General features: G+C 36.7%; 1 non-coding gene across 1 annotated transcript; it reads left to right on the top strand.

The window, feature by feature from the left end:
- Positions 1-41,464: 41,464 nt before the first annotated feature.
- Positions 41,465-41,576, top strand: LOC124896386. Its single transcript, XR_007052748.1, has one exon. It is a non-coding gene; the product is annotated as a small nucleolar RNA R71 (small nucleolar RNA).
- The last annotated feature ends 30,513 nt before the right edge of the window (positions 41,577-72,089 follow it).

The following is a 72,089-nucleotide window of genomic DNA, read 5'->3' as shown; positions in this document are numbered from 1 at the left end:
CCTTCCTTTCATGTACAGAAAATGCCTCTCAGAAAGAATAATAGAAGGAGAAATGAAAACCAACCTGTACCTTTACCTATTCAGGGTATCACTTCTCTCATGATGAGTTTTGAGTCACCTTTATTACCTTAGCTTATTCAGTAGTTACTCAGAACAATCATGTAACGGCCTGATTCTATACCCCGGATGCTACACGGTGCTTAGAATATCAAAGAACCACAAGCTAACCCATGACTGTTACCTACTGCAATAACTGTGTAATAAATACTGTAATGATTGTGGAAATAGGCGAAAACATATGCCATAAGGTTCAAATCTATAAATAAATCTGAATGCGGTATCAAAATACAAAAACTGAATATAATTACTGAAAAACTAAACAACTGTCTCAAAGTACTCTACTCTGAAAAGCCTCTAACTGTCTGAACTGTGGAGTTGATGGGATAAGCCCCCAACTAACTCTATCTACTGAAATAAAACTAAAGTACTGTAAATAATAAGCATGTCCTCAAACTATGAGGACTTACCACTACTATAAAAGCTGAGAATCTGAACTGCTAAGGGTACTCTAGAGCTCGTGCGTCTGAACCTATGATATAAGACATCATAGCGCAAAGAAAAGCATGAATCAGTACTTTGAATGTACTGGTATACTCAGTGAGGTAGGATGATATGCATGGGTTTATATGCATGCACAATAATAGCTGAATAACATGAGTATGGCTGAGTAAGAGTATATGCATGAATACATAGACTGTAACTGAGATCGTGCTAATACTAAGTACTGAATCTGAATACTGGTAACCGATATCTAAGTTTACGAATACTGTATTACTAATTATTTGAATAACTGTATCTAAAAGTTTTGAATACTGTGGAACCATACTGAGTTCTGTACTAAGATGATGACTATGTCTGATAGTCCTGAATCTGTAGAACTGAACTGAGTTCTGTTCTGAGACTAAGACCATGAGAGGTAATCATCTAATCGATATGCCCATCTCTAAACTGATTAGGGTCAAACCTGTAACCCTAGTCGGAAGGGTGTCAATACCGTGCCACAGGAAAGGACAAGCTGTGAGTTAACCCTCTCTAACAGAAAGCTCTTCTGTTAACCCTCGTTGTTAGGATAACTCAAACGAGATATATCAACCCTCAATATATCTGGCAGGACGATATCTCAACCTACGCTGGCTACGCAGTTCTATAACACAGGGATTGCTATTAAGGGTCAAACTCCCTGCTGGCAGGAATGCCTCCATTCTTGGGTTAACTCGGTGCTGAATCTTACTCCCAACTGAATAGACACTGAACTGATTTTTAGTTGTACTAGGCTGGACTGAGTTGTTACTAATATTACTACTTAACTGAACTGAACTGGGTACACTGAGTTCCGTGAACTGTCGAAAATTACTAAATTCTGTTAACTGACTGAGTTTACTGAGGTCTGGACTGAGTACTGAACTAGACTGGAGGAATACTGAGTCCACTGAGTTTTTCCTGAGTTTTGTAACTTACTTCTGATAGTAACATAACTGTTACTGTACTATGACTGACCATGACTCTAAATAATCAGCTAAATTATCGGGTACAAGTATCCTCAAGACTCGATAGCACAAAATACGAGACATAGCATAAACTTGAAACATGTAAGCTAAGCATTTGATCATTCTTCATTCATTGGGCATTTTAACAAACACTTGATTGTCATGAACTTAAACACATGCTAACATGATATAACTTCACTATTCAATTCACATGCCTAATTCATCAATCACTTGAAAGGCATAAATTATGCATATTGAACTAATCAGCATGGGAGAACATAATTTTAATATTAAATTCACCATTTGAAGGCTTTATCATGATTTCACATCGTAACACATATAAATCAATTAACCCCACATGAAATTGATCATGAAATATGGATTTGAAACCCAATTAATCATTTTAAACATGCATATTATCAAACCCAACATGGAATTCATGAATTTCATATACTTGAAGTCTAAAAATAATTTCTTCAACTCCAAGGGTGGAAGGGACCCTTGGATGAAAACTTCACATACCTTGGTTAATGAATTTCTAAAAATTGATGGTGGAATCTTGAGTTCTTGACTTGAAACTGAATTTTCTAGGGTTTTGTTCTTGAGAGTAATTTGAGAGAAAAGAGTGTAACTAGCTTTGTGGAGGCTGAATTTTATGTTTTTTGGGGATGGGTTGAAGTAGGAAAAATATTCCAAATACCCCTCTAGACGCTGATTTTTAATTACAAAAAATTAAATTATCGACGCACATGCTGACGCACCGCGTCATTGCCATCGATGCGATGGTCAACGCGCCGCATCGGGACCATAGTAATTCACTGGAATTTGACACTGGGAGATAGGGAAAATATTTATCAACACGGCGCACTAAGATTACGTTGATTCACTGGTTTGGGATTCCAAAGGTGCTTCAAACGAGGTTTAAAAAATCCAAAACTTATCCGAGAACACCCATTGACATTCCTAATCATGAATCAACCTACATATCCACCTATAATGGACGTAAAGGCCATGAAATAAGATCGCCAACTCTCAAAGGCTAGAATGACACTAAGTTTAAATACTTAGCTAGAATATTCTAAGTCTGGCTCCCCTTAACAAGCTTAAAGGACTGAATTAAGCTAAGGATTTTGCGGGGTCTTACATTATCTCCCCCTTGGGAATATTCATCATTGAATGAGACTTCTGAGAATGAGAATACTAAGAGATTGAACTTAGACACTAGGCATGCACAACTGAAACATGGTTTCATGACTGAGATTACTGATACACTGAATTATTATACTGAACATGCATATCTGATGCATGAGTACATAGCTGAAAATGATTCATGAATGCATGACTGGGATTACTGATAAGCTGAGTCTATATGCTGAATATGCATATCTAATGCATGGATACATGACTGAACTGGCTCATGAACATATAATTGAACATGCAATGGTAAATAATACCAAGTTTGTAACTTAATTCTGAACATGAGACTAAATAAGCTTAAGGAAAACTATTACCTTGGACTAAGTCTGAGTTTGTGAAGAAGAGGTAAGGATACTTGGTTCGCATGTCTTCTTCTTCTTCCAAGTAGCTCCCTTAACGGACTGATTCTGCCAAAGAACTTTGACTAGAAGGACTTCTTTGTTCCTCAGCCTACGAATCTGATAGTCAATGATTTCAACTGGAATCTCTTTATAAGAGAGACTGTTCTGAATATCTATGCCCTCAATAGGGACTACGACTGTTAGGTTATGTATTCATTTCTTTAGCAAGGAGACATGGAACACTGGATGAACTGAAGATAGATCTGAAGGTAACTCAAGCTCGTAAGCTACCTTTTCAAAATAGATGATAATTCGGTAAGGAATGACATATCGAGGACTAAGTTTCCCCTTCTTGCCAAACCTCTTCATTCCTTTCATAGGTGAGATTTTTAGATACACAAAATCACTGTTATTTAACTCAAGATCATTTACTGTACACGCATGAATGGGAACATGAGAACATACTGAGCCAGAAATAGATACATAGATTGAGTATCATGGGCCAGACTGAGCCCCTGAATACGTGGCTTATGGCTGAGATTAGAACTTGAGGGTCAACCTATGAGTACCCACTATTCCAATTGAATTTATTACATGTGGAAAAACTGGGAGGTTTAGGGCATAAAAGCTCCGGGGTTATAGTTCATCTCCTTCTTTGGACATTATGTCCCTCGAAGAATACTGACTTGGCTGAGATGCTGAGGAAAAGCTGGGACGATGAACTGGGCACCTGTGAACTAAGTCGTGACTGAGTATCTGGGATCCAAAACTGAGACATGATACATGAATTGAGCTGATCACACAACTACCTAGTTGCCCCATCTTGTAACAGTTACATTCATGAGACTTTGGATAGTGCGACTAGTGGGGAAAGTTGGGAGATCAAGCCATACGAATTTGTCCACCCGACTGCTAAATTGAATTTCTAGCTTTATGCACTAACTTTTGCTAAAAACTCATGCTCAACTGGAGTATTTCCCTAACACTCTTTCTGTAAAGTTTCTAGTGACTTTAGTGAGTAAAGAATCTTTGCCTAGGCTAAATAAAACCCCTGACTAAGAAGTCACATTCTAGCTAAATTTCTGTAATATGTGGTGAGGCCTAGGAAATCTCATCTAAGATAGAGTGACTAAGTGATGTGTGAACAGATACTAACACATTTAAGGCTTTTAACTGAGAATAATTGCAAAGTATTAAGCAATTTTTGTCGTTTTTGATTATTTTATCTTTGATTTTTGCAATGAAAGTCAAGATATTAGAGAACCAACAATGATGGAAGTAAAAAAGTTTAAATCTAAGGCAAATAGAAGAGAAGTGTCACTGACGACATTCCTAATAAGTCGTCAACACTCTGATAAGTTATCAGCTTCATCGTCAACCTTAAACAGAGAATGGGATTCAGCTGGAAGAAGTGACGACGACATGTAATAAGCCGTCAGAGTTGTGATAAGCCATCAAGATCATCATTAGCCTAAGGCAGAACATGAGAGCTGAAGTAAATCATCGACGACATCTATGATAAGTCATTAAAAATTTGATAAGTCGTCACGCTAATCGTCAGCCTAAGGTAGCGAATGTCAAAAGCGAAGAGGAGCTGATGTCATCTATGATAAGTCGTCAGACTCCTGATAAGGCATTTCAAAATATCATCACCTGTCCGAGAAATTACTGAATTCTGTGATTTTGTTTCCATAGTTAGGATAAACTATTTAAAGTATTGTTTAGGGTTTTCTTGAGGGCTGGTACTCGACATTCTGGACTTGAAATTCATATCTTTGCTCTCTAGTTTTTGATACAAGTTTACAGTTAGCTTTGGAGAAATTATCATATTATTTTTCAGGATTTTTCTACTGCAATTTAATCTGAGATACAACTGTTGCTATTCACTTTTGCTGTAAGTATTATTCCATAGCATTATGAATTCAAGAAGCTGTATTGCTCTTTACAGTATGAGTATCTAAACTCCTTAACCTGAGTTATGGGATCTATGGGTTTGGGTTTGTAACGCAACTAAGTGTTCAAGATTCTAACGGTGGTAGTAACTTCTTGGTAATCCCTCTGCTTTACCTTTTATCTATTGGTTGCAAACAATGTCCTTCTTACTAGTGATTTACTTGAACTAAGAAATCAACCCTAGTAAGAAGCGAATTATCAACAGGGACTTGGAAGCTACCAACTTTCCATTTAATAATTAATATTGTAGCAAGATTAATTAACCTGAGATAACATACTGTTATGAAATATAAACTCCCTAAGTTTGAGAGAATCAGGTAGTTAAATGCTTAAGTAGGTCAAGAGACATTTAGGCATAAATTCGACAAGGATAATCTGCTGTTCCTACCTACCACAAGAATCTTGAATCGTTACTAGCGTCTGTTAAATCCCAACACCCATAGTGAACATAACTCTGGTTTTCCATAAACATTTGATTACAAACACTGAAACTAAAGTGACCAACAATTATTTGCTAATCTCTAAAACCCTCATTTTATCCTTTTGTATCATTTATTTGAATTCAACTTATAGCTATAGTTTAAAATTAATTTAATCGCCACTCACATTATTCCCCGTGGATTCGACCCTGACTCCAAAGTTGGGTAAATATATTGACAATGACTGCCTTACACTAAATTGATGTGTAAGTTGAGCTTCATAAAAAATGGCACCGTTGTCGGAGAATAATTTGGCGTATTGAGTTGGTTTGGAATTTTAGCTTACTTGCTTGAATTCAAACTTGTAAATATTTGTTTATTTTATTTTTTATTTTCTTTTATTTTTATTTTTCTCACACCTTTCTTGAGATGTTAGCCTGGATAAATGGTTTTTTGAGTAATGATGATTCTTGTTATTATTGTGGGAAACCACATTATGAGGCTTACTATCCATATTTAGATGGAAGTGTATGGATGAGACCTTTACAATATGATGTGGATACTGTTCTAACTGGGGAGCAGACTGCAACTTGAAGTTTGGCTTGTGGTCAAAGTGATCATTTTGAAGATATGTGTGCTGCCACAATTCAAATGAGCAATTTGGACAAATTGATAAAACAAATTTTAAAGTCTCAAACATAGTTGTGGGAAGAGCTGAAGGAGTTACCACTGCCACCATGTCTACAGTGGCTAAATAAAGAAGAATATGAGGAGAACATTAGCCAATTTATGGAGAAAACACAAGAATCACAGCCACTCGATTGTTATCTTGATTTTGAGACTGATATTGAGAAGGTGAATATAAGTGAAGGTGTTAAGGATAGTGTAAATTTTGAAGTAGGATTTGTTGGTCCCCATTCAAATCACTTTTCTACATTTCATTTAGATGATATCTTGTCAGTGGAATTATTTAAAATAGTAGAAGAGTGTGAAGATGAGGAACAAGAATCATATATTCTTAATTTTACACTAGACAAGCAACATAAAAACACACCTCACTTTAGGGCCGAGTGGTTTACCATGCACATTCTATTACTTGGTTCTTTAATTTTTATACCACCTCCCATGATCGAGAAAAAAAGATAAACTCTAAGTTGGGGGTACAATTTATATCCTCAAGGTGGAGGAAAAAATTGAGTTGGGTCATGCCGTGACACTAAATTAGGTGCTTCTTGGGAGGCAACCCAAGGTATTTTGTTGTTTGTATTCGCATTATGTGATTGACATCTGATTTTTGCACCCACGGTGCCACAGATATGTTTCTAACTCTCTTATTTTGGTTTGACGCATTTGGGATATTGCATGATTTTAAGTTGAAGGTGGGGAGACTTATGGGTGTTAATGTCCTCTTGGGGTTTTTATTACCGTGTCTCTTTTCCCCGGAGTCTTGTTCCTAGTAGCGCCGGCATGTTTAGGCGTATTGTGATTTGTTGAAAAATATTATAGTTGACTAGGAGAAATACAAGTACCTTAGGCAGTTAACATGTTTTTGTTGATTTTTGAATACCTTTCCAATGGTCTGTTTTATAACTGTATGATATGCATTTTTGTGTGACCACTGTGTATCTTGTTATGGTATTAGTACTAGTGACATGATAACCATTGCTAAACAATTGCATGAACCGAATGGGTAGTAGCTTGTGATGTACCTTTGTGCTGTGTGTGTGAGAGATACTACCTCGTTTTCATTGTGTGTTAAATCCAGAACTTGCCCAGTTGGTCTTTCCTTGGTTGTAGGATAGTGGTTAGGAAAGGATCATAGGCCATTATTGATATTAGTCCACTTTTAGCCTAAATGACCTTCCATGTGTAAATAATATCCCTTAATCCTAATTTTGAGCCTGAATGCCTATTCTTTTTACTATACCTATCACCTTCCTATTTGTATCACAATGAACTTGTTTTGGCCTTGGTCCTCCTTGGACATTGTGCACTTTTACTTAGGAAAATAACCTAAGTTGAGAGTGGCTACCATAGGGGTGCATGATGTAAAATGAGTATGAAGAAAAGTAGAATAAAAGAAAAGAATAAAAAGCTGGGTGAGGTGGAAAAAGAATAAGAAAAGAAAAGTTGTGAAAAAGAAGAAATGATTGTTAAAAAGATCGCAGCCATCCTGAATTTGTGTGATAAAAAAGATAGAAGAAAAGAAAAAGGTTAATAAGTGAGACCCCAGAAAATAGTGTAGTTCCAAGGAGGTTTAGTCACTTTAAATATCATCGAGTATCATACCAGCCCTTAGCCTACGTTAAAAACATAAGAAAAAGACCTATAGTGATCCTAGCTTAACTGTCTAAAAACCTTGGTAATGAAAATAAGGGCAAACTTATGGTATTTGTCATACATTGATTGGAACTTCATTCTGAGAGTGAGTGTTTGGTGATTATCCCCATGGTTACATATGTAATGTCTGATATAAGTGAAGTGGGACTTCTTTATAGTGAGGGCACACTGGTTACGTTGCTAGTTGCTAACTTGTTTGGATAGTGTAAACTTGATACATGCATGGTTGTTGTTGCTGAATTGATGCCATATCTTGATTCCTATGTGTCCCATTGTTGTTCTCAGTAGCATATACAGTTGATTTGGAATTAATTGCCCTTGGAGAAGGCAAAGATGGTTTTGAGATAATATAGATGATTGACTGCCAAATATACTTTGTATCCTCTTGGTTGTGTTTTAGTTGCTTGAGGACAAACAATTATTTTAAGTTGAGGGTGTTGATATGTGAGCAGATGCTAACATATTTGAGGCTTTTAACTGAGAATAATTGCAAAGTCTTAAGCAACTTTTGTCATTTTTGATTGTTTTATCTTTGATTTTGTAGTGAAAGTCAAGATGCAAGAGAACCAACAATGTTGGAAGTAAAAGAGTTGAAATCTGAAGCAAATAGAAGAGAAGTGTGGTTGACGACATTCCTGATAAGTTGTCAGCACTCTGATAAGTTATCAGGTTTATCATCAGCCTTAAAAAGAGAATATGATTTAGCTAGAAGAAGTGATGATGACATGTGATAAGTGGTTAGAGTTGTGATAAGCCGTCAAGATCATCGTTAGCCTAAGGCAGAACATGAGAGATAAAGTAAATCATCAACGACATCTGTTATAAGTCGTCAAAGATCTGATAAGCCATCACGTTTCTTCATCAGCCTAAGGCAGCGAATGTCAAAAATGAAGAGGAGCTGACGACATCTGTGGTAAGTCGTCAGACTCCAGATAAGGCATCACAAAATATCGTCACCTGTCCAAGAAATTACTGAACTCTGTGATTTTGTTTCCATAATTAGGATAAACTATTTAAAGTATTGTTTAGGGTTTTCTTGGTGGATGGTACTCGATATTATGGACTTGAAATTCACGTGTTTGCTCTCTAGTTTTTGATACAAGTTTATAGTTAGCTTTGGAGAGATTATCATATTATTTTTTGGGATTTTTCTACTGTAATTTAATCCGATATACAACTGTTGCTATTCACTTTTGCTGTAAGTATTATTCCATAGCATTATAAATTCAAGAAGCTGTATTGCTCTTTACAGTATGAGTAGCTAAACCCCTTAACCTGAGTTATGGGATCTATGGGTTTGGGTTTGTAATGCAACTAAGTGTTCAGGATTCTAATGGTAGTAGTAACTTCTTAGTAATCCCTCTGCTTTACACTTTATCTATTGGTTGCAAACAATAGGTCCTGCTTACTATTGATTTGCTTGAACTAAGAAATCAACTCTAGTAAGAAGCGAATTATCAACAGGGACTTGGAATAATTAACGTTGTAGCAAGATAAATTAACCTGCGATAACATCTTATTATGAAATATAAACTCCCTAAGTTTGAGAGAATTAGGTAGTTAAATTCTTAAGTAGGTCGAGAGACATTTAGGCATAAATTCGACAAGGATAATCTGCTGTTTCTACCTACCACAAGAATCTTGAATCATTACTAGCGTCTGTCAAATCCCAACACCCATAGTAAACATAACTCTAGTTTTTCATAAACTCTTGATTACAAACACTGAAGCTAAAGTGACTAACAATTATTTTCTAATCTCAAAACCCCCCAATTTTATCTTTTTATATCATTTGTTTGAATTCAACTTATAGCTATAGTTTCAAATTAGTTTAATTGCCACTCACATTGATCCCCGTGGATTCGACCTTGACTCTAAAGTTGGGTAAATATATTGACGACGGCCACCTTGCACTAAATTGACATTTAAGTTAAGTGTTATCACTAAGCCTCATGCACTGTAACTAAGATTTTCAAACTTAGACATATCCCTTGGATAACCTCTCAACTATACTTTCCACCTTAGCACGATACTCCACCTGAGACTACTAAAAATATTCACATGGGTGCTGAGCATGAATGCATGAACATACAGTCTTATCGGATTAACTGATTGACTGATAGCTGGATGCCAGTCATGCAAGATCAAACTATTCTTAGTCTGAATAACTAGGCTAAAATTGTAGAGTATTAAGCATATGAGGTAAGGACTGACTGAGTAACATGAGACAACTGAGCATGAATTTATGGAGGACTGTATTATACGAAAGTGCATGTAATACCCCACAAAATTCTCTCCTAGTCTGAGCCTTAGAGCGTGCTCAGTGAAGCAAAAATCCAATCCCAAAAGTTTGAGAGGTGTCTTCCCAAGTGTGAAATACTTTGAACCGTGTAGAATTTCCCTAATATTGACTTTTTTTTCATGTAGAGCATTGAATAAGCTTTTTGTCGATACAAAATTTATCCAAATTTGATAATCGGGCAAAGAGTTAGAGCTATTTTAGTGAGATAGTGTGCCACCTGGCACTTTAGCGCGTCGCGGAGCCAACAAAAATGGTAATCATGAAAATCCAGTAAGCCTCCGCGATTATGGCGCATCACGCCAAGGCTTGGTTTCAGAATTATCAATTTCTAGTACACCTACGCAATTCCACCACTTCGCAGTGTCTTTTTAGTCACAACCAAGGTGGTAACACGATTACCACCACGTCGCACCGTCATGCAGTTTCCCAATTGTCCAATTTCTAGTGAACTGGCACGATTATGATGCGTCGCGCCAGCATGTAAAATAGGGATTTTTCAGTTTAATTCCAAGGGTTTTTTGGTCTTTTCCCACTCTTTTCAGCCCATATATATACCCAATAAAAGGCTCTCAGCCTTATTTCCCATCTTTAATATCAAAACTAGGATGTTACAAAATCAAAACCCTTATTTCTTTTTCAACCAAAACCAATAGAGAAAAAGAGAAATCAAGAGGAATCAAGAATTTCTCCAAAGAACTTTCAAGAAAAGAGTTTCCCCAAGGTATGTAGATGTTGATTCTTGGGTCCCTTTCATCCAAGAAGCTCAAGACTTCTTTTTCTAAAATTCAAAGATCTTGTGTTTATGGGTTTTAATGATTCATGTGAGTTGAAATTGATGTTCCAGTTATTATTGAGTTGTGATTCATGTTTGTTTATAAGGTTTTGAAGCTTTGACCCTAGTATGTGATGTTCATGATAAACCCTCTTCAGGTTGCTTGTTAGATGATGTGTTCATGCCAATTAAGTGTGGAAATGGTTGAATAAGTAAAGCATGCTCCCCATATATTCGATAAAATACTTATGTGAAGAATTGGGACCATTATGGAATGCTGATTAGGAAACCCCAAATTATGAGCAAGCCCATGCATGCCTAGTGTTTGATGAAATGCCTTAGTGAATGAATTGTGATATCATAGCATGAAATCTCCAATTAGGTGTAAACCCATGCATGCCTAGTGTTTGTTGAAAGGACTTAGCGAACAAGTTGAGATATGATAGTAGTAAATTCCCTAAGTACGTGTTCTTTGATACATGATAAGCCTTTAATATATGCTAAGTGCTTGATGAGTTAGTTGTGACATGATAGTATGAAGTTTTCACAAATCATGTGCTATCAATATATGGCAAGACTAATATACATGCGAAGTATTTAACACAAGACCTTGTTGAATGGACTATGATCCTATAACATGTTCCCCCTATTCTATTACATGTCTATGATTCCTAAATGCTTGAAATGATGCCTTAGTGATTGTGATGGTGAATACATGTTATGATTCCTAAATGCTTGAAGAGATGCTTTAGTGATTGTGATGATAAATGAATGACCATAGTTAAGACTAGTCAAGAATGATTATGTTTTACTTTTATGTTATCGAGTCTTGGGGGTATTTATACCTGACAATTTACTGCTGCCTAGATCCCATGTTTGTTTTTATGATAATCTCAGTCGAGCCATGATTCTCAGAACTCAGTGAGTTATATAACTCTGTATCCTCAAACAGATACAAAACTTATGAAATCTCAGTAATCTTTGAAATCTCAGGATCGCTAGTAATCTAGCCTCAGTGTTGTACTCAGTTCAGATTTCATAGTATCTAAGTGTTCAGTTCTGGCCTCGATAGTGATCGAGTAATCTATTCATACTTTGTATTGTTACTCAGATACCATGATTTAGTAGTATTCCGTCGGATATAGAACCAAGTAAATTAGCTTAACTTAGTCAGATCATTTGAAAAATATGATCAGTATCAAATTTATTTCAGTTTGTGTTCAGTTGAGAATTCAGTTTAGAGTCTTTCAGTTGGGAGTAAGAGCTTGCACCGAGCGAGGGAAGGGATGGCGGCTACCCATTAGAGAGAGGCTGAGTCATTAGGAGCAATCCCTGAACTCCAAAACTACATAGCCATCGCAAGATGCAGGAGTTCCCGTCAGTAGAGGCTATCACCGTTAGAGAGGTTTGACTATTATATTTCCTTAAGCTGACTTTCTACGAGGGTTATCCGTTAGAGAGGCTTGACTAGAGAGGAATTTATCTGTGGCACGGTATTGACACCTTTTCAGCTGGGGTTACAAGTTGGACCTCACCTATGAGAGGTTGGGGTATGTTGGTTAAGTAACTACTTCCCACAGTTGTAGTTTCAGTATCAATCTTCAGAAATCAGGACTATAAGGTACAGTCATCTATCTCAGTGAGGAGCTGAGATAGTTTAATTAATTCTTGACCACCCATCAGATAGGCTTGGCCTCATATACAGTTATTTGTTATCAGATTCAGAGATCTCCCGATAGCTAGGCTTGATCTCAGTCTTAGATTTTGTTGAGTATTCTTGTTATCAGATCTAGAGATCTCCCGATAGATAGGCTTGATCTCAGTCTCAGATTCTGTTGAGTATTCTTTTATCAAATCCAGAGATCTCCTGATAGATAGGCTTGGTCTCAATCTCAGATCCTGTTGAGTATTCTTGCTATTAGATCTAGATATCTTCCAATAGATAGGCTTGATCTCAGTCTCATATTCTGTTGAGTATTCTTGTTGTTAGATTTGAACATGATCATTTTTATATCATTGATAATAGATTCTGAAGTTATCCATTAAAGAGAGGTTGATCTTCAATTCCATCAGTCAAGAGTAGTGAGCTCAGAATGTAATCATTTATGTGAGTATATTTAGTTAATCAGTTATCAGTATTAGATGATTCAATGATTCCGAATCTCAGTGTAAGTAGTGAGTTCAGATGACAGTAAAGCGGTATCTGAGTTTCAGTATCTAGGGTTGTGATGATTGTGATTATGGTTTATGTATTCCTATATGTGTTCTCGTTCGGTACTCTCATGATTATTCTGTTATGTAATTGTTCATGCATGAGCCCTTGCATTTAGCGTTACCTCATCTGCATACTCGGTACATTCCCATACTGATGCATTTGTGCTATGGTATTTTATTTGACACCATAGGTTCAGAGGCACGTGATCCAGAGTTCCCTTAGCAGTTCAGTCCTAGCTAGCAATAGTAGACGTAGAAGTGAGTCCTCTTTATTCGAGGATGATTCTTGTATTATTATTGCATTAGACTTTGTTTATTTTTAGTTGATAGAGTTAGTTGGGGAATGCCCCATCAACTCCACAGTTCAGACAGTTAGAGTCTTTTTGGATGGATGCATTAGTATTCTATTTTTAGTTTTGAGTATTTATAGATGTGTTAAACCTTATGACTTGTTTCTGCCTATTTTTTCGTATTTATTTTTAGAGATTATGTAGTGTTCATGGTATAGATATCAGGAAAGGGTTAGCTTGTGGTCCTTTGAGGTCATGAGCACCGTGTAATGACTAAGGGATAGTCTCGGGTCATTACAAACTTGGTATCAGAGCCTAAGGTTTAAGAGTGTCCTATGGAGTTTGAAAAGCCACATCTAGTAGAGTTTTGTGCATGGGTGTATTATGTGCCACATTTATGTACAAGAGGCTATAAGATGTTTTAGGATAAGTTTCCCTTCTTTCAGTATTTATGTCGTATGAGTGAGCATGAGCTCAAGTTGATCCTTAATCTAATCCACTTCTTTCTTCCATTTATAGAGTATGCCTCCTTACAGAGATTATGTTCATGGAGCTGATGACTAACCCCCTCAACCAGTAGATCCTGAGAATGAGAGTGTGTTACATGCGGAGTTTTGGGCAGCTTTTCGTGCGCTAGCCCAAGATGTGACTAATGTTCAGGGAAACTGCCAGGGTGTAGCCCTACCTCAGCAAAATGAGGATTCAGCTACAGCCAGGATCAGAAGTTTCATGAAAATGAACCCGCCAGAATTCTTTGGGTCAGTAGTAGGTGAGGACCCACAGTTTTATCTAGGGGAGGTGAGGAAGATTACCTAGATTATGCATATTTTTGAGAAGAGTGTTGAGTTAGAATCCTATAGGTTGAATGATATTGCTCATCATTGGGTAGTGATTATGAAGGACGGTAGAGGGGAGGATGCAGCTCCCGTGACTTGGCTCGAATTTCAAGATGCCTTTCTACATAAGTTTTTCCTACTAGAGATGAGAGAGGCTAAGGTAGAAGAGTTCATGAACCTAAGGCAAAGTTCCATGATCGTGAAAGAGTATTGTCTTAAGTTCAACTAGTTAGCTAAGTATGCTCCCGACTTGATAGATGACCCTAGAACGAGTATGAGTAAATTTGTAACTGGTGTATCTGGGTTAGTGTTGAAAGAATGTAGGGCTGCTATGCTTCATAAAGATATGGATCTTGCTAGGTTGATGATTCATGCATAGCAGATTGAGGCAGATAAGATGAAGAAAAGAGAGAGAGAGTGAGTAAGACGGCCAAGATAAGTAGTCGTGGTTTCTCTCAGGCAGGGTCACAGGGTGGTAGCCGTTCCAAGCATAGTCGAAGATTTCTAATCCCAGATCCATCCTTAGCTAGTGTACCTGTACTTGTGTTTGGAGGTGTCAATTCTGGTGGAGCGCCAGGCTCCAAAGCCCAGAGTAGTACTAGTGGTGGTCGTACCTATCCGCTTTGTGGAGAGTGTGGCAAAAGCCACCAAGGTATGTGTAGAGCTGGTAGTGATATGTGCTTTGGGTGTGGTGATCCAGGCCATAGAATATGAGAATATAGAGTGCTAGCTCATAGAGGTAAACTCCGTAAGCTTCAGGCTCTCCTTAATCGGGAAGGATTCCCTGAAATAGACTCGGGTATGTTATGAGTCCTTTGTCTTTGTGATATGCATTGTTCATTGTTTGATCCTTTGCTTCCATTTTGGGATTATATGTTAGCATGAGTCATGCATGAGTTTTAGATATTAGTCGGTCAATTATGACCCAGTTCATAGGTGCCCCGTGTACCGCCCCAGTGTTTTAGCGAATTGTATTTAGAGAGACATAGAGTCCCAAGGGGGAGATACCCCATGGTACTACGATGTTTGCATGTCTTTAGACTCATTCAGTTGCATATTCAGACTCTTCTTACAGGGTTAACATCAGTTTTATTGCATTGCCAGTCATGCTTTCGAGAGTCAGTTCAGTCAGGTATTCATACATTAGATATGCACGTTTAGTGGGAAGAGTTCAGCTTGTCAGTGTGTTCAGTTATACATTCATGAGATCAACCCAGTTATGAGTCCATGCATCAGATATGCATGTGTGCTATGAGAATTCAACTATGAGTAGCTTCAGTCGAGTATCCCATGCATCAGATATGCATGTCTAGTATGAGAACTCAGTATGTCGGTTGTTCCATTTGTATAGTCGTGTCTTGAGATGTTCTTGTTCCTTGAGTAAGTTCAGTGGATTAGTATTCTTAGCCTATCAATCGACATTCGAGGACGAATGTTTCTAAGGGGGAGATAATGTAACACCCCACAAAATTCTCTCCTAGTCTAAGCCTTAGAGCATGTTCAGTGAAGCAAAATTCCAGTCCCCAAAGTTTGAGAGGTTTCTTTCCATGTGTGAAATACTTTGAACCGTGTAGAATTTCCTTAATATTGACTTTTTGTCATGTAGAGCATTGAATAAGCTTTCTGTCGATACCAAATTTGCCCAAATCCGATACTCTGGCAAAGAGTTAGAGCTATTTTTGTGAGACAGTGTGCCACCTGACTCTTTAGCGGGTCGCGGAGCCGGCCAAAATGGCAATCATCAAAATCTAGTGAGCCTCCACGATTATGGCGCGTCGCGCCAAGGCTTAATTTCAGAATTGTCAATTTCCAGTGCACCAAAGCGATTCCACCGCGTCGCAGTGTCTTTTTAGTCACAACCAAGGTGGTAACACGATTACCACCACGTCGCACCGTCATGCAGTTTTCCAATTGTCTAATTTCTAGTGAACTGGCACGATTATGATGCGTCGCGCCAGCATGTAAAATAGGGATTTTTTAGTTTAATTCCAAGGGCTTTTTGATCTTTTCCCACTCTTTTTCAGCCCTTATATATACCCAATAAAAGGCTCTCAGCCTCATTTCCCATCTTTAATATCAAAACTAGGATGTTACAAAATCAAAACCCTTATTTCTTTTTCAACCAAAACCAATAGAGATAAAGAGAAATCAAGAGGAATCAAGAATTTCTCCAAAGAACTTTCAAGAAAAGAGTTTCCCCAAGGTATGCAGATGTTGATTCTTGGGTCCCTTTCATCCAAGAAGCTCAAGACTTCTTTTTCTAAAATTCAAAGATCTTGTGTTTATGGGTTTTAATGATTCATGTGAGTTGAAATTGATGTTCCAGTTATTATTGAGTTGTGATTTATGTTTGTTTATAAGGTTTTGAAGCTTTGACCCTAGTATGTGATGTTCATGATAAACCCTCTTCAGGTTGCTTGTTAGATGATGTGTTCATGCCAATTAAGTGTGGAAATGGTTGAATAAGCAGACATGCTCCCCATATGTTTAATAAAATGCTTATGCAAAGAATCAGGGCCATTATGGAATTTTGAATAGGAAACCCCAAATTATTAGCAAGCCCATGCATGCCTAGTGTTTGATGAAATGCCTTAGTGAATAAATTGTGATATCATAGCATAAAATCCCCAATTAGGTGTAAACCCATGTATGCCTAGTGTTTGATGAAATGCCTTAGTGAATGAATTGTGATATCATAGCGTGAAATTCCCAATTAGGTGTAAACCCAAGCATGCCTAGTGTTTATTGAAAGGCCTTAGTGAACAAGTTGAGACATGATAGTAGTAAATTCCCCAATTACATGCTCTTTGATAGATGCTAGGCCCTTAATACATGCCAAGTGCTTGACGAGTTAGTTGTGACATGATAGTATAAAGTTTTCCCAAATAATGTGCTATCTAATACATGCCAAGACTAATATACATGCAAAGTATTTGATGTAAAACCTTGTTGAATGGAGTATAATCCTATAGCATGTTCCCCCTACTCTATTACATGTCTATGATTCCTAAATGCTTGAAGTGATGCCTTAGTGATTGTGATGGTGAATACATGTTATGATTCCTAATTGCTTGAAGAGGTTCTTTAGTGATTGTGATGATGAATGAATGACCGTGGTTAAGACTAGTCAAGAATGATTATGTTTTACTTTTATGTTATCGAGTCCTGGGGGTATTTATATCCGATAATTTAGCTGCTGTCTAGAGCCTGTGTCAGTTTTCACAATAATCCTAGTCCAGCCATGATTCTCAGAACTCAGTGAGTTATAGAACTCTGTATCCTCAGACAGATACAGAACTTAAGAAATCTCAGTAATCTTCGAAATCTTAGGATTGCTAGTAATCTAGCCTCGATGTTGTACTCAGCTCAGATTTTATACTATCCAAGTATTCAGTTCAGGCCTCAGTAGTGACCGAGTAATCTATTCAAATTTTGTATCATCAGTCTGATTCCGTGATTTAGTAGTATTCTATCAGATACGGAACTAAGTAAATTTAGCTTAACTAATTCATATCATTTGAGAAATGTGATCAGTATCAGATTTAGTTTAGTTTGAATTTAGTTGAGAATTTAGTTTAGAGTCTTTCAGTTGGGAGTAGGAGCTAGCACCGAGCAAGGAAAGGGATGGTGACTCCCCATCAGAGAGAGGCAGAGTCATTAGGAGCAATCCCTAAACTCCAGAACTGTGTATACAGCACAGAATGCAGGAGTCCGCGTCAGTAGAGGCTGTCACCGTTAGAGAGGTTTGACTATTATATTGCCTTAGGCTGACTTCCCGCAAGGGTCATCCATTAGAGAGGCTTGACCAGAGAGGTCTTTTCCCATGGCACGGTATTTACACCCTTTCAGCTGGGGTTATAGGTTGGACCTCACTTATGGGAGGTTGGGGCATGTTAGTTTAGTAACTACTTCCCACAGTTGTAGTTTCAGTATCAATCTTTAGAAATCTAGACTGTGAGGTATAGTCATCTATCTCAGTGAGGAGCTTAGATAGTTCTATTGATTCTCGACCACCCGTCAGATAGGCTTGGTCTCATATAAAATTATTTGTTATTAGATCCTGAGATCTCCCAATAGATAGGCTTGATCTCTGTATCAGATTTTGTTGAGTATTCTTGTTATCATATCCAGAGATCTCCAGATAGATTGGCATGATCTCATTCTTAGACCCTGTTGAGTATTCTTATTATTAGATCCAAAGATCTCCCGACAGATAGGTTTGATCTCAGTGTCAAATTCTACTGAGTATTCTTGTTGTCAGATTCAGACATGATCATTTTCTTATCATTGATAATAGATTCTGGAGTCATCCATTAGAGAGTGGTTGATTTCTGATTCCATCAGTCTAGAGTAGTGAGCTCAGAATTCAGTCATTTATCGTACTATATTTAGTTAATCAGTTATCAGTATTAGATGATTCAGTTATTCAGTATCTCAGTGTTACTAGTAAGTTCAGATAACAGTAAAGCGGTATTCGGGTTTTAGTATCTAGGGTTTGATGATTGTTATTATGGTTTGTGCATTCCTGTAAGTGTTCTCGTTCGGTACTTTCATGATTATTCAGTTATGTAACTGTTCATATATGAGTCTTTGCATTTAGCCTTGCCTCATTTGCATACTTGGTACATTCCCATACTGACGTATTTATGCTATGGTGTTTTATTTGACACCATAGGTCTTGAGGCATGTGATCCAAAGTTCCCTCAGCAGTTCAGTCCTAGTCAATAGTAGTAGACGTAAAAGTGAGTCCTCTTCATTCGAGGATGATCCTTGTATTATTATTGCATCAGACTTTGTTTATTTTCAGTTGACGGAGTTAGTTGGGGACATATCCCATCTACTTGACAGTTCAGATAGTTAGAGGCTTTTCGGACGGATGTATTAGTATTCAGTTTTTAGTTTTGAGTATTTATAGATATGTTGAACTTTATGGCTTGTTTCTGCCTATTTTTCTGCATTTATTTTCAGATATTATGCAGTGTTCATTGTACAGATATCTGGAAAGGGTTAGCTTGTAGTTCTTTGGGGTCATGAGCACCGTGTAATAACTAGGGGGTAGTCTCGGGTCGTTACAGTACAACACCAAGCATATAACATGGTTCAATAGTCTGTAAACTGTGGTGCTAAAATACTGATATCTAAATAATTGATAACTGTACACTATGGTTAAGCAAACCTAAAACTGAACTGAGTTACTGATTTGATTACTAGAATAGGACTGGGACCGTAACTAAGATGGTAACTGAGACTGTAATTGAGACTACATCAGGGACTCATATTGGAACTGAATATTAAGTTCTGATAATTGGATACTGGTAACTGAGGTTTACACAAATACTAAAGTATTGGATTTTGATGGCTAAGCAACTGATAATTGATAGCCATGGTTCTGTAGAACTATCTGAGTTATTTACTAAATTCTAAGGCTGAATACTGATTATGACTATTGAATACTATACCGGACTCGACACTTAACTAAGGCCTAAGGAATAGAATATCAACATCTTAGGTGGATCTACCAAAAGATCTAGGCTGAGAATGTACATGTCATGATCTGAATTTAGCCGATTCATTAGGAGGGTAGCATGAGTCATGGGTATTGAGCCCACTATAAAGCATGGCATGCATACATGAGTCAGGAGTTGTATGACCTAAGTCTAGAGTTTCTGTGTTCATGAAACACGATTCGTAACACTGTGTAAATTGGAACTCCTATACTGGGAACTGTAAGCGTATAACTGACATGGGCAATGATCATAAGACTGACATGTAAGACATGGATAGATATCATGATAACTGATAGGCTTCGAGAGTCTAAAGTACGATTCTGAGATGATCTGCATGATCATTTTTGTTACAAAAATAGACAAAAATGTCATCGATAAAGACTATGACAAACATGTCCAAGTACTGCTTGAACACCCGATTCATCAAGTCCATAAAAGCTGTTAGGGAATTGGTAAGACCAAAGGACATGACTAAGAATTCGAAGTGACCATACCGAGTTCTAAAGGCTATTTTTGGGATGTCACATTCCCTGACCCTGATCTGATGATAGCCTGATCTGAGGTCTATCATGGAAAAATAGCTGGCACCCTGAAGTTGGTCAAATAAGTCATCAATCCTGGAAAGTGGATACTTGTTCTTGACCATGACTTTGTTTAGCTAATGGTAGTCTATACACATTCAGAGGGAACTATCTTTCTTATGCATGAATAACACTGGTGTGCCCCACACCAGGTCTGATGAATCCTTTATCTAGGAGATCCTTTAACTTCTTTTTTAATTCCCTGAGTTCTGCTGGGGCCATTTTGTATAGCAGAATAGATATGGCATAAGTATCTGGGAGAAGATCAATTCCAAAATCAATTCCATTTTCTGGAGGAACTTCGGGAAGATCTTTGGGAAACACATATGGGAATTCACATGCTTCTGACACTGATTCAAGAGTAGGGGTTTCTGAACTAGAGTCCTGGACTCGAATGAGATGGTAGACACATCCCTTAGATATTATTTTTCTAGCCTAAAGGTAAGAAACAAGCTAACCCCAAGTGCTGAAGTACTACCCCTCTACTCTAGGACGGGTTCATTTGGAAACTAAAACTGGACAATTCTTCTTCTGTAGTCGACTGAGGCATAGCAGGAATAAAGCCAATCATATCGAGAATGACATCAAAACTAGTCATCTCTAATTCGACTAAGTCTACTGAAGTGACTTTCTGAGATATCATAATCGAATAGTTCCTATATACCCTCCTGGCTATGATGGATTTGCCCTCTAAGATAGAGACTGAGAAAGGCTCTGAAAGAATTTTAGGACTAACTCCAAAATCAACTGCTATATATGGAGTAACAAAGGACAAGGAGCTCCTGGATCTAGCAAAGTGTAAACATGCAAATAATAACTTGTAATGTACCAGTGACCACATCAGGAGTACTTTACTGATCCTGTCGGGACTAAAGAGCATAGAGTCTATTTGGGCGCTGCCCACTGGTGGCACTAGAAGAGGCACCTTGCTAATTTAGGCGATCGAAATGAACTGGGGCACAGGTATGAAGACTCTGTGAACCCACCTGAGGACACTGTTTGACTTTGTGGCCTGGCTTGCCACATCTAAAACACACATCACTGCCAGCTCTGTAGATACCCTGGTGGTTTTTGACACATTTCTAGCAAAGAGGATTTGTTCGGGCACTCTTTGGCCTTAATATTCTGGCCCTATTACTCTTTCTCCCCTTTTTCCTATGCCTCTTCTCCTCACTCTATGGAGTATAATCCATAAGCCTAGATAGGATAACAACCAGCTGATTATTCTGAGCAACTATTAAATGGTCTAAAAGGGTGAAAGCAACTCTAAATTCAGCGTGAGAAACATGTTCATTCAAGGGATCTACCTGAACGTATGGAGGGGCCAACTGATTTTCATTACTTCTTCCATTATCTTCTCTAGAAGACGTGTTCTGGAAGTATAAGGAAGAGATGAATTAGACTGATGCTTTAATTTGATCTTATACTCGCTCACATGACATGAATACTGAAAGAAGGAAAACTATTCCTAAAAACACCTTGTAGCCTCCTGTCCATAAGTGTGGCACATAACATACCCATGCACAAGACTATACTAGATATAGATTTCAGAATTCCTAGGATACTATTTAATCTTAGGCTCTATTACCAAGTTTGTAACGCTCCGAGTCTGTACCCCAGATGCTACTCGGTGCTCACAATCCCAAAGGACCATAAGCTAACCCATGACTGGTACCTGCTACAATAACTGTGTAATAAATACTGCAATGATTGTGGAAATAGGTAGAAACATATGCCATAAGGTTTAAATTTTTATATAAATCTAAATGCGGTATCAAAATACCAAAACTGAATATAAGTACTGAAAAACTGAACAACTGCCTGAAAGTACTCTACTCTGAAAAGCCTCTAACTATCTAAACTGTGGAGTTGATGGGACAAGCCCCTAACTAACTCCATCTGCTGAAATAAAATTGAAGTACTATAAATAATAAGCATGTCTTCGAACTATGAGGACTCACTACTACTTTGAAAGCTGAGAATCTGAACCGCTAAGGGTGCTCTGGAGCTTGTGCGTCTGAACCTATGATATAAGACATCATAGCATAGAGAAAAGCATGCATTAGTACTTTTAATATTCTGGTATGCTCAGTGAGGTAGACTGATATGCATGGGTTTATATGTATGCACAATAATAACTGAATAACATGAGTATGACTAAGTAAGAGTACATGCATGAATACATAGACTGTAACTGAGATTGTGCTAATACTAGGTACTGAATCTGAATACTGGTAACTGATATCTGAGTTTATGAATACTGTATTACTGATTATCTGAATGACTATATCTGAAAGTTTTGAATACTGTGGAACCATACTGAGTTCCATACTGAGCTGAGTGACTATGTCTGATAGTCCTGAATCAGTAGAACTGAGATTTTTTTCTATTCTAAGACTAAGACTGGAACTGAGACTGTGGGAGACAATCATCTAACCAACATGCCCCTCTCTAAATAGATTGGGGTCCAACCTATAACCTTAGTTAGAAGGATGTCAATACTGTGCCATGGGTAAGGCCAAGCTGTGAGTTAACCCTCTCTGACAGGAAGCTCTTTCGTCAACACTCGCTGGCAGAATAAATCGAATGAAATATATCAACTCTCAATATATTTGACAGAAAGATATCTCAACCTATGCTGGCTACACAGTTCTATAATGCAGGGATTGCTACTAAGGGTCAAACTATTTGGTGGCAGGAATGCCCCCATCCCTGGGTTAACTCAGTGCTGAATCCTACTCCTAACTGAATAGACACTGAACTGATTTCTAGTCTGTACTAGGCTGGACTGAGTTGTTACTGGTATTTCTACTTAACTGAATCAAATTGGGTATACTGAGTTTCGTAAACTGACGAAAACTAATGAATTCTGTTAACTGACTGAGTTTACTGAGGTCTGGACTGAGTACTGAACTAGACTAGAAGAATACTGAGTCTAATGAGTTTTTCCTGAGTTTTATAACTGACTGAGAGTACTACTAATAGTGACATAACTGTTATTGTACTATGACTGACCATGGCTGTAAATAATCAGCTAAATTGTCAGGGACAAGTACCCCCAAGGCTCGATAGCACAAAATACGAGATCATTCTTAAAATATGTAAGCTAAGCATTTGATCATTCTTTATTCATTAGGAAATTTTAACAAACACTTGCATGTCATGAACTTAAACACATGCTAACATGATATAACTTCACTATTCAGTTCATATGCTTAATTCATCAATCACTTAAAAGGCATAAAAATATGCACATAGTACTAATCAGCATGGGAGCATACAATTTCAATATTAAATTCACCATTTGAAGGCTTTAGCATGATTTCACATGGTAACACGTATAAATCAATTAACCCCACATGAAATTGATTATGAAACATGGATTTAAAATCCAATTAATCATTTTAAATATGGATATTATCAAACCTAACATGGAATTCATGAAATTCAAATACTTGAAGTCTAAAAATAGTTTCTTGGACTCCTAGGGTGGAAGGGACCCTTGGATGAACACTTCACATACCTTAGTTAAGGAATTTCTGAAAATTGATGGTGGAATCTTGAGTTCTTGATTTGAAATTGAATTTTTTAGGGTTTTGTTCTTGAGAGCAATTTGAGAGAAAACAGTGTAACTTGCTTTGTGGAGGTTGAATTTCATGTTTTAGGGGTTGGGTTAAAGTAGGGAAAATATCCCAAATACCCCTCTGGATGCTGCTTTTCAATAACTAAAAATTAAATTATCGACCCGCATGCCGACACACCGCATCATTGTCATCGATATAATGGCCAATGCGCCACAATGAGTCTTTATCAATTCACTGGAATTATACACTGGGAGCTAGGGAAAACATTTATCAATACAATAGTTGACGCGGCGCACCAAAATTGTATTGATTCACTAGTTTGGGATTCCAAAGGTGCTTCAAATGAGGTCCAAAAAATCCAAAACTTGTTTGGAAACACCCATTGGCATTCCTAATCATGAATCAACCTAAATATCCACCTATAATAGACGTAAAGGCCATAAAATACAATTTCCAACTTTTGAAGGCTAGAATGACACTAAGTTTGAATACTTAGCTAGAATATTCTAAGTCTGGGACCCCTTAACAAGCTTAAAGGACTGAATTAAGCTAAGGATTTTTAGGGTCATACAAATCAACAGGCTATTATCTTATCTTGTCTTATGGTTCATACTCAGTAGAGTAAGGGAAAGAGAGCGTAGGAAGAAAAAAAAAGAGAATAAGAGGGACAGAATAAGTAGTTTTAAGACAAGGTCCGAGAGTGGTAACCATTTCTAATCCCATAAAAAATTCTCAGCCCTAGCTCTGTCTTCAGCTAGTGCGCGAACACCAAAGTTCAAGAATGACCATCAGGATAGAGCGCTAGGGTCTAGGCCTAGAGTAGCATGAACAGTAGTTGTAGTAATCCTCTTTGCCAGATATGTGGTAGGAATTATAAGGGTATGTGTAGAGCCAACAACGATGTGTGTTTTGGGTATGGCAAGCCAGCCCACAAAGTCAGGGATTGCCCAAAGAGTGGTCAACAGGGTTAGTCCAATTGTTCTCCAGTTTTAGTAGGTCGCCCGACTCAGCAGGGTACCACTCCCAGTGCCACTAGTGGTCAGTGCTAGAGTAAAATTTATGCACTCCAGTCCCATCATGATAAGGAAAGCTCTCCTAATATGGTTATGAGTATGTTACAAGTCTTTCATCTTCATGTGTATGCTCTATTAGACCCCGGAGCTTCACTTTCTTTTATAACCCCCTATATAGCTGTCGAATTTGGTGTCAGTCCTAAAACTCTAGTAGGGCCCTTCTTAGTGTCTACCCCAGTGGGTAATTTATCATAGCCAGAAAGGTATACAGAAATTGCTCAGTTATAGTATCCTAAAAGAATCACTTCAGTTGATTGCAAGAATAGAATCGTTCGGTTTTAGCTTCCCAACGAATGAGTCATTGAATATAGGGGTAGTACTATAGTACTTAAGAGTCAACTTGTTTCATATCCTAGATAAAGAAAAATGATATCTAAGAGATGTACTTTTAGATCCCTTCTTAGAATCCTATAATAGCATATGATCTAGAGTTAAAAGTGTGAACCCAAAAGTTTAGCAGCAGTAAAGTGGAGATATTGTTATCTAAAATTAGTAGATTTTATATCCATGGGGTTAGTTGTATGATCGGTGAACCAGAAGGGTTAAAATAGTGTAAGCAAGAAGTTATGTTTATTGATTCAAAATTAAGTGTAATGATGTGGGGGTGATTTAGAGATGTGATATTAGTAGGCTATGAAAAGAGTTAGTGTGGTTCATTAAAGGTTTGGGGATATCCATATTAAGTGTTAGAATCTATGTTTGAATCCTTGAAGATTGAGCTAATAGAAAGTAGTGTGGAAATTGTTGATAGTGTGAACTCATGGTATGGTGATACTCATGAAGATTCTAAATTAGTCAGTGTTTAAGTTATTATATGGTGGCTATTGGGGCTATAGAAAGCTAAGTGTTGTATATTAGAAGGAAGTATTAGCAGTGGGTTTTGCACTTTTAAGTGTAGTTTTTCAAGGGTGAATTTGTACTGATGAGTATTATCATATTCTAAAATTTAGAGTAAAGTGGTTGCAGTTCAGTTTAGAGTTTATCAAAAAGGCCTCACATACTTAGAATAATGGCTTACAACTAAGGGGGAGATGATGGAATAAATAACCTAATTAGGCTCCCAGATTCCAGTAGTGATGCTAGTATATTGTAGAATAGCAGTAAGGGAGGATGATGCCCAACCTATTCTTATTTCAGTATTTGTACTTTAGTTATCACGATATATACTCATGCCTTACATGTTGGTTCCCTGATCATAACTCATATTCATGCTCTTTCCATAGTATCATATACTCTCCTAGTTCCTAGTATGAGGAGTTCCAGTTCACTTAGCAGTACGAAACATGTTCCATGAATTTATGAACTCCAAATTCAGGTCATGTAGCTTATGACTCATGTACTTATGCTTTATAATATGTTTAGTTCCAGTACTCATGCTACTCTCTTATTGATCAGAGAAATTCAGATTATGTCATGTATATCCTCAATTTTTATCTCTGTAATTAATCCATATTATGGATACTCTATTTCTTAGGCCTCAATTAAGCATCCAAGTTATGCATAGTATTCTTTTATGCTTCAGGTCCTCATGCTCTAACTTTTCAGTAACCTCTCCTTATGAATTGGTAGTTGTAATGAATAGTTGTTTAGATGGGAGAGAGTAAATGTTTCATATTGGGAAATATTGTTGTAGTCTTATTTTAGCTAAGCATGTAAGTGTAAAGTAAGATTACAGCCAAGTTTTTGATATATGTCATGGTTAGTTAAAATTTTGTGTGTGTTTCTTAGGGTAGTGCATGGAAGTTGTTAGTGATAGAGGTTTGGAGGATATGATAAAGATACTTTTATGGGTGTTGTTTAGAAGTTCATATATAGTTATGAAGATAGGCTTGAATATCATGTTGGTGTGTAACTGGATAAAGGTATTGCGCGTCAGTGAATGGCCAGTAAGAGGTTAAATATAGTTGTTGAAGAGGTAATAAGAGTTATTCTTAAGATAAGAAGTTGTGAAAACATAAGGTTTATTTAATTCATGATTCTGACTAGTATTACAGTGTTATGGGTGCAGCTTGTAGATTCGAGTAGGCTTGAACATAGTAAGAGAATTTAGTTTATCTCAGACTTCAGTAGAGAGAGTTATTAGTTCCCATGTGAACATTTTCAGTAGCCTCAAGTGAAGTGTGGTATTGAAGCAGAATGTATATTTTAGGGAGTATTTGAGGAGTATGTCTAATCTTGAGAGTAGCAGTTGCATTGCCTAAAGCATAACAATTCCAGTTTATGTTTCATGGCCTATGTTCCATGATGCAGAGTTATAGTCTTATTAAGAGTCCTTACTTATATATCTTATTCAGATCATGCCCAAGTTGTTTGCTTCCTACTATTATTATAACTTCGTAGAAGAATGTTGAAGAAGTACTCCAGTTGAGTATAAGCTTTCAGTATAATTTAGTCCATATCGCCAATAATTCAGTTTAGCAGTCAGACATACAAGTTTCTAGGGTTTTTCCATCTTTCGATCTAGTCTTATTATCATAAGTTTTGCGAATATTGACATTCTAAGAGATAGTTTGTTCACATCCATATAAATTGTGAATTCTGTTCAGTTCATAAATCATGATTCAGATTCAGATATCTAGTCAGGATTCAGTTTATAAGTGCCTCATGCATTATTTTAGTCTTTCCTTAGTATTTCAGCCAAGTCAGTATCATTCGAGGAATGAATAATCCCAAGAAGAAAATATTGTGACACCCTGAGTTTTTATGTCTTAAACCTCTTAACTTGTCTTCACAAAACCATATCCAACCATAGGCAATGGTTACTTATAAGATGACTTTCTCGTCTCTATCTCAACTTTATAACCATTCTCATGTCATTGCATGTACTCAAGGAATCAGTTCAGTTCATGATATTCAGTTCACGTATCATATTTCAGACTCAGCTATGTAATCATGCTTTCAGTTATGCATGCTCAGTATATGATCTTAGTTCCTTAGTATTTTCAGCTTAACCAGTCTTATTCCAGAATGAATGTTCCCAAGGGGGAGATATTGTAATGCCCCATACTTTTCTTAGCTTAGTTTAGCTCATAGTGCATGTATAAGAGACTTAGAACCTAGAAATTTAGCTAAGTGTTGGGGACTTCACCTTATTTTTGGTCTCTTAACTTTGAGGATTTTTAAATCGGCCTTCTCGACTCCTAGATGTATGTTTTTGAGTTAATTCATATTCAAGGGTGTAAGGGGCATATCTCGGGGAAGTTTTAAACTTTTTGGATGAGGTTTAGGTCATATTTGGATTTTGAAATAAGCTAGTCATCACGATAGCATTGCGACGCGATCATTATAGGGATGGATGGATCATCACATCGTAGTACCTCCTTAAATCACATTTCAGTTGTGAATTTAAATGTCTGAGGGGCAGTATTGTCTTTTCCCCTCAATTAAGTTGTCATAACATGACTTATATCAGCAATTTGGCTGTAATTTACCAATTCTACTTCAATTTTCTCTCAAAGAAAATCCTAACTACCTCCTAAGAATATCAAAATTAATTATCTTCTCTACAAGAAAAACTAAGAACTCAAGCTTCCCAATCTAAGATCTTCAAGAAAGCTTTCAAGATTGTGTTTCCCTTTCAAGTTTAAGGGTCTAAGGTATGTGTGATGTTCATCTATGATTTTTTTTACCATGGAGTCCAAGAATCCCTTTTGAAATGTTAAATTATGAGTTTTTCATGTTTTAAATGAATTATCTCCATGAACTTCTTGCTATTTTGATTTCAAGTTAAAATTACAATTGTTTTCAAGTGGAATGGGGTATAATATGTTTTGGATATTGAAGTTCCCATGTAATGTTCATGCAATTCAGGATAAATCCTCAAATTATGGTTTTTGTCATGTAATCATGCTATCTTATCATGTTTAAAAGCATCCCCATGTTAAAGCCTTAATCCTTATGTGTTTGATGAAATGTCAAAGAGAATAATTTTGTAGAATGATTCCCCATTATGTTTTTTTGAAGCTTTTACATGCCCTTGTTATTATTTACATTATGAATACCCGATACTTAGATGTTTCCATAGTTTTAGTATTTTTAAAATAGTTTTAGATAAACCTTTAGTATTATCATTCAGTCAGTTATTAAGATCAGTTGTTTGTTCAGTAAACTTAGCCTAGTCCAGTAATCAGTGTTAGTTTAGTTGAGAGTAAGATTTAGCACCAAGCAAATACAAGATGACGAATTTCCCTTTAGTTAGACAGAGTTGTTAGTAGCAGTACCTATATTCCAGAACTACATAGCCAGCGTGGGATAGAGGAGTCAATGAAGGTAGAGCCTTTCAATTCTATCATTACAAGTAGCATCCTTGTTTGTTTTAGATGTTCATCTATTATTTGATCTAGGCCAATTTTCTCCTATGTGTCTACATATTTTGCTTCAGGTTTTGATTTTTCTTATGAGCCTATTGATGTGTCTATCCATGTATCTACCCCTATAGGAGACTCTTTAGTGGTGGATCGGGTGTATCAATCTTATGTTATGACTTTTACGGGTCGTGAGACTTGGATAGATCTGTTTGTTTTAGATATGGTAGATTTTGATGTCATATTAGGTATGGATTGGTTATCTCCTTATCATACAACCCTAGATTCTTATGCTAAGATTGTGACCTTTGCTTCGCCGAGTGTGCCAAGGATAACTTTGAAGGGTGTGCTTCCTTCGAGTCTTAAGAGAGTTATATCTTTCCTTTAGGCTCATCATTTGGTAGAGAGGGGATGTTTGTTTATTTATCCCATATTCATAACACTAGGGTTTCTTCCCCTTTATTCTTTTGATTTTGTTCACATTGTACATGAGTTAATAGATATTTTCCCTACGGATTTGCCAAGTATGCTTTCGGACTATAATATTAATTTTTCTATTGATGTTGAGCTAGGCATTAAGCCTATTTTTATTTCTTCTTATAGGATGGCCCAAATAGAGTTGAACAAATTAAGGGATCGATTACAGGAGTTGTTGGATAAGGATTTATCCAACATAGTATATCACCTTGGGGTGTGACTGTCTTGTTTTTAAAGAAGAAATATGGGTCTATGCATATGTATATTGATTATCGAGAGTTGAACAAGGTGATAATTAAGAATAAGTATCCTCTTCCTTGTATTAATGATTTGTTTGATCAGCTTCAGGATGCTTCGGTGTTTTTGAAGATCGATTTGAGGTCCGGGTATCAACTGTTGAGGATTAGAGATTCGAATATCCCAAATACAACCTTTCAAACTCGATACGATCATTATGAGTTTTTGGTTATGTATTTTGCGTTAACCAATTTCCTAACCACTTTTATAGAGTTGGTGAATTGGGTAATTTGACTATATCACGAGTCCTTTATCATTGTATTTATAGATGATATCTTGGTTTATTCCAAGAGTGAGGCCGATCATGATGAGTATTTGAGTTGTAATCCAGAGATTGAGGGATGAGAAGTTGTATTCTAAGTTCTTCAAGTGTGAGTTTTGGTTGGAATCCATCTTTTTCTTGAGTCATGTGGTGACCAAATATAGTATTGTGGTTGATCTGGCCAAGATTGCATCAGTTTATGATTGGGCTAAGCCTACTTCTCCTATTAAGATTCATAGTTTTTCTGGTTTAGAAGGATACTATCAGCATTTTGTTGAGGGTTTTTTTATCTATTGCAGCTCCATTGACCATGTTAACTTAGATGAAGATTTTTTTTAGTGATTTGATGCTTGTGAGGTGATCTTTCAAAAGCTCAAGGATTTGTTGACATTAGTTCCTATTTTGACTTTGCCCAAGAAGGGCACAAATTTTTCCATCTTCTATGATGCTTTTTGTATTGGGTTAGGTGTTTTATTGATGTAGGAGGGTAAGGTAATTGCATATGCTTCACTTTATTTAATGCCCCGAGAGAGAAATTACCCTACCTATGATTTGGAGTTGTGCGTGGTTTTATTTGCATTATAGTTGTGGAGGCACTACTTATATGGAGTTCGTTGTGAGATTTTCTTGGATTATCGTAGCCTTCAGTATTTCTTCACCAAGTGAGATCTTAATATGAGGCAGCATCATTGGCTTAATTTTCTTAAAGATTATAACCTGCCTATTCTCTATCATCCGAATAAGGCTAATATGGTTATGAATGCCTTGAGTTAGTAGTCGACTAGCATGGGTAGCTTGGCGCATCTTTTGACCTATGAGAGGCCCTTGGCCTTAGAGTTTTAGTCTATGGCTAACCAGATGGTTAGTCTTAATTTTCCAATACTTGAGTGTGTTTTGGCATTTCTGGAGGCTAGATCTTCTTTTATTGAGTAGATTTGGGCTCATCACTTTGATGATGTTGGGTTGAGAGTGATACAGGATAAAGTGTTGAGTGGTGAGTGGACTTGGCTTGCCTACTAGCTTCGGTATGGATGGGATTCCTTACCTGATACTAAGGAAGCCTCACTTGATCCAGATGGTGATGAGGATTAGTGGCTGAGTTTGTTTGCCGAGAGTGGGTGATTGGATTAGATTGATTTTGGATGAGGCTCATTATTCCAGGTATTTCTTCCATTCGGGAGTGACTTAGATGTATCATAATTTGAGGCAACATTACTGGTAGGGTGGTATGAGAAAGAATGTGGCAGATTTCGTAGGTTGTTACCCATATTACCAGCAGGTGATGGCCGAGAATGTAAGACTTGGTGTTTACTTCAGAGGTTACCCTTTCTTGAGTAGGAATGGTAACGGATCACTATAGACTTTATGACTGGGTTACTATGTACTTCTCATGGGTCTGATAGTGTTTGGGTTATTGTGGATCGATTGACCAAATCTGCTCATTTTATTTTTGTTCAGGTTTTTTTTTTTGTGCTGAGAGGTTGGCCCATACCAATATTTATGAGATAGTGCGTCTTCATGGTGTATTGGTATCTATTATCTTAGATCGAGGTTTAGTGTTCACATCCCACTTTTGGAAGACTTTTAAGGAGGAGTTGGGTACTCGGGTTATCTTAGTACAATGTTTCACCGCAAACTGACGGTCAGTCGGAGTGGACTATTCAGGTTTTGGAGGATATTCTTCGCGCTTGTGTCATGGACTTTAGTGGTCAGTGGGAGCAACATATAGCTTTGGTAGAGTTTGCATATAATAAAATATACTATTCTAGTATTGAGCTGTATCTTTTTAAGGCTTTATATGGTAGGCATTGTTATTCACTAGTAGGTTGGTTTGAGGTTCCTGAGATTAGAATTTGAGGTACGAACTTGCTTCATGAGCCTTTAGATAGATTTTAGGTTATTCAGGATAGACTTCGGGCGTCTCAGAGTAGGCAGAAGTGCTATACGGATCATACACTTCGTTCCTAGAGATTTAGTGTTGGTGATCGCGTCTTCCTTCTTGTGTCGCCCATGAAGGGCGTGATGAGGATTGGGAAGAATGGTAAGCTTAGCCCTAGGTATATTGGACCTTTTGAGATCCTTCGAACTATTGGGGATATGGCTTATGAGTTAGTATTGCCTCCAGATTTATCAGCTGTTAATCCAGTTTTTCATTTTTCTATGCTTCGACGTTACATTCCAGATGAATCTCATGTCATTCATTGGGATTCAGTCCAGTTAGATGAGTAGTTATCTTTTATTGAGGACCCGGTCTCCATCCTAGCCAAAGTTGTTAGACGGCTGTATTCTAGAGTTAAGGTCCAGTAGTGGCATCGACCGGTAGATGAGTCTATTGGGAGGTTGGGTCTGATATACGTAGTTGTTATCCTCAACTTTTAGTTGATTCATGTATTTCTAGTGCCTTTAGTTTGAGGACGAACTAGATTCTTAGTGGTGGATGATGTAATGACCAGATTTTTGGTGATTTGTGTGAAATATTTATTTCCATGTGATTTGACCATTTTACCACTCTCTGTTATTGCATTGTGGTATTTCTGGGGTATGGGGATGATTGGAATAGTTTATGCGAGATTGTGGTTTTGATAGTCTTAAGGGCTTACTAGTTGACTGAAGTCAACATCTTTTGATTTGTGCATCATATGGTAAAACAAACTGGGCCAGCAGATCTGAAACTTCGATTTTAGGTGGTAACTTGGTTGGTATAGTTGATAACGCTAAACTCACTCCCATATTTGAGGGATGAGGTGGTCGTTGTCAAGTAACCTAATGTAAATTAGGGTCGAATCTCAAGGAGTGAATACTATAGACATCCAACCTTTGGGTGCTCAAGCTACTATCAGGTTACCCGAAATGCTAATGGAAACAATATGTATAAGCAAATGGGGAGATTTGTCAAAAATTCTTCACACAAACTTTAACTAGGTGGTCGTTGTTTTCTTTGCTCATTGGTCACCACAGAAGTAGTAGAAGGGGTTTTAGGAGCATCGGCATCATGGGTGTGCCACCCTCGATTTTGTTTGGATACTTCACCTATCAATCGAAAAGAACGCAAGATACTGCAATTTGACAATAGAGCCACTCGCCGCACTATCCACAAACATTTTGTTCAATGGGTCAAGAGCTCTATAGAAAATCTTAAGAAGCATTTTATTCGGGACCTCATGATTTGAGCATTGGGCTAGCTGTCCATTAAACCTCTCCCACGCTTCAAACAATGGTTCCCCATTTAATTATCGAAAGTTCACAATCTCATCCCGCTTTTGAAGCATTTTTTATGGTGGGAAGTATTTATCAAGGAACATCATGGTGAGCTCCTCCCAATAGGTGATTGAGCCAGGTGGAAGTGAGCGGAGCTTAAAACCGCCTTGCTCGTTAGTGAAAATGGGAAGAGTCAAAGCCGGATGGATTCTTGTGTAATATACGCTATGTTAAGTGGTGCACAAACTTTCACAAAGTTTTTCAAATGAACATTTGGGTACACATATGCTTGAACCCTATATAATCCTTTCATTTGTAGTATGTGAAGCATAACATTAGTCACATGAAACACACTATTTCCATTGGTTAGTGGGATGCGGATAGCACTTGTGCGCCCCTCTTCATTCAATTGGACCTCATCGTCTAGTGGAGCATCAAAGGGGCAAAAATTACTTGCATTATCGCTCATGGCTCCATTCATACTTTGATCACCTACAAAATAGTCAAGAACAATAAATAAAGTAAATTACCCAACTCCGAGTATTCCCAAGTAAGAGTAGCATCATACACGTGAAATCTATATTTTACTCCCTAACAATGGCACCATGTTGATAATGCTTAACTCACTCCCATATTTGAGGGATGAGGCGGTCGTTGTCAAGCAACCCAATGTAAATTGGGGTCAAATCTCAAGGAGTGAATTCTATAAACTTCCAACCTATGGGGGCTTAAGCTACTATAAAGTTACCTGAAATGCTAATAGAAACAACATGTATAAGTAAATGGGGGGGGGGGGGGGGGATTTGTCAAAAAATTTTCACACAAACTTTAACTAATACGGAGTGAATGCTTTCTTTGGTTTAAATTCAAGATTTGGAGGAATCATGGGATTATATCTCCTTAGAGGTAACGTATGAGGGATAATATTGGTTTATCAAGGGATTTAGTTGTTAAGGTATGGATAGGCTAGGTTGAATTTCATTGGGGTCAATCTTTTAATAAAAGCACAATGATTTGACCCACTGGCTTTTTCGAGCACCTAATAAGTGTGGACTTTAGATAACCACCCTAAAGCTCAACCAATTATCCCTATTTCTAGGATGATGCTTTTGACATGATTTATACTTCCTAAACACTTATTTCTAAGATTGCAAACGGTAGTAAACCATAGACTTATATATTCACCATTGCTTTGTCCCCCAATAGCCCTCTTTCGATGATGTTATGGGTTACCTAATATTCACCTAAGTCCCTATTTCGAGGATGACAAAGTGTTTCTAGAGTTTGGAGTTTTCACCCATAAACCTATTTGGAAATTTGGAGTTTTCACCCATCAAATCCCAACTCATAAGCTCAAGAAATTATGAAATCCATACCCAACAACTAAAATCCATGCAAACACAACAATAACCACACACAATTACACACTAATTCAACATAATCCTATGACTGAATTACTTAGCTACTCATGAAGAAAGTAAAGAGAGATATACCATGTGAGTCAACCAAAACATTCATTCTTCAATAAGAAACTAAGAAATTTGAGTATCCAAAGTTGATTACACACTTTCCCAATTAGGGTTTCAAGCTTAGAATTCAAAACTATATTATGAGATAAGCAATACCCAAAGAAGAAAGGATTTTTGCTTATATATGATTTGAGATTCGTCCATTATATTTTACAATTCTGTCCTTGGGCCAGTTCCTGCTGATCCGAGATCGCGTGTATTTAACTGCGACCTCACCTACTCGATCACAGTTATCTTTCATGACCACATTGCTCTGACCATCTTGACTAACCATGACCACAGCTTGAGGACTGCGGTCGTGGTAATCGGGGCTGATATAGTCTAGGTCTTCAGTTGCACTCTTCTATGCTTCCTCTTTATCATTTCTAGCTCCAATCCATATCTTTTGACCTCCTTAGATTTTTTATATGCATTGAGTGGATATTAGTGCATATAACCATAAGTTTGTCTTATTTATGCATTCAAATCAAGGTATTGTGCATGAATAACGAGTATGAATGAATGGTAAAAACACTACTCATCAACACCCCCAATTAAGAATTTGCTTGTCCTCGAGCAACACTACTCCTATATTATGAGGCAATGTGTACCCTTATTCTATTAATCAATAATCATGATGACTTAACTTGAGTGCCATCACTTAAAGCATTTCACACATAGGCAAATAAGGTTCTAACCACTCCTCTCATCATAAAGTGGAAAAGTAGATGATTCAATAGACTTTGGTGAAAAACCATGTAACAATTACTAACACTCTAAAAATGACTTGCATGCTAAACCCTCACTTACTTCATTGCGCGGGAGATGACAAAATTACCAACCTCAACTAGCTCGTATGCCTTCTCATGAGGAAAAAATTCTCACACACTTAGTTACCAATTATACAACAAGGAACTTTAAGTGTAAGCCCTCACTCTCTCAAGAAGTTCTCCATGTTAACAAGCACCATACCATAAGCTTGCCCCAATTTTCAATCGCCACTACAAAGAAGGTAAGTGGTTAGAGATCTCGAAGGACATTCTAAGCTTAAAATGCAGGGTTGGGGTACGGTAGGATATCATTTTGGAAACAACATAGATACACCCTTCCATGAACATCTACATCATGTTTTTCAAAATTCTTTCTATTTCTTTATAACTATGGGTCACTCTCCTTGCTTTCTTTCTTTTATCATGCCTATTTTTCGCTTTCTTTGTTCACCCAACTTCTTTTATCTCAATTTCTTGCAACTTTAAAGTTAACTTTCCTTTGTTGGGTCCTTTCCTCTTCTATTCATTACCTTTCAAAACTTAGGCTAATTAAGCATACTCTAAATCTTTGTGGCATCAAACTTTCTTCCAACAATCTTTACCACCCCCAACTTAGGCTTTTTGTCTCAAATCATATTTTTACATTCAAGAAAGGTATGGTTTAAAAGGGGGATAAAAAGAATGGTTCATGACTTGTAATGAGCTTGCCAAAGAAAGGTCCAAAGGCTCGAAGTAGGAACTAGCGATTATAATTATGCAAGGGTAGGATTTTTAGGCTTAAAGTGGGTACCAAAATCACAAAGATGGCCTAAGATTATTTCTCCAACCAAATACAATCTAACTTAGCTTTGAAAGACAAAAGGGGCAATTTCTAACTAGCACAATTACACAAGAGATGAAGACAATCAACCTTGTGCACATGGGATGCGAGTACCATCATGAGGGTTTAATCATTATACCCGCTTGAGATAAAGATGGGGTATTCCTTAATTTTCCAACGTCAACCCTTGGAGTCATAAAAAGAAATAAAATATCATTACAAAGTTGCTCACGTTCATGCCTTTGGATTTTGTAAAAATTTTTAAACGGAGGGGGTTGCTTGCCTTTGTATCTGCACTATGCATAATTTGTTAATTTTGACAATAAATCAAGCCATAGTCCCACGTTATAAATCATGGGGAGAACTAACTACCCATATGGTTACTCAGACTTCACCAATGGATATGGATGTGATCCCAAATTATAATTGCTACAGGTACTCAGACTTCTCTTGCATTTTGTAGCTTCAATGCCACGGGTACTCAGACTTCCCCTGTACCTACTGATAGAAAGCCAATCACGATGGCAAGACTCATCTAGTGTAATTCAAACTAAAATGGCCAACTAACAAAAACAAATAACTATTCCATACAAATGCGGGCACCATCAGAGTGCTTGAATATTACAACTCAAATAAAATTAGAGGTAAGGATATCCAAAAGAGTAGAGAAGTATACAAAAATATCAATAATACAGGCCAAATGTCATGAATAAGGAAAAACCCCCAACTAACGAGGTAGCAGTATCCCTACTACATAAATAATCAAGGGTAGAAAAGATAAGGGTGCATTCTGAAACTGCATCAAGGGCTGCTATCACTTACAAGACCTGCATCATCACCATCCTTCTCAAGATCTGACCACTTGGCTAGGGCCTCATCATTACTGTCCACCCAAGAAGCAGGAAGCCTGCTTTGGGGCTTCAGAACCTTACATAAACCCTTTACCCCTTTCCACATCTTCATAAAGAACTCGTCCCTCTTTTTCTCCCTAGTGATCATTTTTCATGTGCGCTCTGAATATCCTGGTGTGATACCTCCAAGGAGGAGTAGGCTTTCTCAAGCTGATCGATTATAGCTTTTGCTTCTTTTGGTCCTCCTTGTAGTCATCATAATCGGCACGTGATACATATGAGTAGTGGGTGGTGGAGGGCTCTCTCTGACCTTGAGTCAAGCTAGCCATAAGCTCTTTAATGGTTGCAATATTAACTTTAATCTTTTCAAGAGGTCCCATGGTGGTTGGCCTATGAGGCTCAGGTTTGCTATATGTTGGATATTCTAAGTTGATCTTTCTTTTTTTGTATTTGCTCGGTGTGCCCTCTTTTCAAATCCTTAATGGGTAGATTGGGGCACTAGGGCGCACCCATATATCACTAGTACATTCTTCCACCCCTTCTCTCTTGCACAACTCAGTAATTAGAGAAGGGTAAAAGAGATTTATACCACTATAGTTTTTGAAATGATCTATTTCATTGACCATGAGTTGACCAACATCCAAAGGGATGCCGTCTAAAATACAAGCAACCATTCAAGCATGTAATTCAATAACCACCGTCATGTGGGTGCAAGGAGACACTCAGCTACAAATGATATGTAACCTTATCTGTTCCTCGGAATTGAAGTCATTTATAGAGATGTTGCTTTTAGTTTTGGTCTACGAGACTTTATTTTTGGGAGATAGCCGTTGTGCCAACCAATTCCCCGATTTATACCCTTTTACCTTGAATTTACCCATGTCTACCTGCTTGATCCCATAAACATCATTGATTTGCTTAGCCTCAACTTTTACCAGTTTTCCCCGCATCTTTACAATTATGTTGAGTGGATCTGAGAAAGATACTTCACTGATATTAACAAAAAATTAATGGACCCATTGCTCATTTGCAAGGCATTGATCTGAGGAAAAACACCTCTACCCTATAGCTTCAAGTTTGTCGCGAAAAGTTTGTAGTTTCTCCAGTACATTCCCTAAACAAATTCCTCTTTCCGACAACAACTTTGTCTTTGAAAGATTACTGTAGTAGTGAGTGTGGCATTCGGGTGCCATGAATCTGATGTGATCAAACTTATCCATGAGATTGTCCTAAAAGCACTAAACACACATTATATCTTTCAATTTCAGTTGAATCATGGAAGATGTGCTAGATTGATCCTTAAAGTTCATTGGACTAGGTACTAGGGGTTGCCAAGCTAAAAATTAGAAGTATAGGATTTTTGACATGACTGGGTACCCTCAGTTACCGCAATCATGGAGTAAGAGTCGTATCTGCATTAATGTGGTTGTGGTCTATGACCACGATCACGACACCTGAGGCTGGTTCCATGTCAGTTCTGCATATTCAACTTCTTCCCAATTCTAGACTACCAATATGTTCTACATTATGGGTACAAATGAAGGTTATGTAAACAATGCTACTGATGTGTGTGAATGTGCCCTTCAAAAGTAAATACCACTATGGATAGGTTATTTGAGTAATTTATCAAACATGAGGTGTGCATATCACATTTGTATACCCTTTTCTACACACTATTGGGTACTCAAGGTTTCCCCACTTATGTGCACACCACAATCAAGCAACCAACACCACAACAATAATAAGTATGAAAACATGTAAAGAATAACAATTAAAACTTTAGGTCCTTTCTTAATCATACACTTAATGGCCTAATTTCCAAAATGAAAGCAAGGGTTTATGTCACCTACCGGAGTTGTGATCCAAGAGGGATGTGCACGGAGGCTGATTGAAAGCCTACAACTTGGCCAACAATATAGCTTAGATTTGAGAGTGAAATCTTGAAAAGGGAGAGTGAGAGAAATTAAGAAGACTAGGGGTTAAATGACTAAAATGACCGCGACCGCGGTTAGGGGCCACGACGTGGGGCACCCGTGTAGCCGTGATCGTGTACAGTGGCCGCGATCATGGTAACTGAGAGCAGTTTTTGCTCATCTGTTTTCCCTGTTCAATATTTTACTCAATTATCATAGAATTTTCCTTCTTGGATTTTCAAAGTAAACTTCATACTTTACCATTTTCAAAGCCCATTCAATGCAATCCAAAATGCCACAAATGCATGGGTTATTCAAATATAAAAAATGACATATAGTGGGTTACCTCCTACCTAGAGCCTTAATTATCGTCATGGCACGATGTTTTTCTTTTTTCAATCTCACGAAGGGTCCTCAAACCTCTCATCTTTCACTGCTTCATTTTTAACATCCACCACGGATACTACTTAGAGTTCCACGGTTTCCTGCTTTGACTTGCAAATTTTGAATGATACCTCATCTTCTTGCACCCAAAATTTTATTTCTCCTAATTCTAGATCTACGATGGGTCTCTAAGTGGCCAAGAAAGGGCGACCAAGAATGATAGGCACCTCTTGGTCTATCTCACAATCCAATACAATGAAATCTACTGGGAGAATAAATTTGTCCACCTTCATGAGGACATATCAGCCTTTTTATGGACCGGTCCACCATCAAAAGTCATATTGAGGTTGGTGTAGGAGTGTCCAAACCAAGTTTCTTATAGATTACATATGGCATTAAGTTGGTGCTTGCACCAAGGTCACAAAGAGCTTTTGCAAACTCATGAGTACCAATGGTGTAAGGGATAGTGAAGGCTCCAGAGTCATTTTTCTTTTCCGTAACTTTACCATCCATGACAGCACTACACCCATGAGTAATTTTGATGGTGTCACCCACAATGATTTTTCTTGGACATTAACTTCTTTATTAACTTAGCATATCCTGGAATCTCTTGAATCGCCTTAAGTAGTGGATATTTAAGGAAAGGTTGCTAAGTTTTACCATAAATTTTCTTAATTTGTCACTCTCTTCCTTTTTATGCAATCTTTGAGGGAATGGAAGTAGAACAATGATGGTTGGCTTTGCTTCCCCTTGCGGCTTTTCAACTCCGACTACTTCCTCATCGCTTTTATATAGCTCTTTCTCATCATTTGCTTTTCTTCTTTGAGGTGTCACCTCCTTTTCCTTGGCCTTAGGCATGTTGTCACTCACCTCTCCTCTAAGGGGTTGTTCATGTGCTTTCCCACTTCTAGTGACAATTGCTAGGATTTGTGCTTCATTCTTTGGGTTGACAATTATGTTACTCAAAAGTCCACCTCTAGCCCTTGTATTTTAGTTGTGTAAAGATTTGCCTGACTTGGGTCTCCAATTATTTGATGGAGGAAAAGTGAGACACCACCATTTGGGAGAGTATAGAGAACTCACCCTTCAATTCACAGACCATTTTGTCCGTACCTTCAACTCTACTTAAGATTCATGTGAAAACATCTTTAATCTTGAACTTTTCGAGGTCAATGACATTTGACTCTTTGGCCTTAGCCCTATCATGATGAGAAACATAGCGGTCATAGTCACGTTCCCTATCTCTCTAATCTCTATCTTGGTCTTGGTCTCAATCCATCCAACCTTGATTCCCACCTTGCCTTTGATAGGTGGCAGGAACCTCTCGAGTAGTTTACCAAGTACCAAATTTCTTCATCCAACTTATTTGCCTCATTATAGTCTTTATACGTCTTTGATGTTACGATATTTACCATTTTTACGGGTACTCCCATAACATGTTTTGTTAGAAGCTCAAGCTGGGTCATTATCTTGGCCATATTCTCCTCCTTCTTCTCTTCTTGTTTTCTTTGATCATTGGTCACCACAGAAGTTGTAGAAGGGTTTTAGGAGCATCGGCATCATTGGTGTGCCACCCTCAATTTTGTTTGGATACTTCACCTATCAATCAGAAAGCCGCAAGATGCTGTAATTTAACAATAGAGCCACTTGTCGCATTATCCATTACCGTTTGGTTCAATGGGTCAAGAGCTCTATATAAAATATCAAGGAGCATCTAATCCAGGACCTCATGATTTGGGCACTGGGCTAGCTTTCCCTTAAACCTCTCCCACGCTTCAAACAATAGTTCCCCATTCAATTATCAGAAGTTTGCAATCTCATCCCGCTTTTGAAGCATTTTTTATGGTAGGAAGTATCTATCAAGGAAAACCATGGTGAGCTCTTCCCAAGAGGTGATTGAATCAGGTGGAAGTGAGCGGAGCCATAAAACCACCTTACCCGTTAGTGAAAATGGGAAGAGTCGAAGCCAGATGGATTCTTTTATAATATGCGCTATGTTAAATTGTACACAAACTTCCACAAAGTTTTTCAAATGAACATTTGTGTACACATATGCTGGAACCCCATATAATCCTTTCATTTGTAATATGTGAAGCATAATGCTAGTCACATCAAACACACCATTTTCGTTGGTTGGTGGGATGAAGATAACACTTGTTTGTCCCGCTTCATTCAATTGGCCCTCATCGTCTAGTGGAGCATCAAAGGGGCTAAAATTACTTGCATTATCGATCATGGCTCCGTTCACACTTCGATCACCTAAAAAATAGTCAAGAACAACAAATAAAGTAAATTACCCAACTTCGAATATTCCTAAGTAAGAGTAGCACCACACACGTAAAATCTATATTTCACTCCCCGACAGTGGCATCATTTTGATAACATTTAACTCAATCCCATATTTGACGAATGAGGCAGTCATTGTCAAGTAACCCAATGTAAATTGGGGTCGAATCTCAAGGAGTGAATTCTATAGACTTCTAACGTATGGGTGCTCAAGGTACTATAAGATTACCCGAAATACTAATGGAAACAACATGTAAATGTAAATTGGGGTCGAATCTCAAGGAGTTAATTCTATATGTATAAGTAAATTGGGGGGGGGGGGGGTATTTGTCAAAAATTCTTCACACAAAATTTAACTAGTACGGAGTGAAGGCTTTCTTTGGTTTAAATTCATGGTTTGGAGAAATCTTGGTATTATGTATCCTTAGAGGTAACGTATGAGGGATAATATTGTTTTATCAAGGGATTTAGTTGTTAAGGAATGGATAGACTAGGTCGAATGTAATTGAGGTCAATCTTTCAATAAAAGCACAACGATTTCACCTATTGTCTCATTCGAGCACGTAATAAGTGTGGAGTTTAGATAACCACCCAAAACCTCAACCAAGCATCCCTATTTCTAAGATGATGCTTTTGACATGATTTACACTTCCTAAACACTTATTCTAAGATTGGAAAGGGTAATAAACCATAGAATTAGTTGTTCACCGTTGCTTTATCCCCTAATAACCCTCTTTTTTATGATGTTATGGGTTACCTAATATTCACCTAAGTCCCTCTTTTGAGGATGACAAAGGGTTTCTAGAGCTTAGAACTTTCAACCATCAAACTCATTTGGAAACTTGGAGTTTTCACCCATCAAATCCCAACTCATAAGCTCAAGCAATGGTGAAATCCATACTCAACAACTAAAATCCATGCAAACACAACAATACCCACACACAATTACACACTAATTCAACATAATCCCAAGACTAAATTACTTAGCTATTCATAAAGAAAGTAAAGAGAGATATACTATGTCGCTCAACCAAAACATTCATTCTTAAATAAGAAACTAAGAAATTTGAGTCTCCAAAGTTGATTACATACTTGCCCAATTAAGGTATCAAGCTTAGAATTCAAAACTATATTATGAGATAAGCAATACCCAAAGAAGAAAGGGTTTTTGCTTATATATGATTTGGGATTCGTTCATGATATTTTATAGTTATGTCCTTGGGCCAGTTCCCGCTGATCCGTGATTGCGTGTATTTGACTGCGACTGCGTCTACACGATCGAGGTTATCTTTTATGACCGCATTTCTCTGACCATCTTGACTGACCATGACCACGGCTTGAGGACTGCGATCGTGGTAATCAGGGCAAATGCAATCCAGGTTTTCAGCTATATTCTTCTATGCTTCCTCTTAATCATTTTTAGCTCCAATCCACATCTTTTGACCTCCTTAGTTTTTTTATCTGAACTGAGTGGATATTAGTGCATCTAACCACAAGTTTGTCTCATTTATACATTCAAATCAAGGTATTGTGCACAAATAATAAGTATGAATGAGTGGCACAAACAGTACTCATCAATGCTTTTATGACTTTTATATCTTATTTCGACCTTCTACTAAAAAAGTTGTGAAATAGATCTTAAGGGTTAATTTTTTGAAAACAATGCTTTTTCAAAATTCTAACATCACCATTAAGTCTAGAGCATCGAATTTAATAGGGTATTACAATTCATTTATGTTCTTGAGATTTTGAATGAATCCCGAGAGGCCACAAGGATGTGGAATTTTCAAAGTGTCCATAGCTGGAGCACCTCTCAACTGCGGCAGCTGCTTAAGCACCACTTTGTTCGCTTTAGCAGTAGGTGTAATACACAGTTGGCAATTTTAGCAGCTGGCTGCCAGCTTGGCAAAGACGCTTTAGCGACCCTCGTCTACTTTAGTAGAACTGTTAGTAGAGATAGTGTGGACTACCATTTGGGACATTTTCTGATTGCAAGTGATGTGCCCATGATTTGTGTTTATATGTTTTATTTTCTACTTTACTTAGTCGGCGTATGATACCTACTAAGTACAAGTGGACCGTACTCATACGTACTACGCCTTTTTGGTGCAGATCCAAGTACGAGTGTGCCACATGATAGTTAATTCTTGTAAGACCCCTTAAATTTTTGATCATTTTATCTTTTACCTTTCCAGGTACGTAATATCGATTTTTGACTTGAATTGTGTTTAAGGATGTTAAAAGGGTAATTTGGAAAAGTTTCAAAATTTTTAGAAAGGTTTTGGGGTTATTTTGGAACCTCGATGTAGTTAGGATCCACAATATCACCATGTCATAGAGGTTAACCTCTACGATAACAGTATGGCATGGAGGCTAACCTCCATTATAAGGCCGTGACACGCTGACGTAATAATTTGGCCCAGTTTTGTTTTTTCCACTTAGGGGTGAAAGGATTTTGGTCTTTTCACCCTTTCCATGATTTATAAACATAAATTGACCTTTTCCCCACCAGTTAAAAAGATTAAACATTCTTATTCTCTTATCTAACACCCAAACCAAGAAAGCTTAAGGGTTTAAGCTATTTTTAAGAAATCACTACTCCGGGCTTCAAACTTCAAATTGACTTCTGTTTCTTGTGTGTTTCAGACATGTTTCTCTTCCCTAAACTTTAATTTATATTATATTATAAATTTAATGGATTTTCATGTGATTTAAACTATAGGTTTTGAAATTAGGTTGAGGGGTTTTGGTAGTAATTGATTTAATAACTTGTCCCATGTTTTGGATTGATTATTGATGTTTTAATTAATGTTTTGGGACTGAATTGATATATTATTTATGTGGTTATGCATAATTTTCTTTTTTTGGGCTTAAAGGGGGTTGCGAAGCTCACCGTGAAGGTGTAAGTCTCGAGGGAACGAACACTGAAAACCACGTTTGCTGGCGTTGGGGTCTATATGACCGTGTTCTTTAGACACACTTGATATAGATATATATATGTATATATATATATATTTGGGACGACTATTGAAAGCTTTAGTTTTCCCTCGAGTTTTCCTCAGTTCGTTGGCTAACATGCACCGAGGCCCTTTCAGTAGGGAAAGCTGAACCCGTATAGCCGATAGGTAACTTTAGGATGGATCAAGCTACACAGTCTAGGTTAATGGTTTTAAAACTCTCATCTTCATGACCCTTATCCTATCCCGACATCTTATATATAAATGTGGGTATGTGGTTTTGATTGATTTTTGACATGGAATTATGTTTTCAATTTCCCTGAGTTACATGCCACTGCTTATCTCACTGATCATCCTAGGATGCTACATCATTTTATGATGTAGGATCCAACAACACTTCTATTGCTCCTGTGCAGTGTTAGGTGGATTGGCACATTTGTTGAGTTGTTGTGAACTAGTGATCCTCCATCTGTCAAAAGTCCTTATCATTTTATTATTCTTTCTTCATTTACTCAGTACTTTTGGATTCTTTTTGGTCCTAGTTGGGGGCACATCCCAAATTAGTTATTATAATGGTTTAGAGGTTTTCATGGACAGATTCGGGTTGGTTGGTAATTATTTAGTCTCTTAGTTTTATTTAGTTATTCATTCATCTTTTTTATTACTATTTAATTGGCTTCCATATTATTATTTTTGTCCTCATGAGATTTGGCGATAAGGGTGGTCTTTAGTCCTTGGTGGGCTTGATATACCTACCATGGCCAGGCCCTAGTTTGGGTCATGAAAAGCTTGGTATTAGAGCAAGGTTTAGATTCATTGGGTGTCCATAAAGCCGTGTAGAGTAGAGTTCTTTTTATGGGTGTTTAGTATGCCACACTTATAAGAAGGAGGCTATAAGGCATTTAGGAATGTTTCCCTTTCTTGTGTTCTATTTCGGGCTATAGAGTCTAGTGTTATGAAACTTCTCTAACTCCTGGCTTCCTCGTATTTTAGATCATGCCTCTCCAAAGATCTGGCATTCATAATAACTTTGCTGGGCACTCTTTTCTACTTGAGGACAATGTGTAGGGGACTCAACCTTTGTATGGAGTGCAGACCCAGTCTAGGGTCCCTGCTCCTAATTGTTTTGCCCTACATGGAGTTTAACTTGTCCCTACTAGTCCTCATCGGGCTTCTTAGGGTGGTGATGCTTATGATCAGCCGCCCCAAGGAGACATCTCTAATACGGAGTTCCGCCAGTCTATTTATTTGCCTACTTAGTTGTTAAAATCATAGTCTTTTAAGTCGGATCATGTTGGTTTTATTGCTCCGTCATCTGAGGTCACTCAGGTTGGATAATTCATAAGGTTGAATCCCCCAACCTTTACAGGCTCTAAGGTTAATGAGGATCATCAGGGGTTTATGGATGAGATGGAGAAGATTTTCAAAGTGATGCATGCTATTGATTCTGAAGGTGTAGAGTTTGCTGCATATCAGCTGAGAGATGTAGCTTATCAATGGTATGAGAAGTGGGAGCAGTTAAAGAGTGATAATGTAGACAGGTGTTAAGGGATGAATTTTTAGGTACCTTTCTTGATCACTTCTTTCCTTAGGAGTTGAGGAAAGCTAAGGCTGAGGAGTTTGTTAATATGAAGAAAGGTAAGATGAGTGTGAAAGAATATACATTTAAATTTCAGCCGCTATCTTGTTATACTCCAGAGTTGGTGTCTAGCCAGAGATCCAAGATAAGGAAGTTTGCTTCTGTTCTATGTTATGAGTTGGTATTGGATTTTAAGGCTTCCATGTTTATATGTAATAGGTAGAGGATAATAAGAAGAAATAGGCGGAGATTGAAGAGAGGAAGAATAAGAAGTTTTGGTATTCATAGTAGGGTGGCGGTCGGCAAAATAATGGAAAAGATAGTAGACAATGGACTAAGAAGAAGAATCGGGGAAATTCTTATTCGTCTACTAGTGATCCTTATCCTAATCTTTTGAATGATCATTGTTTTCAGGCTAGTAGCGGTCCTAAAGCACATGGTTCCCAGTCTCAGGCTAGTGGAGCTCAGCCAGCCCCACCTTATTGTCCTTGTTAATTTTGTGGGCAGTTTCATCATGGTTATTGTGAGAAGATTAGGAATCAGTGTTATAGTTATGGTCAGATGGGTCACATACAGCGAGAGTGGTATACGTGATCCTCCAAGTAATATAGTGGCCTTCAAGAAAGCCGAATATCGATCCCATAGAGACAAGAATTAGCAACGATTTGATTTCAGTTTGCCGTTTAGATTTAAGTGATGCGAGAGTAACCAAAATAGTAGTTGGAGTTTGTAAATTGAAAGAACATAAAGAAAACATAAAGTAAAGATCTTAAGACAATCAATAATAGAAAACCCAGGGTTGAAGCACTTTGAACAATCATATCACGTCTTAAACTTCCTTCTTTAATTTAGTTATCGCGGTTGTTGATTCGTATGGTTCACTGCATGATTACAGTTTTGCAACCTCTAATGATTACCTAAGTTAAACCTTACACCTACATCATTGAGCAGGGATGTAATAGTTCACATAAGTTCTTTACAAATATCATCCTACATATGAATCAAGTACGGTATCTAAGTACATCCCTGTCCTAGATACTAATTTGAATTCCTCGTTTCATAAAGAAATACAAACCATACTCTGTTTATTCCTATGTTCTATCTCCCTATTTCCTCTTCCAAGTTCACAAGGTTGAAAATCGATGTATTTCATGGGTGATCAATCCATAAAATAGTTATAACAAGAATAAACAAACAAACCGCAGTGATAAGCAAATCAAACGAATTCAATTCAAAACTATAAAACTCATGTTCTTGGGTTCAACCCCAGAGAGAGGGAGTTTATCCATGAATAGTCATAATCGAAATCATAAAGGTGTAATTAACAACTAAAACATGAATGAACTAAATAAAAATGATAAAAAAACTAAGTTATGAAGTTGTAGCAGCCTCTTTTATGTTCCCAGATGTCTCCTATCTCCCTAATAACAAGTATATAGATGTATTTACAATGTACAAGTAGTCCCAATACGTGTAGGACTCAATTAGTATTCTTGGATGTGTCTAAAGTGCGCCTTGCATCACGAGTTGTGCAAACGGGAATGAAAGTCGCGACGCACAGGCTGGAAACGGGAGTATATGCCGTGTAGCGAGGCCCAAAAATAGGTGCTGGAGGTCTCTACATGCCATCAACACAAAGAGTCACTATTTTGGGTCAATTGTGCATATTTAAGTACATATCACGCACCAAATGGCCTCTCCTACTTCCTACACGCGCCCAAGACTTTTCAGGGGTCCAAATTGCTCCCAAGTTGTATATAGTGCTTTCGTTGATCAATTCCGAGCCTTTTTGAGTTGTTTCCACTTGATTTGAAGCTTGTATATCCTTGATATATCATCATAATACATTCAAAAAGCATCATATATAATTAAACACAACAATTTAGAGCTCAAAACAACACAACATCCAAAACGACGAACTAGAAACACGAGATAAGCATATGCAAATTTCACTTTGATCTTTAACTCATTGTTTCGACTCTTGTCTTGATCCAATTGAACCTTGAACATTACCAACAAGTTTTTTCACATATAAATACATAATAAAAACCTTAGTAACTCCTTATAACACATTAGAACCCAATACAATAGACCAGACAAGCACCTAGCTCAAGCTATTAACACTAGTTTTCTCGGTTGAACTCTAAATGATCAATTTGAATCAAAACTTGTGTGAGAACACCATTAAACATTGTTAAAACATACATGGACACTTGAATTCACATTTATTTCATTATTAACACATTAAGTACATGAATAATCCTCAAAAAAGGCTAAATAGGCTAGAATAGTAAGGCTAGAATGCATAAATACACCCAACATCACCATCCCACACTTAAAGCCTTGTTCGTCCGTGAATAATTCTTAACTACAAGTGTCATGAGCTAAAGAGACTACACGCTTCTACTAAATGCAATACATTCAAGATAGCACTACAATGACTACACGAAATGCAAGTTTACAACTCTAAGCACGTTATACACAATTGAAAGCTCATGAATACTATTTCAAAACATCCTAACCTCAAGAATTGACTCACCTAGTTGGAAAACTCATGCTCATAATTCAATCAAATACATCATACAAATCACCCATATTCATCAAACATGTGCCTCTTACAACAAGAGAGTTACCCAAAATCCCTCACAATAATGTAATTTATAACGTAATGGGTACAAAAAGTAAATTACGCTCACTCTCACAAGGAATTCACAAGTCACACATAATGAACCATAGGCTTTCCCTTAGTGTTATGCTCAACTAATAGTCGAATGTAAAACTTTGGATTAAGTAGGTCTTTTCCAAGTTGTAATGTAGGCTAAGGAACGGGTAGGAACTATTTGGGAATAGTGACTAACCTCTCTAAGATCTTTAATACACTACATTAAACAATTAAAACCAATACCTTTTGTTTTTGCCCCGTCTCTTTTAAGCATTTTCACAAACACTTGGTGGACACATAGTTTACTACCACAAGAATCAATTTTTCTCTTTTTTTCACAATCATGGCAATATTTATTACATTATTTATATCACATAAATCCACCACACATCTATTATAAACACCAATAACAATTACCTTGGGGCATCAATTTCACCTTTTTCTTCTTCAATTTCTCAAACTCCTTTCTTAATTCTTTTTTTTTTCAATTAAAGAACTTTGGAGATTTTGGAATAAATTATGGTCTATCAAAGAAAGAATTAGGCTACTTATGAGACTATCAAAGAAAAGGTTAAAGGCTCAATGGGGTTAACTAGGATAATGCATAAACGATAGGACAAATAGAAGGTATAAAACTAGGCTATATAAAAAAGCCTAAATCATCTCCTAAACCCACATTTTTATTTCGCTACACACACACACCGGGCAAGTTCTAGACATCAAAATCTCATACCACACATGGCACATGCTCAACTCAATAGGATCATCATAGACTCCAACCAAACAATAGAATAAATTCAAATTTAAGCCACCATGAACAAGAGTCATAAACTTGAGCCTAAGAGTCTTAAAAAATAGCAATTCACACAATTCAAAATGCTTTTACAAATAAACCCACTTGCATAATGCAATCAATCATAGCACCAACAAGAATATATCACTTATTTCTAACCTAAATTTTTTTAAATTGAGCCAAAATTTGAGAATTTTCCTACCCCACACTTAAAAATCTACTTTATCCCCAAAGTAAATTTAAAAGTAAAAAGATTAGTAGCATCTTCACACATAAATGGGATCCATGGGACCCCTCACTCAATATTTGCCATGCTTCAAGCTCAAGTTTTTGGTACTCATACTTCCCATTAACCTGTGACTCAATCAAAAACAAAAACTATGTGAAATAAAAACTTAAAAAAACTAAAAAGAAAACATACCTAATTAACTTGGGTTGCCTCCCAAGAAGTGCCTGATTTAGTATCACGGCACGACCCATATCAACTCAACCATATTCCTTCACCCTTTTACCCCCTTTTAGGAGCCATTTTTATTCGTTTTAGACCTCTTTTACCTTTTAACATATTGGTAATCGATGGTTTCATATTAGGCCACTCAATCAGGTAGTCAGACGAGGTCTTTAGTGGCTTAGGTACCCCACACTCATCCCTTTCCAACATATTAATTATGCATAAATCCTTATATAAGGGATTTTTAATGGGGGCCTTGTAAACATCAAATACCACCTCTTTATTATCTACCTTTATCTTGAGTGTGCCTTCTCAAACATCAATTAAAGCACCTTCGGTCGCTAAGAATGGGTGCCCCAAGATAATTGGTACCTATTCGTATGCCACAAAATCAAGAACAAAAAAGTCAGTAGGAATAACAAATTTACCAACCTTTATGAGGACATCCTTAATGATTCCACCCGTATATGCTATGGATCCGTCTACGAGCTGCATAACCACTCGTGTCTCTTTAGGCTCTCCCAAGCCTGATTTTTCAAACAGAGATAGGGGCATCAAATTTATACTTGCCCCTAAATCACTCAGTGCATGGACCTCTTTACTCTTAATTTTAATGAAATAGCAAACTTTCCATGATCTTTCAATTTCTTGGGGATCTTTTATGTCATCACAACACTACATTCTTTAGTGAGTGATATTGCTCCTACATCTTGCAATTTCACCTTTTTCGCCACCACATCCCTCAATTACTTTTCATATTTAGGCATACTCTACAAAACATCTAGCAAAGGTAAGTTAATATGAAGATCTTTGAATGTATTAATGAACTTTTGAACAGGGCATCCACCTTCGCTTTTATTTGCCTTTGAGGGAAGGGCAATGTCAGTGTCTTCTTCACTTCTGGTTCAACTACTTTTTCTTTCAAGTACTCAGAATTCCTTGAATTTTCAGCAACTCTGTGATTTACCAGTTGGGTCACCACATCAGCATCTACCTTCTTAGTTTTCTTTGGAGGTTCTTCGTGAAGATCTTTACCACTCCTCAAGGTGGTTGCCATGACTTATTTTGGATTTTTTGTGTCTGCTAGCAACCCACCTTGTGGTCTTGTATTTAGTACCTGTGATAATTTCCCTACTTGCAACTCTAAGCTTCTTGTGGCCGCTTGCTGATTCTATAATTTTGCCTTTTGACTTTTTAGATTCGGACACAATTGTGCTTGACCAGCTAATAGTTTTTTCATCATCTCTTCCATGTTGCTCGTTGACTGATTTGATTGGGTCTGTGGTTATGGGGCGTTCCATGGCTGATTAGGTGGCTGAGTTTGCCACTTTATATTGTAGGCATTACCGTAATTTAGCCTTTGAGCATTGCCTATATACATCATAGATTCTGGATTTGAAGCACACATGGTAGACGCATGACTACTATTTTTGCATATTTCACACCAACCTGCAGCTTGTTGGATGGTATTGACTGTGGTTGCAGGTTGTGTTGTTCCCAACTTCATGGTGCTGAATGTTGTGTTGATCAAATTTTGTAAGGCAAAAATCTGTGCTGATAAGGTTGTGAATTGGTCCACCTTCAACACCCCCATAATTATTTTCATGGAACTTCTAGAATCTGAATGCCACTCTGGATTTCCTTGTGCTATGCAGTTCAACAATGTGTACAGCTCATCATAAGTTAGCTCCAATGCTTGACCACCTGAGGCTGAATTTTTATGATCAAGAGCTTCTACAAAAGTATGAGCAAGTACTTCATTCGACTATTGGTGATGTGGACAATCCTGAAGAAGAGCCTTAAAGTATTCCCAAGCATGATAGAGGTTTTTATCAGGCTTCTATTTGAAGCTTACTATCTCACTGTGTAGTCTCGCAGTCTTGCCTGATGGAAAGAATCTGATGAGGAAATTTCTGGCTAAGTTGTCCCATGATGTGATTGAATTGGCTGGCTATGCATTTAACCACTTTTTAGGTTCCCCAAAAAGTGAATAGGGAAATAGTGTCATCCTTACATAATCTAGAGTCACCCCAGTCGAAGTGAATGTATCAGTAAGCTCAATGAAGGTCTGAAAGTGGACTTGTGGATCCTCATGTGAAATCCCTGCAAACTATCCACTGCTAATAAGAAGTTGCACCATATTGTGTTTCAACTCGAAATTCCCCCAGCTGCCAGTCTTTGAATTGGCGAAGTCAAGTTCGTTGGGAGTGGGACTGCCACTTCCCTAGCCTTCCTACCAGCTGCTTGTTGTTCAGCCAAAGAAATAGTATACACTTGGTCTGCTTGGAATTGAGGAATTCTAGGGAGAAGAATTACTTCTCTCCTATGTTGATGGTAAACTTGCTCAGGTTCGGAGCTTGGTTCAACAAAGTTGCGATCCCCTGCCAGCTTTCTACTTTGGAAACCTATTTCTTGCAAAAACAAAACCAAGACCAAGCGTAAAAACACCAAATAAATCTAAAAGTAAAACTAAAATAAATAATTGCCAATATACAAGTCCCCGACAACGATGCCAAAAACTTGATAGTGACTCAGGTGCACACGCAAGTGTACATGGTCCTCCAAGTAATATAGTGGCCTGTAAGAAAGCCAAATATCAATCCCACAAAGACAAGAATTGGCAACAATTTGATTTCAGTTTACCTTTTAGATTTAAGTGATGCGAGAGTAACCAAAATAGGAGTTGGAGTTTGTAAATTGCAACAAAATAAAAAAAAAGCATAAAGTAAAGATCTTAAGACAATCAATAAGAGAAAATCCAGGGTCGAACCACTTTAAACAATCATATTATGTCTTGAACTTCCTTCTTTAATTTACTTATTGCGGTTCTTAATTCGTAGGGTTCACTCATGATTACGGTTTCCCAATCTCTAATCATTTACCTAAGTTAAACCTTACACCTACATCATTGAGCGGGGATGTAATAGTTAACTTAAGTTCTTTACAAATATCATCCTACATATGAATCAAGTACGGTATCTAAGTACATCCCTGTCCTAGATACTAATTTGAATTCCTTGTTTCATAAATAAATATAAACTATACTCTGCTTATTTCTACGTTCTATCTCCCTATTCCCTCTCCCGAGTTCATAAGATTGACAAAAGATGTATTTTATGGGTGATCAATCCATAAAATAGTTATAACAAGAATAATCAAACAAACCGCAGTGATAAGCAAATCAAACAAATTCAATTCAAAACTATAATACTCATGTTCTTAGCTTCAACTCCATAGAGAGGGTGTTTAGCCACGCATAGTTATAATTGCAATCACAATGGTGTAATTAATGAATAAAAAATGAATGAACAATATAAAAATGATAAAAACCTAAGTTACGAAGTTGTAGCAGCCTCTTTTATGTTCCCAGACATCCCTCAGCTCCCTAATAACAAGTACAAAGATGTATTTATAGTGTCCAAGTAGTCCCAAGATGTGTAGGACTCAATTAGAATTATTTTACGTGTCTAAAGTGGACTTTTCATCGTGAGTTGTGCAAATGGGAATGAAAGTCGCGACACGCAGGCTGGAAACGGGAGTATAGGCCGCGTCGAGAGGCCTAAAAATGGGTGCTGGAGGTCGCGATGCTCTCTTAATGTGAAGTGTCACTGTTTAGGGTCCCTTCTAAAGATTTTGGTCCATATCACGTCCCAAATGGCCTCTCCTACTGCCTACACTCTCCCAAGACTTTTCAGGGGTCCAAATTGCACCCAAGTTGTATATAGTTCTTTCGTTGATCCATTCCAAACCTTTTTGAGTTGTTTCCACTTGATTTGAAGCTTGTATATCCTTAATATATCATCATAATCCATTAAAAAGTATCATATAGAATTAAACACAATAATTTAGAGCTCAAAACATGACAACATCCAAAACGACGAACTAGAAACACGAGCTAAACATAGCAAATTTCACTTTGATCTTTAACTCATTGTTTTGACTCTTGTCTTGATCCAATTGACCCTTGAACATTACCAACAAGTTGTTTCACATATAAATACACAATAACAACCTTAGTAACTCATTATAACACATTAGAACCCCATACAATAGGCTAGACAAGCATCTAGCTCAAGCTAGTAACACTAGTTTCCTCGGTTGAACTCTAAATGATCAATTTGAATAAAAATTGTGTGAGAGCACCAGTAAACATTGTAAAAACATACATGAACACTTAAATGAACATTTATTTTATTATAAACACATTAAGCACATGAATCATCCTCAAAACAAGGCTAAATAAGCTAGAATAGTAAGGCTAGAATGCATAAATACACCCAACATCAGTGTCCTTCAACCATAGTTTCCACTAGGGATAATAAATTTCCCATTTATACATCTTTAGCTCATGCGTCAAAGGGTGCAAATTTTGGTACTAGTACTGGCCAAAATCATCTCTATCCACTTGCTACTCGCCAAGAATCAGAGGCATCTCTAGATGTTATTGTTACTAGTACGTTACAACTCTTCTCTTGTGATGTTTATTGTTTTATTGATCTAGGTTCTACCCTATCTTATGTGACCCCTTATGTGGCTGTGCCTTTTGGTTTTGGTCTTGAAAGTATTTTCGACCCTTTTTGTATATCTACTCCAGTAGGTGATTCTACTGGTGCTAGAAAAATCTATAGGGCTTGTGTAGTGTCTATCTTTCATAGAGAGACATTGATAGATTTGATAGAGTTAGATAAAAAAGATCCTAGACTAAAACATCTAGGAATAAACTAAAAGTAAACTACTCCTAGAAACACAACTCAGTATGTCTTGGTAATTTTGCAATGCTTTTTCTAAGGTGACATTTTAGTTCTTCTCTTTTTCTTTTTTCTAAACTTGTTATTCCCACCTTATTCAGTCTAAAGTATCCTCTAGATGCTTTAGGTAGGTATTGAATAGAGAAAAATTATTGCAACTGAGTCACCTGATGATTATGTTTGGAGAGTACATATATAAATGAATACTCCAAAGGAGCATGCATTTTAGTGTTCATTCATTTAACTACTAATTTAGAGTCAACCTCCAGGATCACCCTCTTATATCCAAGTAGATTTCACCATTTGGTACTAATAGTGGCTACCTGCAACTCAGCCTGATTAAAAATTCCAATACCCAAAGGTGCTAAAAATACAAAGATTAGGTTGCCTTCATGATCTTTTAGAATCCCTCCTAGCCTATACTGCTTAAATTGGTCAATGTACTTCCATCAGTTTTTAGTTTAACCATTGAAGCAGTACCTTGTTCTGGAAAATCTATATGATTTTTATCTCCTGCTGACAACCTTCTGTCTATTTTACCAAAACTCTCCATTATATTGTCACGACCCGAGGCTACCCTCTAGTCGTAAAATGGTGCTTAAGGTAACAAGTGAACCCAATCTAACCCATGATCTGGTACCTGCTATGAGCACTAAATAAAATAATAGAAAGGTAACATATGTGGAAGCTGAACTGATAAAATATACTGTTAAGAACGAATACTGAAACAAATACCATATGTCTAAACTACTGATAAAAAGGAACTAAAAGCAAGTTCGAATAGCTGAACATCTAATCTAAACATCTGAACATCTAAACATCTAAACATATAGTCTAAAATCCTTTAAGACATGTGTAGTTGAAGGGACAAACCCCCCACTAACTCTGACAGAATAAATTAAAGAAATACTAAAAATAACTGAACATAGCTTGTCCTCGATGGATGAAGACTCACCATAACTGCTGCTGAGTGGTTCTGAGCTGACTAAGGTCAATCAGGGAGCTAAACGTCCGAACCTATATTTTGAAATCAATATAGCTCAAAAGAGAGTATGCAATCAGTACTTTAAATATACTGGTATGTGAGGTAGGGACTAACTAAAATATATATCGATACTGATCATGAATGGATGAACATTTACAAGAATACAAGAACAAGTAAAGAGTGCACTGAAATAATAAGTAAAACTGACTGATTGAATAAATGATAACAGAATATTTGGTCATGCAAACCTGAACTAACATAGTATGAGTACTGAACTGAAATTGTAGGTGCTATCATGTAATCGACATGCCCCAATCTGAGCTAATCGGGGTCAAACCTGTAACCCAAGTTGGAAGGGTGCCAGTACCTTTCCATGAGTACTAACACTGGATATATAGATCCACTAATCTGATGTACCAAAATACTAGGGTGTCAGTCCTCTACTGGCGGGTGATCCCTAAGAAAGTGTTAGTCCTCTACTAGCAGGTGACATCTCATAACCTACAGTGGCTACGTAGTTCTATAACTTAGGGATCGCTACTGAAGGTCTCAGTCCTCTACTAGCGGGTGAGCTTTCATCCCTAGGTTCACTCAGTGCTAAACCCAATTACCAACTGAATTGACTCTAGTTTTGACTAAAGTCAATTGGACATCACAGTTGATAATGCTCAACATGATCATAATAAACTGAGTATGATGATAAAATCATGATTTGACTAACTTAATACTTGTAATACTGAGACATGTGTAAACATATAGGTATCGGGGGTTCAAAACCCTCCAACACTAAGCGATTACTCAAATACAATAACATCATATAAATACACTACAAGGAAATTAAGGATTCAAAGACCCAAAACATTGTACATGTCACTAAATTAATGAAATACATGAATTTGACTATGGGACTATTTAAACTTTGGAGGACAACATGCTCACATGGTTTAGTTCATAACTTGATAATTAACATGGGGTCAATTGAATATGACATAGGTAATTGAAATTCAAAGTGTGTGACTCTCTTGGATGACCTTTCTAACATCCGTAAACATATTTTAACTCAAATATTAATGTTTCAGACTTGGGAAGTCCAAAAATAAAATGTTTGCATTCTTGGGGTCTTAAAATGGCTAAGTCTTTTGTACTTAGTGTAAAATAATGACTTTGGACCCCACTACTAGATGAAACTTATCTGAGATCGTGCGGGGTATTACAATATCTCCCACTTGGGATCATTCATTCTCGAATGAAACTGTTTAAGCTGAGATACTAAAAAAACTGAGATCATATACTGAATAGTTGTAAGTTGAATCATGATTAAATGACTGAATCTGAAACATCATACATGGACTAAACTGAATTCATGAATGCATACTATGACATGAGGATGGTTATATAGATGAGATAGAAAATGAGAAAATCACTTAAGGAAAACTATTACCTCACGCTTGATATGAATTCATAGTGAAAATATACAGATACTTGGCTTGCATATATTTATTTGCTTCCCAAATAGCTCCCTCAACAGACTGATACCACCATAGAACCTTAACCAAGGGGACTTCTTTATTCCTCAACCTACGAATCTGACGATCAAGGATTTCAACTCGAATTTCTTTGTAGGAAAGGCTATCTTTCATATCCACACTCTCTAAAGGGACATCCTAAGCTGAGTCACCAATACATTTTTTTACCAAAGAAACATGAAATACTGAATGCACCGATGCTAAATATGCAGGAAACTCCAACTCATAAGCTTCCTTCCTGAATCGACTCAAACTTATATATGGGACAACATAGCAGGGATTGAGCTTCCTTTTATAGCCAAATCTCTTCACCCCTTTCATGGGTGAAATTTTTAAATAAACCAAATCAACAACATCAAACTTAAGATTTCTTCTCCTCATATCTGCGTAAGATTTCTGATAACTTTGGGATGTTTTTAGCCTGTCTAGAATCAACTGAATTTTTTCCATCTCCTCATAAACTGAATCTGGACCTATCAAAGCAGCCTCATCTACTTCAAACCAACTAATAGGAGATATACACCTCCTTCCATACAGAGTCTCAAATAGAGCCATCTGAATACTGGAGTGATAGCGGTTGTTGTAGGTAGTAGTCATCCTAACAAACCTTAAAGTCAATAACACAAGCCATCAATATGTACTCTAAAGTTTGAATGGTCCACTCTACTTGACCAACTATTTGGGGATGAAATGCTGTATTGAGATGGACTTGGGTACCAAGACCCTTATGAAAAGCTTTCCAAAATTGAGAGGTAAATGAGTGCCTCTATCTGATATGATGGTCAAAGGAACCCCATGCAACTTTACCAACTCCCTAAGATAGAGTCTAGCATAATCCTCAGCTGAATATAAAGTATGAACTAGCAAGAAATGGGCTGACTTGGTCATTCTGGCTATAATGACCCAAATTGAATCATGTTGACAACGCATATGATGTAACCCTATCACAAAATCAATATTCACCACCTCCCACTTCAAAGTAGGGATACTAAACTCCTAAAGCATACCATTAGGCCTTTGGTGCTCAACCTTAACCTATCGATAATTTGAACACTTAGCCACAAATTCTATAATATCTTTCTTTATACCACTCCACCAATTAATTTTTCGCAAATCATAATACATTTTAGTGGTTCCTGGGTGAATAGAGTATTGCGCACCATGTACTACATCTAATATGCGCCGTCTCAAACCATCAATACATGAAACATATAACTTTCCTTGACAGTGAAGCACACTATCTCCCCCTTAGGAGAAAACCTCTACCTTCTGATCTCTAACTGTTACCTTCAACTTGACTAAAATAGGATCCCCATCTTGCTTTTCTTTCACTTTAGCTACCAATGAAGATTCTAAACCATTTTGAACCCATGTACTTCCTTCAGCCGAATCAACCAACTAAATACCTATCCTTGCAAGATGATGAACCTTACAAACTAATTCCTTCTTATTATCCTCAACATGACTTCCCATAGACAATCTACTAAGGGCATCTGCCACTATATTGGCCTTACCCCGGTGATAGGACACGCTCATATCATAGTCCTTCAATAATTCAAGCCACATTCTCTGAAAAAGATTTAGGTCTTTTTGCATGAACTTATACTGTAAACTCTTATGGTCCATAAATATATCAACATGAACCTCATAAAGGTAATGCCTCTAAATCTTTAAGGCAAAGACAACTTCTGCTAACTCAAGGTTATGGGTCAGGTAACTCTTCTTATTGGGTTTAAGTTGTCTAGAGGCATAGGCTATGACCTACCTCTCTGTATCAAAACAAAACTAAGACCAACTCTAGAAGCATCACCATAAACCACAAACCTATCTATGCCATCTAGCTAAGTCAAGACTGGAGCAGACATGAGTTGAGTCTTTAACTTCTAAAAACTCTTCTCACAGGAATCTGACCACCAAAATTTGACTTTCTTTTGGGTCAATCTGGATATGGGAGAATAAATAAAAGAAAAACCTTTAAAAAACTGCTTAAACTAACCAACTAAACCTAAGAAACTCCTAATATTTGAGGGAGAGATGGGTCTAAGCCATTTTCTCATTACTTTAGTTTTTTGAGGATAAACTGAAATGCTATCACCGGAAATAATATGACCAAGGAAAGATACTAATCTCAACTAGAATTTGCACTTACTAAACTTAACAAATAACCACTGATCCTTAAGGGTCTGCAATACAATCCTTAAATGGTCTGCATGATCACTTTTACTATGAGAATAAACGAGAATGCCATCTATGAAGACTATGATAGATATATCCAAGTACTGATTGAACACCCTATTTATTAATTCCATAAAAGTTGTAGGGGCATTCATTAGTCCAAAATACATAATTAGGAATTCGAGGTGACCATACCAAGTTTTGAAAGCTGTCTTCAAAATATCACATTCTTTGACTCTGAGCTGATAAAAGCCGTATCTTAGGTCTATCTTAGAGAAATATCTAGTACCTTAAAGTTGGTCAAACAAGTCATCAATCCTGGGGAGAGGATACTTATTCTTGATTGTGACTTTGTTCAACTTACGGTAGTCGATGTACATTCTATGGAAATCATCTTTCTTGCACACGAAGAGGACTGGATCACCCTATGGAGAAACACTAGGCCTGATAAAACCCTTATCTAAAAGATCTTATAACTATTCCTTCAATTTCTTTCAGTTGGAGATATTCTTTTAGGTGGAATTGAGATAGGCTAGGTATCTGGAATGAGATCTTTTTCGAAGTCAATTTCCCTTTCAGGAGAAACTCCGGAAAGATCTTTAGGGAATACTTCTGGAAACTCATTCACTACTAGGACCAAATCAAGACTTGGAGTTTTAGAATTTAATCTTTGACTCAGACAAGATGGTACATACATCCCTAAGATATCATCTTTTTTAACTTAAGATATGAAATAAACTAATCCTTAGGCACTGAAGTACTACCCCTCCATCCAATAATAGGCTCATTAGGAAACTAAAATTGGACAGTTCTATTTCCACAATCAACTAAGGCATAGCACGAGTGGAGAAAATCTATGCCGAGAATGTTATCAAAATCAGTCATATCTAATTCGACAAGATTAACAAAACTAACTATCTAAGACACTATGACCGAGTAATTTTTATATACCCATCTGGTTGAAATAGAACTATAGACTAGGGTAGACTTAGAGAAAGGTTCTGCTAAGATATTGAGATTGACACCGAAGTCTATGGTTATATAAGGATTTATAAAGAAAAGTGAAACTTCTGGGTCTAACAATGCTTAAACATGAAGATGAAAGACATAATTTACTCGTAACCACATCAGGAGAACTTTCCTGATTATGTTGAGTCTGGAGAGCATAAAGTTGGTCTGACAATACCCACTGGTGGCACTGGAGGTGGCGCCCTGCGGAGTTCGGCAACCTGCTATAGTAGATGAAAAGTTGGACTAACCCCATTGATGAAGATCTTATCCCTTCTGGGGTAACCACTGAGCAATCCCTGATCTTGTTGCCTAGCTTTCCATATCCAAAACACCCATCACTGCCTATCCTACACTCTCCCTAATAATTCTTCCTATATTTTCTTCAAAGGAGGTTGGTACGACCATGGTTTATGCCACCCTAGGTCTTAAATCCTGGTGCCCTATCCCTATTATCTTGCCTAAACTTAGGCACTAGCATACTGGCTGATAATGGGGCTAGATTTGAAATTTTTTCGGAAAATTGAGAATGATTTTCTCCATCAGACCTCTGCTGTTAGAAGTTAAAGCTACATGTTTAGGCTCTATTATTCTTTCTTTCCTTGTGCCTAAGCTTCTCGTCCTCAATCTTCTGAGCATGAACCATCAACCTAGAAAGGTCCTTAATTAACATGGATGTTTTGCACTCCTTGACTACACTATCAAACACACCAGACACAAACTTACTCATCCTAGACCTAGAGTCAGCCACCATAGTCTAAGCATATCTCACTAATTGAGTGAACTTGAGTAAGTTCTCCTTAAAGATCATGCTACCCTGCTTTAAATTGATGAAATCATAAACCTTATCCTCCATCAACTCTAGTGGGAAGAACCTATTTAAAAAGGCCGTGGAAACCTCCTCCCACTCTATAGGCCCTGCCTCAATACCCTTGCCCTCTTTGCACTACTTAAACTAAATATGAGCTACTTCCTGCAATTGATAAGTTGCTAAATTAGCACTCTTACTAGCAGTTACACCCATGATATTTGTAATTTTCTATTACCATCTAGAAACTCCTATAGATCCTCTTATGACTTGGATCCAAAAAATAAAGGGGATTCATCCGAGTGAAGTTGGATCCTAGAAACAGTTGTATTCATAACTAGATTGGTTAGGGAAATGGCCTATTAGTTAATCTGATCAGCCATAGAATGGGCCAAAGTGTTGAAAGTGGCCCTGAACTCAGCATGGGAAATATGTTGTTTCAGGGGATCTTCTTGAACATGTGGTGGTGCAGGCTAATCCTTGTTCCTTTTTATATTGTTTCTTATGGGAGGTATTTTCTGTAAATGGATGAAGGATTAGTTAGAAAAAGGGAATTTAGTAGAGCTCATGCCCTTTTGCACGACATGAATACTGAAATAAGGGAAACTTTTCTAAAACATATTGTAGGCTCTTACCCATAAGTGTGGCATGTTTCACACCCATGCACAAGCCTATACTCAATATGAATTTTTGACACCCTAGGACACTTTAAAACCTTAGGATTTAATACCAAGTTTTGTCATGACCTGAGGCTACCCCCAGTCGTAACATGGTGCTTAAGGCCACAAGTGACCCCAAGCTAATCCATGATCTGGTACCTACTATAAGCACTAAATAAAATGATGATAAGGTAACATTTGCAGAAGCTTAAATGATAAAATATACTTTTACAAAGGAATACTAAAAAAAATACCACATATCTGAACTACTAATAAAAAGGAACTAAAAACATGTATGAATAGATAAACATCTAATCTGAACATCTAAACATCTAGTTTGAAAGCCTCTAAGACATGCGTAGTTGAAGGGAAAAACCTCCCACTAACTCTGACTGACTGGAATCCAAAAAATACTAAAAATAACTAAACATAACTTGTCCCCGATAGATGAGGACTTACCACAACTGCTGCTGAGTTGTTTTGAGATGACTAAGGGCGATCGAGGAACTAAGCATCTGAACCTTTATTATAAAATCAATATAGCTCAAAAGTGAGTATAAGGTTAGTACTTTGAATGTACTCGTACGTGAGGTAGGGATAAACTGAAATACCTAGCGACACTGATCATGAATGTATGAATATGTAAAAGAATACAAGACAAGTAAAATATGCATTGAAATAATCAGTAAAACTGACTGACTAAATAGCTGATAAATAAATATTTGGTCATGAAAACTTGAACCAACATCATATGAGTACTAAATTGAAATTGTGGGAGCTATTATGTAACTAATATGCCCCAATCTTAGCTAATCGGGGTCTAACCTATCACCCCAGTTTGAAGGGTGTCCATACCTTTCCATGGGTACTAACATTTGGCTATGTGGTTCACTAATCTGATGTCTCAAAGGAATAAGGTGTAAGTACTCTACTGGTGGGTGACATCTCATAACCTATGGTGACTATGTAGTTCTGGAACTTATGGACTGTTACTAAAGGTCTCAGTCCTCTATTGGAAGGTGAGCCTTTATCCCTAGGTTTACTCAGTGCCAAATCCTACTCCTAACTGAACTGACTCTAGTTTTGACTAAAATCAACTGGACATCACAACTGATAATTCTCAATATGATCATAAAAAATTGTGTATGATGATAAAATCATGATTTTACTACTTGTTACTTGTAATTTTGAGATATGTGTAAACATATAGGTATCGGGTATTCATAAACCTCAAGCACTGAGTGATTACTTAAATAGAACAACATCATTTAAATACACTATAAGGAAATCCAGGATTCAAAGACCCAAAACATTGTACATTTCACTAAATTGATGAAATACACGACAACATGCTCACATGGTTTAGTTCATAACATGATAATTTAAAATAAGGTCAATTGAATATGACATAGGTAATTGAAATTCAAAGTATGTAATAACATAATTCATATGGGTAAACATATTAGTATGTCTTGAATTTAAAACTACTAAGAAAAATATGAATAAATTCATATTTCACATTTAAATATCATGAAAAGAGGATAAAGAATTCATACTTGAACAAAATGGGATTTGGGGATTCAATAGGTGGAAAAACCCATTGATGAATACCCCACATACCTTAATTTCTTAAATCCATGAAGAAAAACCTTGGAATTAGAGCCTTGAATGGTGAATCCTTGGGAAAAGACTTGATTTTATGTTCTTGGGAAAGGGGATGAGTTTTACGTGTTAACTGATGGAGAATGAGGCAATTGTGCCCCTTTTGGGGTTTTAATTTGTGTATTGGGTGATTTTGGAGAGGGGAAAAGACCAAATTTCCCCTTGGATATTTAAAATTAATGCAGGAAAAACCATTCTCCATGTCATGGAGGTTATCATAGAGGCTAACTTCTGTGACACAGTGTGTATTGTGGAGACTAACCTACATGACATGCCGTGTATTACAGAGGTCCAGCCTCCATGACATGTCCAAATCGCAGAGGCATTCTACCTCTATGGTTTAAAAATACCTCAAACCCCTTCTAAAAATTCCATAACTCTTCTGGATAACCCTTCTAAAATCCCTAAACATATTTTAACTCAAAAATCAATGTTTAGGACTTGAGAAGGCCAAAAATAAAATGTTCGCATTGTTGGGGTATTAAAATGTCTAAGTTTTTTGTATTTAGTGTAAAATAATAACTTTAGACCCCTTTAAACATGAGAATACCAGCTGAAACTTGTCTAAGATCGTGCGGGGTATTACATATATATACCATTCAATATATGGAAATATAGTATTCAACAACATATAGATATTCTTCATGACTGTAAATTTAGCTTTAATACTACTAGATTTTTCCTTCCATATTTACTGGAGCATCTATTCTTCCATAAATCCCAACACAAGAAAATAGGAAGAGCTTGTAGCACCATTTTATGCACCTCATTCATAGGCTTCACACACCACTCTTTCATCAACAGGTTAGCAAAAGGTATTATTATGTGACTCAACCCTAGGCTGATTGAGAAGAATTGCTAAATAGTATTGGTAATACTACTAGCTACAAATATATGGTCATTTGTATCCATTTTAGTTGTATTACAACAACTACAAGCTACAGGACTGTGACCAAATGTAGTGATCTTATCATTATTAGGGAGCTTGTTTCTTTAGGCTCTCCATACTAGTAAGGATAATTTGAAAAAAAAAAATGTATCTGACGCATAGTTATGTATTTTTAAGATTCTTATTCTTCTTCCTCCATGTCATTTCCTAGGAAGATGCATAAGTAAATAAACCATTACATGTAGGCTTCCACAATGTTTGACTAGGAACCCCTGCTTGATATATAATAGTAGTAAAGAGAATTTTATGCACCAAAGCTGGAGGGGCATATTTGGAGGGGCATATTTTCTGACCCTAGTTTCATTCCACAACACTTCACACAGAATTTTTCAACCATGATATTACCTGGATTAGCATAACAATGTTCATGGCCATCCACTAGACCTATACCAAGCCACTCATCCCACCAAAAAGAACATTCCAAAGTTAACTCTCCACCTTATATGCTTCTCAACTTCCTCTTTCTTTTGAATCAAATATTTCCAAACCAAAGATTGTCCTTTGGCTTATTTTTGATCAAATGATGAGATCATTGATAGTATTAAGCCCTCAAGAAATCACTCCACAAGTATCTCTTGATCTAAAGTTCCACAACCGTTTATATTGCATAGCCAGGTAGATATCCTCCAATTGACTTACATTAGTACCACCTTTAGGATAAGGAAAGCTCAGTGTTTCCTAATAAGCCCAATGATATTTTTTTCTTTTCTTTACTTAAACCCCAGAAGAAATCAGCTGTGATACTATTGATCTGTTTAATAGCTATTTTTGTAGGAGACATGGCTGAAAGAATATTAATGTGCAAGGATTGTAATACAGACTTGATTAGTGTGATTCTGCCACCATAAATACGAACTTAACTTTACAAGGCCTTATCTTGTTAAGAAATTTAGAGATTATGTTAGAGAAGTAAATCACTCCTTCCACAAATATATAAAGGACAACCTAGATAAGTGATAGGACTATCCCTCCTCTTAAAGTCTGTAATATCTATCACTCTAATCACAATATCATATGGAGTATTTTAGGAAACATAAAATGACTCTTATCCTTGTTGATTAATTGACTTGAACATGTTTCATATTTTTGCAACATTTTTATGATGAGTTACAAGAGAAATTATTTGTGGAAGAAAAGGTGATAATGTCATCAGTAAAGCTGAGATGATTCATCAGAGGATCCTTTTTTACATGTAAAGCCTTGAAAAATAGTGCTACTATAAAATATTCAAATTTCTTAAAAGAACTTCAGCACCAATAATGAACAATATAGGTGAAAGGGGATCATCTTGTTTTAACCCTCCTATAGAATGGAAAAAAATATGTATGACACTATTTTTAATCATTTAATACTAATTATTAGAGATAATGACACCTTATAATAGGCTTTATCCATATGTAATTTGATGACAACATTATCTCCCATAGTAGGCTTCTTAATCCCATTATTATTATCTTGAGCAAACATAATGTTTTTAGAGATACTTCTCCTTTTGATGAAACCAACCTAATTGTCTGAGATTATGGAGGGAAGAATAAAAGCTATGGTATTGCAAATTATCTTTGACATGACTTTATTTGTAAAGTTACTAAGTCTAATGGGTCTATATTAGACAACCTATTAGGATATGCTACTTTAGGTAATAATACTATGTAGGCATGAGAAAGGTACCTAAGCATAATGTTATCACTGAAAATAACTGTACCACCCTTAGAAAATCCTTACTGATAATGGTCTAACAAGTTTGGAAAGATACACCATTTATGCCATTAGGTCCTACAGATAGTGTGGATTCATAGAGAAAACCACTGGTTTTAATTCCTCCTGAGTATCCATTGCTTGTAAAAGTTGATTTTCCTATTTAGTAACCAACTTAGGAATAGATTCAAGAATTTCCTTATCAATCTACTTATTGTTCCTTGTAAAAATAATTTGAAAATAATCACAAGCTACTTTAAAAATATTCTTCTCACCCTGAATACATTTTCCTTGTTTATCAGTGACTTGATGAATAAAGAGTCTTCTCATTCCCCCCCTTATTAGGGTATGAAAATATTTAGAGTTTGCATCTACTTCTTTAAATCAATGTAGCTGAAATTTCTACTTGAGTATGGACAGCTCTAACTTTGAATTCTTGATATATTCAACTTTAACACAATTGAGATTTGTCCTATTAGACTCAATATTATAACATAATATTACAGTTTTAGACATTTGAACCTTCTCCTCACACTTTTTAACTGAAACACGGATACACCATATTCTCTTCAAGACCAAGCACTTAATGTGTAAGATACTGTCTTCAGTTTTATATGAAATGACCACATAGGATCACCTTCTATAGGTCTTGATCAGAATTGTCTGACAGTATCCATGAAAGTACTATTATTTTCCCAATAATTGAGTAATTTAAAGTATTTCATTAGATTGGCAACATGATAAAAATTTCTAGCATCAAAAGATAGTGATTAGACTCTATAGATGGGAGGTGAGTAATAGTAGAAGTAGGCATAATATCAAGCCAGAAGTTGTTTACCATGTCTTTGTCCAATCTATTCCAGATTCTATCCTCTCCATCCCTATTTTTAGATGAGGTGTAGCTATCTCATTCAAAACCAAGGTAAGTTAAACCACAAGCCTCTATAACTGCTATGAAATCAAAGCTTTTATTCATATTATAAGGTTTTCCCCTCAACTTTCCCTCTATATTAGTGATAACATTAAAATCTTCAATCACACACTAGGGATTACTACCAATGGAATTATGTAATAGTTTATCCCAGAGATCTCTTCTCATATGTTCCTGGCTTTTAGCATAGATAAAAATATAAAGGAAAATCTTTGGGTATGCTACATGTTTAAACTCACAAGTTACTTGTTGATCATCACTGTCCGGTACTTTATAATGAATATCCTAGCTTTAAAATACCTAATTTTTTCCATTTTCATTGCATACATCCTACTCTATGAGAAATTGAGAAGTACAAAACAAGAGTTGAGATTTATCAGTAAATGGTTCTAATATTGCTATAACAGATAGATGATGGAATTTTTTGAAATGTTGAATTCTTTCTAGAATAAATTGTGTATTAATGATCCCAATGTTCTAACATAAAGTGTTAATCTTGAATTTGTTTAGTTAAAGACCTAGTTTTGGGTTTGGCTAGGCCATCAAAATAACTAGACTGAGTCCTCTTAGTATTTTTATATATTTTCTCTTCCCCTATGGAGAAATTCCATGCTTTTGTATCAACTGCTGCACTTCTGTATGAAGATCAGTGTTAGTTTTAATCCTCTCATCCTCTAGTTCTTCTTCAAAATACATTTCATTATTTAAAGGCATATCTTCCCCCTCAGAGTGAATCACTTTATAATTATCAGTAATATCTGGTTTCTTATTGGGAATTGTAAGTTATCTTTGAATTGATCAGCTACTTGTGACACTACATACATAGTTCCAGGTTGTGCTTTGAGTAAATCAAACTTATTATGGACCTGCATACCTTTCTCTTTCTTTTTTATTGTTATTTTGATGTTATCTCTTTTTCACTCAATCCCAAAGTATATTTTCATTGAAGAAACTAGTCCGTATAGCATGGCATTGTAATATAGTAGTAGCAAAATCTTAAATATGTTGTTCCTTAAAATTTTGAGGTATCTGTGTTTGAATGCTATTATCGGGTCTTTCATCGGCCTTATTAACTAGACTTTTGCTCAATTTATCACTAGGAATATCTACATGAATAGACTTAATAGGACTCATGTTTAATCCAACATTAGTGGTATCAATAGGAATATAACCAAGTTCAGAGAGTATCTGTTCTGAGCGCAATACTACTCAAATTCCTTGTTTTTAAATTCTCCTCTGTGATCACTATAAAGGTAAGTGATGAGGTATCCGACTTCTCTCTGTACCTTTTTATAAAAATTCAAAATTTGTGAAAGCCTCATGTTTATGAGCAAGGAACATTATCCAATTAAGACATGAATAATCATCAACAATGACAAAAATATATCTCTTTCTACCAATTCTTATGGTTTTGGTAGGCCCAAACAGATCCATATGGATTGTTTTAAGAGGTTTGGTAGTGGAGACAATGTCTTTGACTTTGAATGATGTCTGAGTCTACTTACCCAATTGGCAGGCATCACAAATATGATCCTTTTCAAACTTGAGTTTTGGCAGACCTTTCACCAATTTGAGCCCGGACAACTTCTCAATGATATGCATACTAGTATGCCCAAGGTTTCTATGCCACAACCAAGTATCATTGGCTTTCATAGTGAGGAAAGTTAAGGTAGTAAAATTGATACTATTTAAAATATAAATTTCATCAATGCATTCACCAATGAGAGAGATATCTCTTTTGTCATGTTTAATTGAGCAATTTGCATCTTTAAAGAGTACTTCAAATCCAGCATCACAAGGCTGACTGATGCTGAAAAGATTATGTTTGAGGCCATCTACTAGATATACTTCATGATTTCTCATGATGAGCTGAGTTTTACTGGGCCAACTCTGATGACATTGCCTCTATCATTGTCACTGAACCTTACCAATCCTCCATTTGTTTTCTCTTGAGCAGAAAAATTTTCTTTCTTTCCAGTCATGTGTCTGGAATATCTACTATCAATAACCCATATTCTTTTCTTATAGCTCTTGCGGACCTATTCCTGCAACATAAGAAGATCAATTTTGTTTAGGTACCCAAGTGGTCTTAGGTCCTTACGGGTTAGATAAGCTTCTTTTGGGCCTCAAAACCCACACACTTTTAGGATTATGCCTGCAATTGTACGATTTGTGCTATCTCCATATATAAAGCAGGCAGGTCTTCGAGAAGAAAAGGATATCTTAGCTGATTTAAATGATTTTGATGAGGGACTTGATTTGTTTTGAAAAGAGTTGGATCTCACAAAACTGTGATTAGGAGTTTTCTAAATACTAATTATCTTTGTTTTTACATCATCAAGATCTTCATCAAATAAGTTAATTTCAGTTTTACATGCTTCAATTTCTATTACATAACTTCTCTGTTCCTCCCTAAGTTTTCATTTAAATTAGGATTCACAACTTTTCTTCTCTTGAGCAAGTTTGTTATATTCATCTATAACCTTTTGAAGCTTGTCAGTTATCAAATCTAAGTTAGATTCAAGAATATTATAGTTGTGACAATCATGTATTCTTACCTAGCTAGATTCACCTATTGCCATGAATCACATATTGGCGGCTTCTACCTTTTATTTGATTTTATCTTTATCACTCAAGGATCCAAAGTTCTGATTTTTTCTGGACGATCTTCTCCTTAACTTAGGACAATTTTGTTTAAAGTGACTAGGCCTTCCACAGTAATAACAACGATCATCATTTCTGGTGGAATCATCATTCTCAACTCCTTGGGATCTTTGTTGTCTTTGTCTCATGATTTATCTTACTTTATGATTTATGAGAGTCATTCCTTCACTATTAGCATCTTCCAGAATGTCCACTTCTTCGATTGGAGAAGTATTGAAGGCTACTGGTTTTTTCTTTTCCTCCTTGTGGTACCTATTAATATAATTTTTCTCATATGCAATAAGGTTACCTTATAGTTAGTTATATGTCATGTTATAAAGATCTCTATCTTCCAGAATGGCAGCCTTGATTTCCCAAATCTTTGGGAGACTTCAAAATAGCTTCTAGACTTATAGGTTATGGTGATAGATCATCCCTAGTTATTTCAGTTCGCATACAATCATACTGAATTTGTCAAACATTGTTTCAATGTCCTCATTCTCTTCCATTTTGAAAAACTCATATTCATTGACCAGGGCAGCAATTTTTGACTTCTTGACTTTGGTGGTTCCTTCATAGATTACCTCAAATTTGTCCCATATTTTTTTTGTGGTCTCACAATTTGATATCTTGTCATATTCTTCTCCACTAACTACATAAAGAAGCAAACTTATAACATGCACATTAGTTTAAATTACCTCTTGTTGTTCCTTGGTGACCTTAAAGCTTTCAAGGTCTTTTATATCGGTACTGCTAGATTCTTTATCTTTGTACTTTTGCTTCTCTTTGAGTCCTAGAATTGGCTTTAAACCCTTCTTGATGACAACCCAGGCTTGGAAGTTATTTGATTGGACAAAGATTCTGAATCTATTCGTCCAGTAAGAGTGGTGTTGTCCATTAAAGTATGGTGGTCTTATGGAAGAGTGACCATCGTAGAGAAAAGAACCAGGAATTTGATAATTTGCCATTTGATATTTTCTCACTTATGGTTAAGCAACACTATTGGTGAGACCTACTCTGATTCCAACTAAAATTCAAGAAGAGGGTGAATTGAAATTTTCTGTGAGTCGGCTATTCACTTCTCATAGTTGACTTGCCTACAGATTGGTATGCTTCACAAAATAGATTAGATTTAAAATAAACACGTAAATAGATAACTGAATTCTAAAGTAAAGAGCACGAGAATTTATCCTTGTTCAGAACACTAATGTGGTACCTACTTCCAGTCCCGTTGGGTTTCAAATTTTCCTTAGATTGTTTAGTTTTGGGTTCGAGTACAATGATGTGAAACAAGTTCTGAAGACTTATTTTGTTCTTCAAATCTTATGACACAACTTTATTTGGTATTATAAAGTTGACTCGATCCTACTCTTTATACAACAATTGTAAGCTAAAAGCTACAAAGCTTTGTGAGACTAATATTGAGACACTTTGGTATTTTTCTTAAAGTTGCATGAACCGTGTCCATCTTTAGCCTTCCTCTTTAATAGTCTTCGGCTGCTACTCTTCATAAGAAAACCTAAGAGATTTCTTCTCAATCAAGGATTTGAATTGATTTCTTGATTAAGGAATGTATCAATATGATTTGTCCATATCAGATATGCTCATATATGACTGTTACTCACATCCATATCAAATATGTTCGTGATCTATTGTTCTTTTTGGTCTCATAGAGATTGATGCCTTTCCAAATATCTTTGTGACCTTTTTCTTCTTTTACTTGATCATGATTGATCTGATTTTTGTGACTTTTGGGGATGAGATTCTCCTTCATTTGTTCTAGTTGTGATTGATTTACTTATATGTCGTGGATCGTGAATTGATTTCCT

This window comes from Capsicum annuum, chromosome 2 (genome assembly GCF_002878395.1).
Source record: "Capsicum annuum cultivar UCD-10X-F1 chromosome 2, UCD10Xv1.1, whole genome shotgun sequence".
Classification (NCBI taxonomy): Eukaryota; Viridiplantae; Streptophyta; class Magnoliopsida; order Solanales; family Solanaceae; genus Capsicum; species Capsicum annuum.
The sequence above is the reverse complement of the archived record's forward strand: the minus strand, read 5'-3'. Positions and strand labels throughout refer to the sequence as shown.